This window comes from Arachis hypogaea, chromosome 16 (genome assembly GCF_003086295.3).
Source record: "Arachis hypogaea cultivar Tifrunner chromosome 16, arahy.Tifrunner.gnm2.J5K5, whole genome shotgun sequence".
In the NCBI taxonomy this organism is placed as follows: domain Eukaryota; kingdom Viridiplantae; phylum Streptophyta; class Magnoliopsida; order Fabales; family Fabaceae; genus Arachis; species Arachis hypogaea.
In genome coordinates, this window is record NC_092051.1 from 129,837,501 (window position 1) to 129,909,589 (window position 72,089).

The window sequence follows — 72,089 nt, forward strand, 5'->3', positions numbered from 1 at the left end:
ATATAATTTTTAATGTTTCAAACATTTTTGCATCATAATTAATTTAAATGAATAAAAAATATATATATTTTTGAAATTTAAATATGTTATGTTATTTATCTAAAAATAAAAGATTATGTTATTATTTACAGTATTATATATTAAAAGCAGTTTATTTTAGATAATAGAATATTATATATTTATTAAAATGCCTACAAAATTTTTCTTTTATATTAACGTTTAATTTTTATTCAATAAAAAAATGGTGTATATAAATATAATGAAAGTAATATAAATAAGTACTACATATTTATGCCCCGTAATCGGAATTAAGTTTACAACATAATTATATAAAAATATAGTGATTTTATGTTTATATTTATAATTAAAATTATATATAGAAGCATGTATAATGATTTCACATTTGTAATTAAACATTTAACTTGTTTATTACAAAAGGGGTCGAAAGCTTTCATTTATTAAATATGAAATATCATTTCTAAATTATATTCACATAATCAAACTTTTAAATGTAACCGTGTCCCGTGAGTTCATCTTATTTATTTTTCTGTTGACCCTTTCTTCTCTAAACTATTTATTATTACTTGCACATATACCAACCATTAAATAAAGTTTCAGTTATGATTTCTTGGGATGCTGACGCGTGGATTTTTAATAATGAAATGGACGGTGAGAGTGTAATCAGTGAGTGAGTGAGGCAAGACACTTCATCTACTAAAACTCCAGTCGTCGTCACTTTGATTTGTTTCTTAAATCTGAAAGTATTTCATACACTAAGTGGAGGAGGATTTCAAAAAGCCACATGTCTCTTCGTGTAGAGGGTGAGTGTTACGTTGTATTTAGGGGATGGACACCCAGAATATACAACACCTAGGAGTCGACAGAGCAACAGGTGAGCGGCTATCCGAAGAATCTGCATCGCCGGTATCGGAGCTTTGAAGTGGGCTGGAGAGCATAGGTTGATTACATGCATGGGCAGTGTGTGGGTGTTTCAAACAACAGCCAAGGTCTTCAAGTTTTACCACTAGCGGAGGGGGTTCCTGTTGGTGCTACCTCTGGTTCGGCCAGTGCAAGCGACCTCCATCTTCATCATGCCGTATACTTCACAGCAGACGCGGAGAGTGGTGGACCGCATCTTTATTTTAACTCATCCTCGCGTCAGGTGTCACTAGAGAAACAGCCGACTTCCCCCAATGAAAGTGAATACTAGCCCCCGGGTTCGGACGGTATGTCTTTTTTACGATACGGTTAGAATTTTTCTACTTTAGACTGTGAATAAAGAAATTGGATTTATTTTTGAGTAACCGATCGTTTAATGTGGTGTTGCATTGGCGCAGCAAGTGCCATTGCGTGACTTCAACATGCAGTCACCATGCTAGAGGGGCGTGTGTCTCAGCTAGAGGTAGAAAACAGGGAGCTTTTAATGCAGTTAACAGAGGCAATAGATCAGATGTCAAACTTGTTTAGGACGAAGACTCGCAACAAGTAACAATTTCCCTTGAAAGTCGGTTGATTCTGGTGTATGCTATGTTCGGCGGTTCATAAGTATTTGACTAGTGAAAGCATTGCACATGGCCCCGCTATGTGTGAGTTCTTATTTTGTTGGTCTGTAAAATGTAGCTGTGTCCGATTTTCGGTTATGTGTTTTACATAATGTGGATGCATGTTGTGTGTGTCATTATGTTGTTGTATTGATGGAAATAGGTATTGTTAAGCAGGAATGAATTGGATCTCCTTAACCTTCGTAACTTATTTCCCTCAATGATTCATTCTTGATTATTTTGAATAATACCGATGCAACCAACGAATTGTTGTTTATAAAATATTTGTGTGCCCAAAACAACCGAGCATCCTCCATTGTAATTTTAACCAAATTCGGATAAGAATTCCCGTTTTGAATAAATTAGTTAGATGGAGTAGTCGAAAATTTGAATTCATGATGGTTTTGTTTTTGCCGCCTTAAGCTGTAACTTAAATGTAGTTGATGTTGATGCCATGTTTTTCTTCGAAAAGACAATGCTGGGTTAACTGATATGCGTTGTATAGAAAGTCTTAGACCAAAAAAATCCAATCGAAATTTTCACAAATAATGCGTGTAACTTGAATTTGTAGGTAATTGGCGGTTTAATTTTGGTAGTGCTCCGGAGTATCCACGAAGATAAGGTTCTACAAAGCATCCATAAACATTACGCCGGAAGGAACTCATGAAAGCGTATAAGTTGGACTTGAATGAGTGATGGCTGCATCAGTAATCATTTCACCTGGGAAATAGTGGAAGCAAAGGGTGATGTGACACTGAATAGTGACTTATTCAACTGCTCAAGGATGACACTGGTTCAACTAGGGTAAAAGTCAACTAGGGTAAGAGCAGCTCCATTATTGGTAGTAAATAGATGCAATTCCAATAAAAATAAATGGAGATTTTATTCTGACACATGGATCCAAAAGCCACTTGGGTTAATAGTGGAGAGAATCCCTTTACTAACTAAGGCTGAGGATCCCTGTAAAAGGCATATGAACCAGCAACCAACAATTTTTTGCCATGTTGTAAATTATTAAACAAAATTATTAAATTTCTATATTACATTACATATACGTTTAATATATGTAATTTCACATATGGCAAATGATTAAATAATTAAATTATAAATAATTATGTTAACCACTTATTTAATAAATATTAGATTATTAAAAATTATAATAATTAATTATTATAAGTAATTATAATAATATTTAATTAATGATTTTTATTAATTAAATATATCAATTATTTATATTGATTATTTAAATTATAATTTATACAAAAAAATTATAAAAAATTAATATTAACTAATATTTATATTGTCATACATTCAGGTAACGCAACTGAATAGGCCAAGGGAATATTCTCTCACAAGTTCAAGTAGGTAAAAAAATGCCGTATCGTGTGGAAAATCTTTATTGTGAATTAGCATCTTCTAATTTTGTTAAGACTATGAACTCCGAAATATCCCTTATGAGAAAGGCACCCATGAAGAGGGGAAGCTACTCTCACATGCACCTACTGACAACGAGATTTGATTTTGACAGCTTATGATGAGGTTTGGGTGGAGCTATGAGTGTAGACCACTCCCCTACTGCACTAAGCGATGGGTGGGAGGATCACCTGCCCCAACGTTAAAAGGAAGTAGAGTCAACTCTTGCTATCTCAATAAATTTTTTGCCATATATTGTTTTACAAATTAATCTATGTGGACGAAGGGTTAAAGTTTGTGGTGTCTGCAATTACAGAGATGGAAACAGAGGTCGTGGACGATATGGACCAACAAGGAGGCAACATTGTGGCTCCGGGTGGGGGAAATGACAGTAAGCATGATGGAGGCAAGGTTAACGATGCGGATAAGCCAAAGGGAGCGTCCGAACATGCAACCGAGAATATGGATCATGACTCCAAAGATTCGAAGGGGGGAGAGGTACGAGAATTTGCTTTTCTTTTTTTTTTTTGTGGCTTAAAATGATGTTGGACCTTGATCATAGACTTACAACCAATTTCTTCCGGCGGTCAGGCTGCATGTATCACCGCTGCCCTTCTCCAGGTGAATGGCACAATGAAGGAGCTGAGCTAAAAACTGTTGAAAGTGCTGGATGTAAGTGCAAATTATATTCGCATTGATAAGATTCGTCTTCGGTCTCTATTGGACTAACCATGCAGTGAGGTTTATTTTTTCCAATGCATTAAAATTGTATTTGTCTTCCATGTTTACAGACCCACATGAAGGAAGCCGATCCAGTGGGAAGCCTGGCGGAGGACATGCGGCGGGGGATGGCTTTAGTTGAGGCTTGCATGAAAAGCTTTCTCCGGCCCGGCGACGGTGATGGATCCGCTGGAGTAACTCCGACCCGCAAAAAAAACATTGTTTCGGAGCACACACTGACACCGCCACCACCAAAATCGGGTGTGATGCTTGAAGCGAACTCCACACCTGGCTTTAGTCCCATGGTGCCTGTTACCGTTGAGCAGGATCATCACTGCACATGGTGTGTGGTCAGACGACACTATAATGCTGGGCTCTATGATCCCGTTGGATGCGGCCAAATCAATGCATCCCACCATAACAACCAGGAGCACGTTACGGTTAGGTGGCTCTTGGGTTGACCCACAGGATAATCGTTCAGCCAAAATGAAGGAAACTCAGTTTGCGGTAACGGTCTTCAAGTCAATCATCTTCTACGATGAACATGTATCTAGTTAAGCTTGTTTGCATGGTTATTGGTTAACTAATGACTCTTCGATTTATTTGGTTAGGTGAGATTTAGAGATGGCATTGTGAGTTCCGGAAGTCCAGCTTGAGGCTACCATAGCCCATCCAAGATCCCTAAGTTGACCCTTTTAACTCCGGAAGAGATGAAGAAATCTGGAAAGATGAGAAGGGCACCCCGTGAGAGCGCATCTCCGATGTCATCCACTATGGTCGGTGTGACGTTTCCTTCTGTAAGTTGTTCTTGACTTTGGTTGTCATGTTATCGTTACCGGACGATTTTGATTATACAAACATATGTCGGCTAACCAAGTCTAGTATATAATACAGTTTATGTCGGCTAACTGTATATAATACAGTTTATTCGATGAAGCCCAATCCATTGCCTACATATTTGGGGAATCCATGAACCCTAGCGAAATGTTGTTCAAGAGAGATGACATGAAGCTAGAGAGGGAAGATTTCTACTGCCTGCAGCCGGGACAAGAACCATCTGCGTATGTTATGCAGCTCATGGCATACAAAACATCATGGACCCAGTCCCAGCTTCAGCAGCGAACTGTGCGGTCACTCTCGCTACATTTCTCGGTGAGCATCCCGACTTGGTGGTTGGATATGGTTATCAAGTTACTTATTTGTCCCAGATCTTGTTTCTTTTCAACGTTGTTGTCCATTCGACTCCAGGAATTCGTACTGGATCCAGACATAGATGACTCTCAAGTGGCTGCCTTCTTCTTTCAGGATTGTCTACCAAGACCAACAACACTAAGATATGTTAGCATTTTGCCTTGAAGCTTATATCTGTATGCATTTCGAGTGTCAATTTTCTTAGCTGGAATAGGAATAACTTTCTTTATGTTTCTGGAAGACCTATGTCCAAATGGCTGACAAAGTAGATGTTACTGGAGAGGATCACTTCTACCTGGTTGTTGTGGACATCAACGGTGGGAAGATGTGGCTTATGGATTGCTATCCGACTGATGATTCAATCATAAGACGAAAATACGCTGCGAAATCTGTGGTGAGTTTTCCTAAACTGGGAACTATAGCTGCCTACGTTACTTGCATGTTTAGGGTATCTGCATGTACCAACAATGGAATATGCTTTGGTTGTTTTTCTTTTTTTTTTTTTTGTTCTAGGTCAGACTTTGGTGTTATCATATCTTGGGTGCGATGCGTGTTGGATTTACTGGGTTCAAAAAATCCTTAATTTTTTGTTTGAACAGGTGTGTCCTGATTTGGGCAAAAAAGGAGAGCCCAATTTAGTCTACAAGAAGATAGGGTTACTGTAAAACTTGATTGGGCCCACGGTATGAACTCCATTTAATTATGATGTAGTTGGTGTTACTTCTCAACCAGGTTGAGTCAATGAAATTGGACCAAAAACACGGTGACATACTGTTTCTATAACTTTTGAAGTGGGCTGGGCCAAGTAGAGTGAGTTGGGCTATCTAGAATGAGTACAATCTAGTCAAAATACCGTTAATATTGCTTTGCAAAATACGGTTGGGACAATAAAAAGTAAGCCACCTTAAGTGAAATATAATTTATAAACATGGTTTGGGCCATAAAACATTATACCAGTTTACTAACCATGCATTTAGTGTTAATTTTGAGATATATGGATTTGTTACTCTGCAAGCAAGGACTCTGGATTATATTTTGAAGGAGAAATTTCTGGATCTCAATCTCCTAGGCCATAGGCCTCCACTAGCTGAATGGAACCCTGAGTTTGTACTTGGAATCCCTAACATGGGTAACTGGTAAGGCAGTTCTTCTAGTAAATAATAGACATGTTTTTGTTGGGGTGTATACTGGCTTTAGCATCTGATACTTGTCATTTTGTTCCAGCTACAAGGACAAGCTCTGGGTGCTCCTCTGGCTTCAGATGGAGCAATACTTCACATTAAATCCGATTGGTAAAAAACGATATTCCACAATTACCTATGTACTGAAACTGCTCTTTTTTTTTTTGGGGCAACGGTAACATAACTCTAATCATGTTTGTGACAACGCAGCATAACAATATCGACCTGCTGGCTGACAAAATCCGCATTGACACTGCCCTCGGCTTTGCGGCTAAGCACTTTAACCAAATGCGGGATGAATTTCTCCAGAGAGCTGTCATCGACTGGAATAGCAAGCGCACCATGGCTGACGTGCTACCTTGAAGGAAATTCGATGCTTTGCATAATATTTGTAGTGGCTGATTATGGTTTAATGTATTCAAATTTCTGTCAATTTCTTGCATCTAGTCTGCTAGGGTGACATATGCTCAGACTAAGTAAACTCAGTTCCTACCATTTTGAATCATGTGTTGTAGGCAATCCCATAACGTTGAAGTGTATGCCGTTGGTACTATGGAAGGCAATAGTTCCATGTCATGGGATGCCTCCAGGTACTCTTGGTAATGTCGTGTTGCATCAAACTTTGTATTTTACATGGTTGTATTTTTTGCTCAGTATCCACAAACGGAACTGAATTCGTTGGACACAACCCCTCCCCGAATGGCAAAATTCAAGTACTTGGCTGCACATTTTGCATTTTGATTGACAATAGTGTGGTTGCATCCACTGCACCTAGTTGTAATGTTATTGGATTGTCACCTAATGAAAGTACTTTAGTCTAATGGGCTTCATCCATCTACATATACATGTTTGTGCATTTCATAATCGAGGATGTAAACTGAAGATTACATGGCCTTATAGTTAATGCTTCCTGATTTTAAATGTGTATTTCAAACTTATTAGATATTCAATTCTTTCATTAATAATTACACATAATTTGCCTCCATATTATAAAATTTATTTTCTTAAAGTTGATGTTGCCAAAAACCTCATAAATTATATAACCTCCACACAGATATCTACTATTTTTCCAATGCAAACCCAACCCCACCCAATCGGCACCACTCCATTCTATGTATATAAATCATGATGGATCCTGCTCGCGATAATACACATCAACAACTTATCTGTAATCACTCTTGAAGGTATATTATTTTCCATTCTTCATAAGAACCAGTATTTACAAATTTAATGCTGTGAACTAACACGGGTTGATAAATATTAAAGGAGTTTGATGCATACAAATAATTAATTACTTGTTTATAAAATCGACATGTTGTTATATACTTACATATTACTGTCATGCAATTATTAAAAATATAATTAATTATCACAATGATGATATTCAATTCATATGTAAAATGGAAGTGATGACACAACTCCATATAATACCACCATTTTATATTGACAATCATGTTTGAATATGTTAAACAAATATGATTTATGAAGCTTGATACAAGTCACATTTGTATACCGTTGATTATAATGCAGTCGAAAATATGTATAAAAACTTTTCCCAGCTGCAACATGCAAGCATGTCATTGCAAAGATAGTGGCTGCTAAAATCTTCACACAAAAACCAAACGCCAAACCAAATCATGAATTACATATCAAAAAACTGAACTAAGCATTGAAATTTTCATTACACATCATGCATTTGTAGAAACCAAATCTTCAAATGGAAAACTCATCTTCATCAACCTGAAACGCCAAACGGCACCAGCAAATGGAGGGATTAATACATAATTCAACAAGCTAGTATCCATACAATAACAAAGAAACCCTTGCTGATCAAACTAACATGGTATCATGTCATACCGAAATAAGCAACACACAAATTCAGATAACTTTCTTGTAAAATGTAAATGCCACTCACATTCATTTCATCCGTATAGTTACCCTCCTTTGCCGCCGACGTGTTCTCCCAACCCTCCATCGCTGCGGCCATGCCCCTGCGCCTTTCGCTTCCGAACTCCGCACACTTCCTGGAGTTATGGCCAGCTTTGCCACACTTACTGCAACGTTGCACACACCAAGTTTTTCCCCTAGCAGTTAACCCTCGTTGGCCGCATCCCTTATGTCTCGCCCGCAACGGATCGCGAACGGATATCTTTTCTCTACAATCAGCTATGCCAACCCTTAACCGATGCTTCTCTCTCAATGCATTACTTTGGTTTCGTATCATGGATTTCAGTTCAGAGTAGTCTTCAAAGTACTGGCAGGCGAACTTGATTAACTCTCTACAATCATTTAGCAAAGCTGCGTGCATGCTCATATACGCAGCCTCAGGAATCTCGCCTACCTGTCCAGATGGGTCCACTGCCGCTTGCTTGGCCTTCTTCGTCCATCGTTCGCATATGGTCTTCACCGGAAGCTGAGTGATGTTCAGATAAACAAACACCCCCATCATGTGCACACAAATAATGCCAAATGATTACATACGCAAACATGAGCAAGTAAATTCGTCATCCACCTCATCCCAAGCCACACTCTAGGATCGGTCCCGGCAGTACATGGTAACCTCAAACAGGGAACACGTGCTAGTTTTCTTGTAAGATACAACTCTTACATTGCTGGACAAAAGGAGGACCTCCTAGAATAGTTCAAAAACCTCTTTCGTGTATACTGTTGCTGCGTATCTTTCCAAGGCTTCCAACTTCGACTTAACAATGGGTTGCCCATACACAAATCTATAATTGGCGACTAGCTCTCTTCTTCTTATGAACTCGAGATAGTGCTGAAAATGCTCAATAAATTTACGTAGATTGTATCCGTTCCCAATAAATTTCCCAATCTGCATGTTCAATGCCTTACATCGAGACGTCGTCTTCAGCCCAGCAAAAAAATTGCCTCTAATATATGCATTAGCCCACATATGCTTGCATTCATACATATCTAGTATCCACGGGTTTTGTTGCAACCCAAAATCTTCCACAATATCGCTCCATAGGTTCTCAAACTCATCTACCTCTAAGTCACCCATCAGGCAAACTCGGAACTTGCGAAGAAACATAGGCCGGCCAATGCGGATAGCCGCATTTCGTAGCAGGTGCCAGCTGCACAGCCTGTGATGTGCATTTGGAAAGACAGCATTAATTGCATTCTTCATTGCCAAATCTCCATCGGTCAACACAGATTTTGATTCTTGTCCTTTCATTGCCTCAAGAAATGCTCACAACAACCAGACATAACTTTCCTCTACTTCGTTGCTCAGAATTGCACAACCGAATACCACAGTCCGCATGTGATGATCCAAATCCGAAAATATTACAAGCGGACACTTGTACCTATTCCTCCCATAAGTTGCGTCGAACCCCAGAACATCCCCAAACACACTATAGTCATGTCGGCTAGTACCATCACACCAAAATATATTGTGCAGCCTCCTCTCCTCGTCCAATGAGAATTTCCAAAACATGTTTGCGTCATTCCTCTTTAGGCAACACAAATACTTTAAGGCACACTCCACATCACTCGCCCCCACTCTTCTTTACTTCTCTATTGCATTGTAGATGTCTTTAATTACAAATCCAACTGTCTCAAATCTCCCGCATTGGATGGCAAATGCACGAAATATGGTTGGCACATGCATCCCAGCTTTTCTCATCGAGTTAATTTGATGCATGTCCCCTTCCTTGATTACTCTATGAGAACGCAACAACTCCCGGAACCTTGCATCTAGCATCTCATGGTTGTGTTCATCACAAAACTTATCTACGAACCAACGGCTAGTGCTTTGATCAACGTGAACCTTTATTTGTGCACCACACCCACATCGTGTAATTGGTCGAGGATCCATTTTCCTTTCTACCCGATGAATATGTTTGGCGTCTCTCTCACCTTGTCTCGAGCAAACAAAAATATACCATAAAATTTCTCCCTCCGATCCAATCTTTGTGCTTCTTACAACCTTTGACCTCCGAATAGAAAACCCTTGAATCTGCCCATGCTCATTGTAGAAGTCATAAGCTGTCTGCAAGTCCACAAACTCAAACCTCCGCATCTCCTCATACGTCAAAGAAGAAAAATCTATTCTATTAAATGACCTAATTCCGTCGACAATCATCCCGGGCTTGTGTTGCTGCTCGTAATCCTCCCCATATTCAGCATCTTCTTCATCCACACCAACTGTCTCACCTGTCACAAACTGTCCAGCCAAAACAAGAACATTCATGAGTCCAAATTTTACTAAACATGCACTTCACAGCAACTTATTTATCCACTATAGCAAAAGAAATAAACTGACACACGTTCACCTGTACTTGGGATCGTTGTCGAATGTTCAAAGAGACTGTGTAGCTTCCTTCCATCTCCTTAGCCTGATCCTGTAACAACCACAACATTTCAATGTCCTGTGACACAGGTCACCAGCAACATCTCTAGGAATACCCTAAAAAAATGGGTATCCAAATTGGTCAACAATAGGAACCCTAAACCCCCCCCCCCAAAATCTAGATCATCTACAACAGCGACTTCAACCACAAAAAAAGGTCTTGAACATAAACTGGTGCTAGAAGACCTACCTCATCAACGAGTTCTTCCAAGGAGTAATTGTGGATAACCGAAATGTATTCGAATGGGAAACTTTTCCGTTGCTCCGTCCGCCTTCAAGAAACGTGCTCAGCACCTTTTGTGGCAACTATGTTTCTCTTCAGATACAAACACCTCACCTAACTCAGTTTTTAATTAAATTTGAGTTGCATTTCTTAAATTGCAGTTAACATTATAATCTCTATGCCACATCACCACCAGATAGAACCTAATGCTCAATTGCAAAATTTTCAAATGAGTCCCAAAATTTTTTATAATTCAAATTTTTAACCTGGTCCTTGATGGACCAGAAAATACTTTCCCCACCGTAGAAGCTTCCTTCTTTTATTCCATATCATCATTCTTCATTTCATTCTTATCATCACTACCGAAAGAAAGAAAAGAACAGAGGGAGAGAACGTGAGTTTTCATGGAACCGTGACCCACACCAAAAATTCTACTTTCGATTTCTTATGATCCGTAACTCCAATAAAAAATCTAATCCGGTAAAAATATTTGTATCCTCCTCCTCTACACGTTGGTGTTACTTTTGTTCGGTGGAAGCTAACGGTGACGTAGCTCCCCTATCCTTTGAGTTCGGCCAACTGGAATTCTAGGAGGCACAGACAATTCTGGACGTTTTCTTCTTCGGCAGCTCGGTCAAAAAATTTCTCCAGAGCTTCGAGTATTTTGATTTCGTATGGAGGTAGGATTTCGATAAATTCTCACCGATTAAACTTGTGTTGGATAAGTGAATGGTTATTATAATTGTTGATGTTGTCACCGTTATCCTAACTACTAGAGTTGTGGCATGTCGTGATTAAGAGTTTTGATTGTTGCTGCGGATAGTGGATAAACCTGTGGTTGCGGCTGCCGCTGGGTGCGAGTCGAGAGAAAAGGATTTCTTTGAGGCATTTAGTTTATGGGTTCGACAATCGAGGTAGGAGGTTTTATTTTTTAAAATAATTAATAGTTTTTAAGTTAAGAATGCCAAAAGGTTTATTAAGTAATTGCAAATAAATTGTGTTTGTCTAGACTAATTGAATTTGATGAATAAGTATTGACTGTGAGAATGATTGAGTTTGATGAACATATCTGAATTCTTGATTGTTTGAATTGTGGCTGAAAATACGTTACGTTTATGCTTTGATTAAATGACATATGAATTAAGGAGTTATGAAAGTGAGGAAGGTTATGTCCGGGTTCTTGTAACCATAAATGAAAAGGTGGTTTTGGTTAATGTTAAATGTAAAAAGAATATGATCAGGAGGTTTTGTAAAGTTTGAATGAACGTGCGGCTTGTTCCTTTGGTCTTAATAGCAAAAGGTTTGAAAGAGAGCTGAATTTTATTGAAATAAAAAGAGGCTTAGCTTTAAAGAAAACGATTTGATTATTGAAAATTATTTAATATTTGAAAATGGACTGATTATTGAAAAGGATTTGATATTCAAAATGATTGAGAGATTGTTTGGTTGGGACCCTGGAAGGGTGCATAGTCTGAATTTTAGAGGACATGCTACCGAAATTTTATAAACTTTGAGACTTTGTTTGAAATGCTATTTTAAAAGATTTGGTTTTGAAAAATTAGATTATTTGAGATTTATTTAGTTAAGAAAAGATTTATTCTATTTGAATTCAATTTATCAAGAAAAGAATAATGTTTTAAATCCAATATTTTGAGAAGAGATTTCATTTAAATTATTATATGAGTTTGGCTTGATAAGAAAGAGAAGAAGGAGAATGAAAAGTAAAGGAAAGAGAGATAATTAAAGGAATCTCTGCCACAGGAGAGTAGAGAACAAAGATAAAGAAAAATTTTAAGGGACTGTCTGCCACAGGAGAGCATATGTGACATTGTTTGGGCCTTAGTGTCAAATGTAAAGTGGGGACTCCCACACACTGAGAACTGTTTTCTAGATGTACGCCTATCAATTTGGAAAGTCACACTGTATGCGGCCTAGCCATACGACTTAAAGTCACACTGTATGCGGCCTAGTCGTACGACTTATAAGCACACTATATGCATCTGGAAAGCCATATCTGGGACTTGTGCCAGGGTAATGTCGGGAGCGGGTAGGCAACCGACACATGAGCTCATGACCTGCGTTAGGGATAGACATGCATCATGATGTTTGCACATTTGCATTTGGTTGTGCTTGCTTGTTGTATTTTTCTGTGATTGTGTATGTGTTGTATTTGTTTCTCTTTGTGTGCTATAGTTATTATGTTTGTTGCGGGTTTCGGTTGTTATTGCTGACTAGGATTTTCTTAAATGACTTAACTTACTAAGAACTAACCAAAGTCTTTAAATTGAGTTTTAAAGAGTTCTAAAGGTCATTATTTAAAGTTAAAAAGCGATTATTTGCAACTTATTTCTCTACTCTAACGGCATTCTCTGTCCCTACTGAGAACGTGTGGTTTGTTCTCACCCCAAAATCTTCCACCCTTTCAGTGGCACAGGTTCGAAGACTCAGTATGAAGCTGCGGACGATTAGTAGGTTTACCTATGATGCCTGACGCTTTTATAGAGTTCCCTCGCCCTTGTTGCTTTAGTTTCTAGTTTATCTAGAGGGATAGGTATTGTATTCAAGTTTTATATTGATTTATTTGTATATAACTTATTATTAATAGTATTTATGTGATTATTATTATTTGAAGATCTTTGATATGTGGTTTTAATTAATAGAAACAAAATTTTGTGGAATTTTCTTAAAAACTGAAACGCGATACCGACGTAAATGCTCAATATTAAATAGATAATAAAGGAAAATGGGTTAGTAACGCCTTACTTTTGGTACGATCATAACGTGCTAAAAGTTAGGGTGTTACAATGTCGGGGTTAAGTATCAACTTCAATAAATCTAGCTTGATTCCAATCAACTGTGAGCAGCAGTGGGTTGATAACATGTGTAGCTTTTTGGAATGTAAGGAGGCTAATCTTCCAGTCAGATATTTAGGCATATCATTAGGAGCGAATACTAGGTTGGTCGAGACTTGGAAGCTGATACTTGATAAAGTGGAGAAGAAGCTCAGTTTGTGGAAAGCAAAGGTGCTCAATAAAGCTGGTAAGTTGGTCCTCATTAAATCAGTGTTAAATAGCCTGCCAGTATACTATTTGAGTCTGTATAAGATGTCGAAAGCTATAGCAGAAAAATTGATTTCATTGCAGAGAAGATTCATGTGGAGTAAGGAGGAAGAAAAGAATGATATGACGTTGGTGAAGTGGGATGTGTTTAAATCCCCAAAAAAGTTGGGAGGGTTGGGGTGGGTGATGCCGTGGTTAGAAACACAATGCTTCTTTTTAAGTGGTGGTGGCGTTTTTCAAAAGAGGAGTGTCCTTTATGGAAGAAGATTATTTGCTTTTGTCATAGCTTGGATCCCAATTTGATGTTGTCAAATCAGACATTGTCGACTAAAGGGAGTCCATGAAAGGATATTTGTCAACTACAGTTTAAAAATCAAAATGTGAGATATAAGATGTTTTCTGGATTATCTATGGAGATTGGTGATGGTCGAAAGATTCGATTTTGGGAAGATGTTTGGCTACAAAGTGGATTGTTAAAAGATAGTTTTTCCAAGGCTCTTCTCTGTTTCAAACCAAAGAGGATCTGTAATAGATGATTGTGGGTTCTGTGATGGGTTAGAGTGGATTTGAAACTTTCATGGAGGCAAGAATTATACTAATGGGAGTTGGAATTAGTGGATTAGTTGCATGATACTTTAAAAATTATAAAGCTCGCAAATAATAGAGAGGATAGAGTTGTGTGAAAGTTTAATAGGGAAGGAGTTTTTCTAGTAACTCTTTTGTGCAGGTGTTGCAGTCAGAAACATTTCCCAAAGATGTTACGAGTTATAGTTTCACTAGAACTATATGAAAATACTTGGTTCCACCAAGAATGGAGTTATTCATTAGGGTGACAACATATGTATTTTGTGTAAAAAAAATGTTAAATTTATTCACCACTTATTTTTTGGTTGTGATTTTACTTGGCAGGTGTAGTGTGTTTGGCTTTCTGATTATGAGATGTTGTTTCCGGGATCGATGAAGGAACCTTTTAAGAGTTTAACAGGTGCACCTCATAGGAAGGAGGAGTGTAAAAAGTGGCTCATATGTTTCTTTTCAGTTATGTGGAATATATGGCTAGAAAGGAATGGGCGAATTTTTCATAATAAGGAATCAGGTATAGAAGAAGTTCTTCACAAATCGGTTGCTAGTTACAACGCGTGGAGAAGTGTGAATTCCGTTTGTTGTTGATGACAATGCTAAAGATGACATTGGAAATATTTGTCTTACATTTAATTTATTTTGGTTGATGTTACTTTGTGTTCTAGTTCACTCCACTTATTATGTTGAGCTTGTTTGGTAAAAAAAAAAAAAGAACAAATTGGTCGTCCAAATTGACTGATTTGACCTTCATTCTTAATCCTCAAGAATTACTCTTCCCTATACGTTTTTTTGTTATTCTTTTAACACCAAAATCTAACAAGTGATAACAAAACATGCTTTGAATTCGTATACTGAAAAGAAAGAAAGAAATCAAAACCTGAGGAGGCTGATACACCGGATTGCAATTATTCCAGAGAAGATCCTTTTTACTGCCGCAATCATTTCTCTTCACAATTTTGCCATCAGAAGGCAACATCAACAAAGAAAGAACGAAGTTTGCTCCATCAACAACTGATCATTCATCATCGTTGTTCTTGTTATTGTTGTTGTTAGGATTTGCACTCCTCTTCTTGTTAATAAAACTGTTACAATTATTTAATTCACCTTTCTCCTCAGCACCTTGAATCCACGACGAAAAGTTGCACATAAATTCATGAAGAAAACTAAGTATGCATATAAATTTAGGAAAGTTGCAACAGAATTAACACCAAGACCTTTAAAGAAAAGAAAAATGCAACTTTCTTTTAATTTTCCACAAACACAAAGGATGAAATTATCGTAAAAACTTAATCAACCAAATCATGAAACCCAAAATGCATTTGTAAACAGAAGCCTCCCTATTGTAACCCACCTCCAAGAACCGTTTCTTCTCCTCCAATTTTAGAACTCCATTTAAGCTTCGTGCTGGATTCACCAACGGTCTTGGAAGGAACTTGTTCTGCGTTGAGACTTGAGAGCGACTGAAGTTGATTCTGCTGATTGAAGATGTAGAAGTAAGAGGAGGAAGAGGGGGGGAAGGATTCGCATTTGAAATGATCGAAATTTTCTTGGTGCTCACGTTTATTATATGATGTCTTTTCTTCGTTCTAATCATGTTTAACGTATATATACCAGTAGAAGATCCTATTTCAAGTAATTAAAAAAGTCAAAATTATTTATTTATTTCAAATATTAGAATTTTAACTTTATCTTTATATAAATAAAATATTCTTAGTTATTTTGAAATGTGTAATTTTATAATTTTAAAATGTTATAAAATATTAATTAATTTATAAAAGTATATTTGAACATAAATAAAATCGATATTAAAGTGCTTAATGTAAAAATAAAATATTTACAAACTATATATATTTTCTAAAAGGTTTAATTACTCTATTGGTCCTTATAGTTTCGCAAAATTTTTAATTAGATTCCTATACTTTTTTTCTTTTTAATTGAGTCCTTGCATCAATTTTTTTTTAGTGAGTGCCTACAATTTTTTTTCTTTTATTTGAGTTCCTGCACCAATTTTTTTTTTAGTTTGGTCCCTATACAATTAAACTAATTACTACCAAGAGGGACCTAATTGAAAAAAAATTTGGTACAGAGACTCAACTAAAAAAAAAAAAATATAGAAACCTAATTAAAAATTTCGCAAAACTATAGAGACTAACAGATTAATTAAACCTTTCTAAAACTCAAATCTTTAACCATATCTTTAAATTACACATCTTAATTTTTTACTAAAATAGCCGTAATAGTATAAATATGTATATATAGATAAATGTATATCCTAATAATTCATGTGTTTAAACTACTTTTTAATTTTTATGCATTGTTAATATAAAAAATTTTACACGATCATCCAAACATATAAATCTAATTAGATGATTATATAAAACTTCTTATATTGTTAATGTACTAAAATGATTAATTTTTAAGATAATACTAATTTATTCAAATAAAAATGTAAGACACAAACTAAATTTATATCCTAAAAATTTAAAATTAAAAGAAATATCAATTTGTTTGTAAAAAAAAAAGTTTGCAAACTAAATTTAAATATTATATATAATCCAAAGCTTTAATAACTCTAATTGTAGTAAATTATACGCTCCAAATTATTGACCAAAGATAAATGAATAACTCTAAAATAGTATAAATAATAATATCGACTTTAGCTTTCTAAATAAAAAAATAAAACTTTATAAATCATGTCTATATCCTAAAGCCTAAATTTTAACCTTATCCCTAAATTATATATCTTTTTTCATTTGATAAATGAATGGATTGATTATATATAAATAAAAATTATAGGAACATTAAATTAATATGAATGTGTTTAATGTAAAATAAGTGTTTTCAAACTAAATATAAATTCTAAAAAACTTAAAACTTTAACACTTTTCACACTCTTGTAAAACCATGCACCCTAGATTTATAAATATAATTTAAAAAATATAAGCAATATCAATTTATTTGATATAACAAAAGCGTTTATAAAGAAAATCTATGCAATAAAAATTAAAATTTTAATTGTTATACTAAATTATGCACTTTCTGTAAATTAAAAAAGAAATAGTTCAAAATTAACTAAAATCATGATGAATTTGTTAAATATTAAAAAAACCCCTTAAATCTGCATTCCAAACACTAAAGTTTTAATTTTACCACAAATATGATACTATAGTTATTTAAAAATTAATAATTATATGGTGTTTTAACATGATACATTATAAATAATAAATATTGATATTACTTTAAACTTTATAAATTAAATTTTATAAAACAAAATATATACCCTAAACACTTAATAGTAAATCTTTAATTTTAAATTCCAAATCTTAAATTTGTACGTGTGAATTAATTGATAATATTATAAATATGATATATACTAATATTACTTTAAACTTAGAAAATAAACTTTGATAACACAAATCTATATCCTAAATACTAAACACTACTAGAAAATTAGTTATTACAGACGGATATTTCCGACGGATTTTATCCCACTGAAATACAGACGAAATTTCAGAAGGATTTTTTTGTCAGAAAACAAAAAAAATAGATTAGCATAAATTACAGACGGAAAAGAGAATCCGTCTATAATTCCGTCGGAAAAATTAATTTTTTTTCTGTGAAATGGTTACAGACGGATTTTCCGTCTGTAATTAAATAGACAAAACGTGCATTTTATTAAATTATTACAGACGAAAAATCCGTCTGTAATTTAAATGAAATCCGTCGGAAATATTGAAAACCCTAGTTGAAGATTAACTCCATTCACTCGCCATTCATGCCTAGTTTTTGAACGCTGTAGTCCTCCAACTCCCAGGTTCCCGAAACTCCCAGGTTCATTTCAATTTTTCACGTTTTCCTTGCTCCCTGCCTTCTCTCTCCGTTGAAGATGTGACGTCCTCCGCTGTCACCGCCGCCGCGGCTCGCATCGCATGAGCTCCCTCCGTCGCCCTCATCGTGTTTGCTCCCTTCGTTGCCATCGTCGTACGACCTCTCTCCGTCGTGCTCTTGTCTTACGAGCTCCTTCTGCGCTGCTCTCGTCGCTGCTTCTTCTCTCCTCGCCGGAGGTTTGTCATCATCTCTTCTCGTCGCCGTTAGTTCAGGTAGGCCTCCGCCTCCTTCTCGTTCATATCCCTAACCCCTTCCATTGTGATTCTATTCTGATTTCATTATCCCTAGCCCTAGCCCTATCCCTTCCCTGTTGCTGCTGCTAATTTCACAGAAAAATAAAAATAATACTAATTAACTTCATTCATTTTTTAATTTGTTGAGATATCGAGATCTGTTCTTAATTAACTTAAAATTACTGATAAGTTTCTACAAATTTGTTGAGATATTGAGATATTGAGATCTGCAATAGTTGGTGCTGTCCGCTCTGGCTACTTACATGCGCTGTTTGATGTCTTTGCAGAAGTAAACCTTCTGCAGAAAGTTCCGGCTATTGTTCATGGAAACTTGAAGCTCTCCGAGAGGTAATTCTTGATAAGGAACCATGCTTTTTAACCCTCCTTTCTTATTTGATTCTACACTTAAATGTCAAAGGAACAGAAATTGAACAAGTCCTTTCAGGAGGAGCTTAAAATATTAAAGCTGGATAGAGACAAAGTGAATTTATATTATATATATTTCATCATTGTAACTGAAGCATTCTTTTGCTCACCGTGAGATAAAAAGAATCATTCTGTTTGTAGTTATACTATGGGGAGGTCATAATTTAAAAGACTTATATTTTTTAGTTGTGAATTTGTGATATTTACCTCTAAAATGTACTCTACTATAACCCATTGTTCTCATTATTGTTAGATGGAAAAGAATGAAATTGAGGCTGCTCTTGAAACAAGCAGGAAGTCTTTAGCGGCTAATGTCCTTTCCAGTGCTTCTCAGGTACAGGTCAAGCATTCAAGGGATATCAGTTATGTTAACAATATAATGGCTTTTTGATAATGTAAATAATTACTTTTTGGAATGCCGGCATTGGCTTTTTATAACAGATGTCAGATCCTTCCAAAAGTTTTCCAGAAAAGGAAGAAGTCGTAAGTTCCATACAAAGGCTAAATAAAGATTTGATGGATACACAGCCGAAAAATCAGAAAAAATGGACGAAGACATCAAAATTATTGAAGATCTAAGGCAAAGCAATGATTATTTAAGGGCTCAAGTATCTTTGGTTGCTGAGAAATCATAGAAATTGAATTCTCGCTTTTCACTACTTGCTTTCGAATTTCTTGTATCTTCTGCATAAAATGGTTAAGTAGTTTCCACTTTCATAACATCGTTCTTAATAATGTTTTTCTCTTCCAGATGGAGCTAGCGAGAAAAGTTTTTAAGGACGGAAGGGATGTTGATTTAGAAGGTTGGTCTAACATTTTGTTGCTAGAGCTGATATCTTAGTATTAGTCATTACATGATACTATTTTAGTTTAATATAATACATTGAAAATCTGACTTTTAAGAACCGCAAAATGCTGATGTTGATATTTTTGTTCATAGATCAAGTCATTTCAGATCAATTCCAGATTGGCTACAGTTCTTCCAGATCAAGTCATTTCAGATCAATTCCAGATTGTCGATATTTTAGTTTCATGTGTGTTTCCATCACAGGCCTTAAAACTTGCATGACAAGTGGATATTCATACATTGAAGGAATTGAACATTTGCTTCTTTCCTTAAAGCAAAACAACTATGAGATGCATGCTTTTACAAACTACCCCATATGGTAAGACAGTTGTTCTTATTATGATTTTGGTTTTTTGGCTCCCCACAGTCTTCTTCAGAATGTTTATACTCTATACAAGGTTTCTGTGCTAGTGTTAAAGGTCACACTTTTCAAGAACCCAGTTGCAGATTTGTCTTTGTTTCAGTTGAAGATGGGTATTTGCAATCAGGATGCAATCAAGCAGTTGCAATCCATGATGGAAAATGGTGTGTTCTTCACAACCTTCAAAATAAATAAATAAATCAGTCTCATCTCGCATTCTTGTTTTACTTCCATGATCTCTAATTGATAAAGATTCCTTCTTTTTTTTTTTGTCTCGTTCCAGTGAATTTGTGGCCTATTGGAGAAAATTTGTGGCCGAGTATTACTCTCTTCGAGCAAAGGAACGGTGGTGCTTGTCTTTGTATAACAATGTTGGGCATCATGCACTTGGTGTTTTCCCTTAGGCATCTATGGCAAGTCACTTCGCTTGTTATTTAAATTTTCTATTAATTATTTCAATGTCTGAAAATTGAATTTACTTGGATTACTATTTTTTGTCTGCACCATGCTCTGCCCTTTTAATTTATTTTTACTTTTGACATATACATAATCTGACATGGGTTTTTTAATTTCCCCCAAAAGGATGCATGGCAGTGCGACATATGTGGTTCTAAATCTGGAAGGGGATTTGGTAAGGAACCGAGAACGTTATTTTGTTATTTTGCAATACTGCAAGTGAGAACATACGTGATATTGTGATTGTAGAAATTTATCTGATAATTCTGTTTATTGTCTAGTCTGTAAGTTTGACTTTCTGGCTGAAAAGTATTACTCCAGTGCAATCACTACTAACCAGTAATTGGATTATGAATTGTAGTAAATAATAATCTTCAGTCTAAACTTGAAAAATTAAAGAACTAGAACCTAGTCATCTGTTGCTACTTGTATGATTGCTTGCTTATATTCTCTGTTGGATGTTAAGAAAACAATTCAAATATGTTAGAAAATACTTGTAAGATCCTTTAGTTGTACTGTTATAAATGACTAGGTGGACTGAAGCTGACATCTAGCTTGTGGAGGAAAGGTTGTAAAATGAAAGACGAAAATGTAGATAGATGGCTATATGCATTTTGGCATTTTCCTTATTACTTGCTTTTACATAGGTGTAATGCAGTCTAGTTTTGGACCTGATTCAATAGACTTAGTGTCATCTCTATGTGATACCTGGCCTTCGTAAAGTACTTGATTAAGCGACTGAAAACTTTGAATTCAATTAGGTTTATCAATCGAGATGGAATTGACTTTTCAGATGCACAAAGCATGCAAGCCATTCAGGTAATAGGTTCTTTAAAAGGATTTCAAGGAATTCATTGATTGACACATAAGGAAATGCCCTATTCACTTTGAGCAAGTAAAAAAAACATAAAAAAAAGAATTTCACAATCATTAATCAATGTCAGTTATTGAAAATTACAGTAACATGCTTACAGTTAGGAGTGCTGAAAAAAGCCGGGAGTCCAATTTAGCATGTGATTCAGGTGTACTTTTTTATTTTTGCTCTTTTAGATTTGCCTTGCTGCTTTATTGAGCTTTTGATTGCTCTTTTGGACTTGTCTTGCCTTACTTGACAGATGCACCAAAATGATTCAATATATACTAGCTAAATTGTGTATCCCAAAACGCTTTCAGGTAGTCCGCAAAAACGATCATTTAGGAAGAGATGTTGAACTCTTTCGTTGGCATTATTACGCTCCAGGTCAAGTTGGTCCAGCCTCTAAGGGTATACTCCTGCTGACTGATCGAAAGGAGCGTTTTTGTCTAATGGTTTATTTGTCGAGGAGGTGTATTTGTCAATGGCTCTGAGCAAGTCACCATCATGCAATTTAAAAGGAATAGGATCAATATAAAATCTTGTTTGTTTAAATTGTTGAAAATGAAGGAACTAGTAGTGTCAATGAGTAATGTAAATAGTTATAGTTCTGTCAATAGTTTATTTTTTTGGGTACCTTTTTATGATAGTCATATATTGGGCAATGATGTTGAAAAATAACATCCAATTTTATAGGTATTATGTAATGAACATTATGTTTATCTATATAATTTTTGGTCTTTTTTTTTTCAATTTACAGTGTGTTTGATGGAGGAAATTTAAAAAATAAACCTAAAGTATTCATTTTGCAATGGAAAAATTTAAAAAAAATTTCTATTTTACTTTACCGACGGATTTTCTGTCTGTAATCTTAGTGTGAGGTGATTTTTCAAGGTTCAAATTATAGACGAAAAATCTGTCGGAAAATCCGTCTGTAATTACAGTCGGAAAATCCGTCGGAAAATCCGTCTGTAATTACAGACAGAAAATCTGTCTGAAAATTCGTCTGTAATTACAGACGGAAAATCCGTCGAAAAATCCGTCTGTAATTACAGACGAAAAATCCGTCGAAAAGTCCGTCGCCTTTGGGAAATGGATAGAAAATTTACAGAGGGAAAATCCGTTGGTAACTGTTAAAAATCCGTCTGTAATTTTTCGACGGAAAAAAAATCCGTCGGTAAATAATTTCCGACGGGGCTTTTACAGAGGGACAAAATCCGTCGGTAATTTCGTCGGTAACCAAAAATCGTATGTAATAAAGACTAAATCCGTCTGTAAATCTGTCTGTATTAATCCATTTTCTAGTTGTGAAATGACAAATCCTCAAGGCTAGCTCTCTCACCAATCTAAAATAGTTTCGACCCATTAGTTTATATAATGTGGTATACAAAGTGATCACTAATGTATTGGTTAACCACCTTCATCCTTTTTTTACTAATAATTCATGTGTTTAAACTACTTTTTAATTTTTATGCATTGTTATGAAAGACGAGTTCATTTCAGAAAGAGGTACTATTGACAAAATTATTGTAACTCAAGAGGTTTTGCATTTTATGAAGTGGATAAAGTTAAAAAAAAAGAATCCTTACTTTCAAGATTGATATGAAGAAAACCTATGATAGAGTGGATTGGAGGTTCTTGGAGCATTCTCTGTATGGATTTGATTTTTTTCATTCCTCAGTTTGTCTTATTATATTATGTGTGAGATCGTCGTCCCTTTCTATTCTTTGGAATGGATCAAAATTAGAGAACTTCACCCCTAGGAGAGGTCTGAGGCAAGGTGATCCAATATCTTCGTATCTCTTTGTTGCCTGCATTGAGCGACTAGCTTGCTTTATTAATAAACATGTCTTGAATGGGATTTAGGATCGTGTTGTTGTTTCTAGAGGTGGGCCTCACATATCTCATTTAATGTTCATTGATGATCTTCTTCTTTTCTTCAAGGTGTCTAAGACTTAAGTCTATAGATGTGTTTAATATGTTCAGTAAGATGTCTGATTTAAAGGTGAATGCTAAAAAGTTGAAGGCCCTTTGCTCTAAGAGTCAATAAGCGTCGGGAGATGTTCACCAGTATCTGCTCTATTAGATTCACTCAAGATTTAGAAAAATATTTAGGCATTAATCTAAATCACAAGAGGGCCAATAGAGCTGATTTCATAATGTTTTGGACAAGATTCAATCTTGGTTGGCAGAATAGAAAGGAAAGCTTCTCAACAAGGCTGGAAGACTTTGTCTTATAAAATCAGCAGTGACCTCTATTCCTGTTTATCATATGCAGGTGATGTATTTTCCCGATTATGTTTGTAGTAAAATCAACTTTATGATGGGATAATTTTTATAAAAAGGTAATACTAATGGGAATGTTCTTAGTCTCGTCAATTGGAAAACCATTGTGATGCCTAAGAAGTTTAGTGTGTAAGGGGTTAGAGGTTCCTGATGTGTGAATGTTGCTCTCCTTGAAAAGTTGATCTGGCATCTTTCGAATTGTCCTGATTAGATATGGGTTCAAATTATGATGTCTAAATATCAGTCTACCAACTCACTTTGAAATACTTTCTATGACACAAACTCCTATGTTGTTTGGCGCAGTATTCAGAGAGATGGAAGGTGAATTCGGAATGGCTATAATTGCTGTAGTGGTCAGATGGATCAATTTTTCTGGTTTGACAATTGGAGGCCGCAAAGACCTTTAGCAGTGGAGCTCCCTTTTGTCCATATTGCAGATACAGATTTTAGGATAAAGGATGTTTGAAAAGATGAACATTGAAATTTTGATGTTTGCTATTTGCTATACCATAATTCCTGAGACTATTAAAGTGGAATTGAATATATTTAATCCTGATATCCAGAAAGGACTTGAACCTCAATGGATTTGGGACAATTCAAAGTTCTATACCTCTATGAGCAGTTATAATTGGGTTGCTGGGAAAAAATTTGACTGGCAGAAGAATGAGAATTGGTTATGGGTCTAGTAACTCAGAATTCCTGAAAAAAATCAAATTTATGGTTTGGTTAAACCTCTATGACGCGTTGCCTATTGTCTCCTTTATCGTAGATCCCTTACTGTTTCTGATACTTGCTTTCGTTGTAATGATGAGGTTGAAACTATCCTTCATTGCTTAAGAGATTGTCCGAAATCAAAAGAGGTTTGGAGAAGACTAGGCTATACCTTTGCATAATTTTTTGGGATGATGCACCTTCAGACTTCGTTAAAGATAAATCTTAAGAAATATGAGATTTTATTTTCTTCTACCCTTTGATAGATATGGAGGAGTAGAAATAATGACTTGTTTAATCTAGAGCATCCTTGGCTTGAGAGTAAACTCCAACTTTTCATTGTGAGCTCGTGTGAGGATTTTATTAAATCTATTCAAATTCAAGTGGTAGTAGGGACGTTCTCACTTCCTCAAGATTGGAAGACACCTCCTCGTAATACTTATAAACTTAATTGTGATGCGAGTTTCTTTGAAGATAGCTGGTTTAGTAGGTTTGGTTGTATTATTCGAAACTTTGAAGGCATTTGCTTAAAGGAATGCTCTGGGACATCGCCGATGGATTCTGCTCTCAGTGGCAAGTTTTTTTGCTATTTTTAGAGGTTTGATCTTGGCCTGTAATGCAAGATTTTGAGACATTATTTGCGAGACAGACTATCTGAAAACTGTGCTTATCTTTCGTGATGTGAATGCTATGAACCATGCCAAAGATAAGGATCTTATTTGCAAGATTATTGAATTATTTGTGAGAAAATAGAAGGTCAGGGTTGTTCCTGTGCTGTGAACAGCAAATTTAGTTGCTGACTATCTTGCTAGAACTGTTGTAAGAAGAGAAAATGTCCATTTAGAGTGGTTTGATCTAGAGGTGTGCATGGCCCGACCCGAAGATCTGGCCCAATCCCGAATATTTTAGGGGCTAATTTGGTGTAATGTCACCGAGTCTATGACCGGGTAAGGGTCTCAAAAATAGGCCTAGTCATTATTTCGGGTCGGGTTCGGGCCATAACTCGGGTCACTCGAATCTGGGCCCGGTCATCATACACAATTAATATTTTTTGTTATTAGTGATAGATGATGGCTATTCTTATGTGGAATTTAAGTATTGTAAACCTTAGTATTTTGTGTTATTAGTCATTATAAGCTATAAGTTAATGTTTTATATTTTAAAATGCATAAGACTTTAGACTAATGCATAATATTGTGTTATTTGTATTGATTTAAATATTTGGTGTTATTAGACAATATTAGTATTGAATGTGGTTATGCTTTAATTTTAGAGAAAGGTTAGTTCTTGTTATATTTTTCTAAGTGAGTTTTATCATGTCAAATAATGGTTAGAGTCTTGGAAATTTGGATATTTTCACATGCTAGCTTACAAGAAGATATCAAGGTAATGTAATGTTAACGGCCCAATTTTCACCCGATTTTTACCCGGTATAATCGTGACTCGAAAGTTTTTAGGTTTCATCTGGTCTAGAGCCGGGTTCGGGTCTAACAAATAGGCCCGGTATATTTCGGGTTGAGTCTGGGTCACATCAAACTCAGTTTCATCCGACCTATAAACACCCCTAGTTTAATCCACCTGAAGAGACCTTGCACTAGGGGTGCACATGGGCCGGGTGAAGCCGGGTTTGATGTGACCCAGACCCGGCCCGAAATATACACCGGGTCTATTTATTAGACCCGAACCCGGCCCTAGACCCGATGAAACTAATACACTTTCGGGCCACAATTATACCGGGTGAAAATCGGGTGAAAACCGGGCCGTTAACATTACATTACGTTGATACCTTCTTGTAAGCTAGCATGTAAAAATATCCAAATTTCCAAGACTCCAACCATTAGTTAACATGGTAAAATTCACTTAGAAAAGTATAACAAGAACCAACCCTTCTTCAAAATTAAAGTATAACCACAATCAATATTAAAGCATAACCACAATCAATACTGATATTGTCTAATAATACCAAATATTTAAATCAATACAAATAACACAATCTTATGTATTAGTCTAAAGTCTTATGCATTATAAACATAAAACATTAACTTATGGTCTTATAATGACTAATAACACAAAATATTAAGGTTTACAATACTTAAATTTCACATAAGAATAGTCATGATCCATCACTAATAACACAAAATATTAATTGTGTATGATGATCGGGCCACCGGGCCGACTTCGGGTGACCCGAGCTATGGCCCGGACCCGACCCGAAATAATGACCGAGTCTATTTTTGAGACCCGTACCCGACCCTAAACCCAATGAAATCACACCAAATTAATTCCTAAAGTGTTCGGGACTGAGCCAGACCTTCGAACCGGACCGGGTCTGTGCACCCCTACCTTGCACCTAATCCAGAAAGATTCAACTATTGCCTTGGCTTCTTAGTTTTGTTGCTGTCTTTTTTTTTTGTTGCTTTATTTCTTTTTTTGTTCTCTTTAGACAAAAAAAAAAATTCTTGTCGTTAAACCCTAAACCATAATATTTTGATAAATGAATTAATCCATAATATTATAAATATAATATGTACTAATATTACTTTAAACTTATGAAATTAATTTCTCTCTTTTAAAAAAACTTATACCGTGAATTCTAAACGATATACTCTCACTTTAAATTCTAAATCCTTAAATTTCGATGAGGAAATTAATTGATGATATAAAAAATATATATACTAATATTATTTTAAATTTTATATATAAAAAATTATAAAAAAAATAAATCTATATCCTAAATACTAAATCATAAATAATAAATTCTAAATCTTAAAGCTTTTATTGGTGAATTAATCGATAATATTATAAATATAATATATAGTGGTATTACTTTGAAATTTACATAAATAAATTTTTTTAGAAAGAAAAATTTATATCTCAAATACTAAATTATAAACCCTTAATTCTAAATCTAAAATTTTGATAGTGGGATTAACTCAAACTATTATAGATATAATAAATACTAATATTAATTTAAACTTTACAACAAAATTATAAAAAACAAATTTATACCATAGATAATTATAAACCCTAAAATTTGAAAATGAAATTAGTCGAAAATACTATGATTATAATACGCACTAATAATATTACTTTGAAATCTATCAACAAAAGTTTTTTTTTAAACCTACATCTTCCACATTAAATTATAAACTCCTCACTAATGAATCCTAAATCCATAGCCAAATTAATCAAAACTATTATAAATATAATCTGTTATAATATTGTATTACTTTAAGCTTTAAAAGTATTTTTTTTTCTCAAAAACAAGATTTTACTTTAAATTTTAAATTATAGACTCATTCGCGAATCTTAAACTCTAACTTGATAAATTATTTTATAAGAATATTAGAAATATAACTTGCATTATTACTACACTAAAATATTCAGAATACCATTTCTAAATTATAAATACTTAATGTACATTCAAGAATATTTATAAAGTAATAATTATATAAAATAAACCACAATAATTAAGTGATAGTGCATTATATATAAACTTATATTTATATGGGTAAAGTATTAAATTAGTCCCCTATATTTGGGCATAATTATATTTTGATCCTTAAAGTTTAAAGTGTCCTATTTGAATAAAAAAAGTTTCATTTAACATCAATTTAGTCCCACAGTGAGGTCAAAGTTAAATAATTAACGGAATGTCCTACATAACAACAGTATAAGAACAAAATCGATAATTTGGAGAACAAGTACAAGCTCCAGAAGTACAAAATCAACCGTGGATGCATCAATACATTTATTTATTATTTTCTTTAGTTATATAGAAAATATTTTATTTATATTATAAGAAAAATAATAAATAAATGTATTGATGCATCAACGACTGATTTTGTGCTTCTGGAGCTTGTACTTGTTCTCCAGATTATCGATTTTGTTTTTATACTGTTGTTATGTAGGACATTCCGTTAATTATTTAACTTTGATCTCACTGTGGGACTAAATTGATGTTAAATGAAAATTTTTTAGATTTAAATAGGACACTTTAAACCTTAAGAACTAAAACAGAATTATGCCCAAATATAGGGGATTAATTTAATACTTTACCCTATTTATATTAATAAAAGGAGTGATCTAACAACAAATCAATTCATGACAATAATCATATCTTTAATAGCTATACAAGTATGTAAAAATTACACTTTATTCGATAAAACATAAATTATTTTTGAAATATTTTTAGTATATTATATTAGGATTAATTGTTTTTTTCGTCCCTAAAGTCTTGTGTTAAAATTAAAATTGTCTCCAACATTTTTTTTATTAATATCACTCTCAACATTTATAAAACATTATAAAATCATCTTTTTTATCTTAAAGAGGCAAATTTATCCTTACAAAAAATAAATTATAAAATTTAAAATTATAAAATAAAAAATTAAACCCCATCCTACCATCATCATCAATTTTTCTAACCTTTTTCCATCAACATCCTCTCATCTATCATCATTCTATCAAGTGCCGCCGACACCCAGACGTTGTCGCCGACACCAATACTACTGGCGACAACGACCACAGCCACTACAAAGGGATCCCCGAACGCCGTCAACCAAGTGCCACACGTTCTCAGGACTTTTTTGCCAACGACGACGACCCCGATCCCTTGCCTCCGTTCCCTCCCCCTGATTCTATTTGTGTTTTGTTAGTTGTTTTCTTTTTTTTTTTTTTACCTTTAATTGGAGGAATAAATCAATTATTTGTAAGGGTAAATTTGTCTTTTTAGAGTAAAAAAGATGATTTTATAACTTCTTATAACGTTGAAGATGATATTATAAAAAAAAGATTAGAGATAATTTTAATTTTGACCCAAGATTTTAAGGACGAAAAAGTACTTAACCCTTAATATATTAATATTAATAATTACACCTTAATTTGTTTGATAAAATAAATAAATTTATAATAATATGATATAAATATTAATACAACAAATTTTAAAATTAATATTAATTTATATATATTTTAATTATTAAATTTAGTAACTAATCTATACCTAAATTAAACCCTCAAATTTTATATACACTATAAATCCTTAATAAATAAGTGATTTTATAATATTATAAATTTAATTTCAAAGAATTGTTTAAGGTAAATCCAAGGAATATTTTTTAAATGAAAAAATTATGTGATATATATATACCCCATCCTTTTTGGTGTTTTTGGTCAGAACCAAGGCCTCCGAGACCCAGAAACAAAAACTCCATCCTTACCCCTATACAGTTTCCATTTAGCAACTAGCAAGTCTATTTAGCAGGGTCAAAAGTCAAAACTATTGCGTGTCCATGGCCCAGGATAGAAAAATAGTTCCCTCATTAATCAATCTTTCATTACCGTGCCCAAAAAAACCCCTTTCATTAAAATTACCAGGCCTAATTTCAAAGGACATAAGTCACAAAACCCAAATTTTATGCATTTTGTCATACAGATTTGAACACAAGAAGAGTGGCAGGAGACAAGTCACTCTTAAACCCGAGCCACTTGCCTGGACCCAGTCCAAAAAAAAAAAAAAAAAAAAACCCGAGCCACTTCAGTTCCTCACGTGTTTATAAATTTGATTATTTCAACATCTACAATTCCACACCAAGACTCTACCGTTAAGTTACCCTGGCCCCCTTATCCAGTTTTGAGTTTTTCACAAAGGCAATCTAATAATTTTTTCCAATAAAAAATAATAATATTGGAAAAGGACAGAAACCACAAACCCCACTTAAATGAAGTCAAATGAACTCTTTCTTCAACTGATTAAACCCTTCTTCGAGAATACACAGAAGAAGAAGTGAGTGAGTTTGATGAGCAGTGTGCACGATCTCCAATGGCGAACGAACTGCTGATTTTGTTTCTAGGAACAATACTGTTCCTGTGTGTGGAATCAAAGTACATAGCGTATAACACCTCGCAGGGCGTGGTGCCTGGGAAGCTCAACGTTCATCTCGTTGCTCATACACACGACGATGTTGGTTGGTTGAAGACCGTTGATCAGTACTATGTTGGTTCTAACAATTCAATTCAGGTACTTCTATTTATTTTATTTTATTTTATTTTTTCCAGTGAACTTTTGAAGAATGTGTTTGTTGATTGAAACTGATTTCGCAACAAAAGGAAAGGGAAAAAGAGATCGAATGATTGATTCACCATTGCGAGCATTAAGGAAAAAAAGAAGTTTATTTCAATTCCCAAGCGAAACCTAGCGTCTCCTGATAACACTCTATCCCTTTAATCCATTCTTTTGAACTGGTAACTTAGCTAGTTGAGCGATTTCTACAAGCTGAACAAATTGAGAAAGTGAAGTATCTGATCCAACATGTGTAGCTTTAATCAGTAAGCAGCCATTCTCATTGATTGTTCCATTGATAATCTGTTCAGCACATTTCAAGAAATTAAAAATGTTTCCCTAATTTATAGTACTGGAAGTCTGATTAAAATAATCAAAGGTGCTAGCCTATTCCTCTACAGAATATCAACCTCAGAATCCAGTGAATATTAAATAAACCTATCGCTAAACTCATCACAGAATGCATTTTATGAATTATCCAATTATCTAATATCTGGTTTTGTTGTTTAGCCTTTTTATGTTTGTTGAAATGAATGCATATGTGTATGTTAGATTCTTTGCATTAGAGTGGCAGTAACTACTATAGTCTAAAACCAAATGCTTGTATTAGAGGATGGTTATTTTGTTTGAATTTAATCTCCTTGATCATTCTGTTGTTCTGAGTAATTTTTTAAACAAATTTTGTGTAGGGGGCTTGTGTGCAAAATGTGTTGGATTCTGTTGTTCAAGCTCTTTTGGCTGATAAGAATCGAAAGTTTATCTACGTTGAGCAAGTAAGTTAATATATATTTTTTTAATTTGTATGTGTGTGTGACTTCATTTCTTCCTCGTGTGACCATGACTTTTTGGATTATATTGCTGCATCTACTTCCTCCTAGAGGAAAATATATAACTGAAAAAAGTTGGGTTTTTAGGTCCAATTTAATGCTGTTACAAGTTTAAATTTTCTATTCATTCCTTTTTCTGCACTGGTTATATATAAAATTTTTATTTATTTATTTTTTATTTTGTCTGTAGTCTATTCATGCAGGATTATTCAAATTTTTAGAGTCAAGGTTGCTTATCAGTTATCACCTAAATTAAGCCACTGTTTTATACCTGAGCATGCCATGTGACTGTATGTTCATGTTCATTTGATGAAATAGACCCTTTTCAAACTTTTTCCTGAAATATTTCTTTCCTCAATGCAGGCCTTTTTCCAGAGATGGTGGAGAGATCAGAGTGAGGCTGCTCAGGATAGTGTAAAGAAACTCGTTAGTTCGGGTCAACTAGAGTTCATGTAAATTCCATTTCTGATGCAAAATTTCATTGTGATTAAGGACAAAGTCATCTTTCATGTTTGTCAGGGTTCCCTTTCTTTAATCCTCTCTTACATTGACTTGTTTCTGCTATTGAATTTATTATTCCTTTCTTTCATTTGTCCTTGTCACAGAAATGGAGGCATGTGTATGCATGATGAAGCATCAACTCATTACATAGACATGATTGATCAGACTACACTTGGACATCGGTTTATTAAAGAGGAGTTTGGTGTGACTCCTAGAGTTGGTTGGCAAATCGATCCCTTTGGACATTCTGCTGTGCAGGCTTACTTATTGGGAGCTGAAGTATGGCACATTTGGAAGAAAAATAAATGTCACAAGTACTATTTTCTTAGTTGGCTATCAACTGGTTGTTCTACTGTGGATGCAGGTTGGCTTTGACTCACTTTTCTTTGGTCGGATAGATTACCAAGATAGGGCTAAGCGCAAAAGGGAGAAGAGTCTTGAGGTCATATGGCAGGGTAGTAAGAGCTTTGGCTCATCATCCCAGGTAACTCTCAAGAATTGTTTTTCTTTCTGTTCCTTGATATTTGTATGGTTGTATGTTATTTCATGATTGGTGACTCTTAAATTATATATTTCTTGTCATCATCTCATGGATATCCTTGATGCTTGGTATTCCTCCAGATCTTCGCAGGTGCTTTCCCTGAGAATTATGAGCCACCACCTGGTGGATTTTACTTTGAAGTTAATGATGTTTCACCAGTAATTCAAGTAATATTATAAGAACTTGTTAATTTTGTCACTACTACATTTTTTATTTGCCTATTGTGCTAAATATATATCTGTTACTTTTTGCTTAAGGATAATCTGGATTTGTTTGACTACAATGTTGAAGATCGAGTGAATGACTTTGTTACTGCTGCATTGTCACAGGTAAATTGAGCAAGCTTTCCTTCCCACTGCTGAATAAGTTATATGATTTCTGTGCGAACAAGAAGCATATATTTTTTTAGGGCAAAATAATATGTGAAAGTTAAACAGCCAAAATGTCGTGATCACACTTATCCTGTCCTTTTCTATGGATTGTTCTAAGGGCTGCAAGTGAGTCAAACCGACTCGCGAGCTGACTCGAGCTCAGCTCATTAGCAGCTCAATAAGTTGAGCTTATGAGCCGAGCTTGAGTTTAGATTTGAAGTCATATATTAAATTAGTCGAACTTGAGTTTCGGTAAGTACAGCTCATTGGCTCATGCTTGATTATGTATATTATATACTTTCATTAATACATATATTACTTTATACTTTTAATTTATATGACATAAATTTGTTGAACATATGATGGTAAATTGCTTTTACTTCTACCATATTTAAATCATAATATTTTTGTCTATTTTAGTGTAGGTTAAAATGGTTGATGAATGAGATTTAGTGAGTTTAACTAGATTGTTTATAATAGAAGAGTGAAAGATCTTTATATTAATCATTTGATATAAAAGTTACAGTTATCCTTTATATATAATGATGAGAGGGCATGAACTAAATGTAAGAATATAAGATATACAATTGTTAGTTTTTCATTATATATATATCCTTTGGTGAGTCATGCTTGAGCATTATAATTCGGCTCTATTTTTATTGAGGCAAGCCATGAGCTGATCTCAATTTTCCGGAGCTTGGCCTAGCTCAACTTAGTTTGGCTCACTTCCAATTTGTTTTGTCATCTTTTACTCTGCTTTAAAATGTTATCTACATTATTGATATATGTACTTTCCTGAATTAATTTTCATCCGAGTTCATTTTGAAGTAACATTTAATATTTTTTATAACTGGTATTGAGATTCCTATGTACATGAATTTTCTCCTCCAATACAATTGAAGTAATTGATCATTATCTATTGTTCTCCTTATCTTTGATATTAATATTTCAGTTTCCTTGAACTAATTGTCATAAGTAACACTTGATCTTTGTTGTTGTTAACCTTTTATCTATTATGTTGAGTTCCTAAGAATCCTTACCCAAAATCTAACATCAATAGCCAATAGGGCAAAGACTCTTCATTTTTACATCAGCTCCTGTCAGATTTGAAAAATGATTTTCCCCAACAGAGATGGGTATTTCATTTTCCCTTCATGATATGGTTCCCTTAACTTTCTGTGGTGTCTTTAGCACCCAAAATGAATCATTTCACTTTCTAACAGAATAAAGTTTTTCTGCTAGTATAGCTCATCTGGAGATTTTTTCATGTCACATTCTTTGCTTGTTATTTATCCCTTCCTTGCTCCTTATTTATATATCTCTGGGAACTCAATAATTAGTGTCTTGTCTCATTTCTAGTTAATTTGAAATGAGAGGTACTATTTATCAGTCTGGACTTAGACTCAAATCTATGGCAAAGAAATAAAAAAAGATGCACACTACAGAGAGCATATATTACACACTACAGAGTACTATTTGCACCAGAAAGACTAGTGATGTATATATTACACACTACAGAGAGCATACTGATTACCTATTGTATTCTAGTTATTTGTGTAGTTCAATGTTGGGTAATAATATTATTATGTTATCACCCTTTAGTTTTATTAAAATCGGGATTTGGGAAGTCTTTTTCTTACCTCACAGAATGGCAATCCATTTGAATGACATATGTTTTTAACTTGAAACTTGAGCAAGAAGTGTAATTATACTATTGTTGTACTAAGTGGAACTTTAACAACTCTATGCAGGATCTCATTTAAATTATTGCGCCATATTGTTTCATTTTCAGGCAAACATAACTCGAACAAATCATATAATGTGGACGATGGGAACTGATTTTAAGTATCAATATGCACATACATGGTTCCGACAGCTTGACAAGTTTATTCATTATGTCAACAAGGTAACTTTCTAACAACTCAGGAGAATGAGATACCTCCTTCTTTAACTACTTAGAATTCATTTTTCATGAATTTCTTTTTGTCCTATATGATTTTATATTAGTAAATTGGTATTGGTCATTGAGTTAAGGATGTATCAAAAATTCGTATAATAACTAGTAACAAGCTAGCCCTACAATTTTTAAGATGATGAAGAATGTGTAAACTTTTTTCAGAACTCTTATTCTGTAAAATCAATTTTCTTGGTTAAAACTTGTATCTAAAGACAATACAAACAGTAATCCATAGATTAAAAAGGAATATATTTTATTGTGGTTTAACTCACAATTTGACTTGCTGTCATTACTCATAGTGTTAATTTTAACTTTAGGATGGACGTGTCAATGCTTTGTACTCTACACCATCCATATATACGGATGCAAAATATGCTACAAATGAGACGTGGCCAATCAAGACTGATGATTACTTCCCGTGAGTTTAAGACTTAGTTTGCATAATCTCTTTTCTTAATTCCTGAGTTTTCTTTTCTCATTGGATGATGTTTTACCTGTATTTGTGCATTTTTTTTCAAAAAAAAAAAAGTTATGCAGATAATGCAAATGCTTACTGGACTGGATACTTTACCAGTAGGCCAGCTATCAAGCGCTATGTCAGATTAATGAGTGGCTATTATTTGGTATGATGTCTATGTTTATAGGTAATATAAATAAGGTAACTGAAACTTCTGGTCCACTGATGTTAAGAAATTTATCTTCTACCAATAAATTATTAGGCTGCAAGACAACTAGAATTTTTTAGTGGGAGAATGAATTCAGGGCCAAATACAGACTCATTAGCTGATGCTTTGGCAATTGCTCAACATCATGATGCTGTCACTGGCACAGAACAGCAGCATGTGGCAAATGATTATTCGAAACGATTGGCAATAGGCTACAAGGAGGTGCAGTTTCAGTTTATCTATCTTGTAATTGTCTATATCCATTTGTTAGCACGTCACCTAGTAGCATTTTTTCATTTTGCAGGCAGAGCAATTGGTTTCATCAACACTGGCATGCTTGGTTGAGTCAACATTGCCCGCTGGATGTCAGAACCCAGTTACAATGTTTCAACAAGTAAAAGATCTTTGTTGTTGAATTTGAAGTTTGTGGATCATTTTTCTTACTTGCTATAATGCCTGAATCTACATTGACTTGAAACTATTTCTCATCACTTACTGTTCCTAGAAAACTATTTCTTGTCACTTAGGCTGCGTTTGGTTATAAGGATAAGACAAGACAGGATATCGAGAACAAGACACAAAAGACAGACACAAAAATTAATGTTCTTGTATTTTGTTTGGTAATAAACTAAATATAAAAAATAACATTTTATGAAAGTCCACTTTACTATTTTTTTTCCATATAAAAACTTTAGGAAGAAAAATATAATAATAAAAAATATAATTATGAAAAATTAATAGGAATAATGAAAAAATAAGTTGTGTCTTTGTTAGTGTCTTTGACTCTTTATGTCCTTCCTGTCAGAAAGGACAAAAAATAAACTAATTCAGTATCTCTGGATACAATGCCTATATCTATGTCTCATCTGCCAAATATAATTCTCTCTATATCACTATTTCAGTGTCCTATACTTGTAAACAAACGCAGCCTTATAGGTCCTTAGCTTTGTTAGCGATTAGCTTTAACATGTGTTGGGATAACTGAAAGATTAAAATATTTCAATAGTTACTTATTCATGTGAAATCAATTTATGTTTTGATACTTTAGCTAGAAAATGGTTTTAAAATAATCTATTTTGTTTGGATTATATAAAATTGTTGTTTTGCAGGATAAATTTACTAAATAAAGCATCTAAATGACTGTTTATATTTTAATAATATATTTTGTTGAACTCAGCTTATACTTATATTCATAAGTTCCAAATAGTGGCTTATACTGAGAAGCTTTTTTTCAGCTTAAACTTATCATCTTTTGATATACGATATAGTTTATAGTTTTACCAACCTTTGCATGTGTTCACAAATATATGGTTCTTTTCTTTCTCTGTTCACTTGAAAGAAATATCCTTAATCTCAATTATTCATCATGCTGTGACATTTGCATATCTTGTTGATGCTTAGAAATTTGTCACCTTATTTAATGCATAAACACGTTGAGCTACAAGGGAGTTTTCCGAAACAATAATAATCTCTTATTCTTGCAATGTCCATATCTATGTTACTATATACCTGATTTGTTCATCCAATCTCAAGTTTTGTGTATTAGCCATATTATGTAACGACTGATGCTCAGAGCTTTGGATATTAATTTTTTCTCTCTATATGAGATTATAGTGATTACAACTGAGATTGAATAGAATTAAATTTGTGTATTGATTGTTTCTGATTATCATATCCAATTCCAAGCTGTAAGGTTTCTGATGATTGCAATCTGCTTTCTTTTCCTCTTTTTTTCCGTTTATTTTCCAGTGTCCACTTTTGAATATAAGTTATTGTCCTGCATCAGAAGTTGATCTCAGTCATGGAAAGAATTTGGTAAACCATTATTTCTTCAAATTTGTTTATCTTTGCTGCTAAGCATTCCATAAAGTGTTTTATTTTAGAATTTTTAATCCTCTTTTTTCATCATCCTTGATCCTTCTTATATTTAGGTTATTATTGTTTACAACTCTCTTGCTTGGAGGAGGAACGAAGTGATTCGAATTCCTGTGAGTCATGCCATCTTTTTATTTCTTGTTGTCTTCAATCTGATATCTTGCACCACTTACATCATTTAAAAGTTGAAACTAATATAACAAAAGTTGTTACAATCTACATTCATTTGATTCTTTCGATGGTCAGCATGCTGTTAAAGGTTATTGGCATCAGTTTACTGAAATAAGCTGCTTTTAAAATTTCATAGACTGTAAATGGTCTTTGGCTACCATTAATCAGAGGTGTCTTTTAGAAACGAGTGCTTGGTGAACCAAAATGTTAAAACCGCTTTTTTTTTCCACCCGAATAGAGGAATAAATACTCTTGGTGATCAACTTCTAATATAAATAACTGGTGCTGAGTTCGTGGTCGTCTGTTCAATGGTTTTTTTTCTATAACTGACATTCAAATGGGTTGTGTATGCTTGCGTCAGGTTAAACTGTCTACATTATACCCTTTGGGAGTAGTCCTAATCCAAACCCTACATAATAAGAGATGCTTTGCATTGAACTTCCCTTTTTGTGGTTTTAGGCTATAGCCTTAGAGGATTCTAAAAGAAATATTCCAGGTCCTGTCTTGTCATGCTTACAACATTTGATAATATAAATAACATATAGTGCTTGCACAGATAAGTTTCAGTTATGATCTATTAAACTATGATAATGTTTACTATTGGTAACATGCCTTCCATTGCGACAAATTTCTTTAGGTTATTGATGACAATGTTGCGGTTCATGACTCTAATGGCACAGAAATAGAATCTCAACTTCTTCCTCAAGCTGAGGTCTTTGAAGGCTTAAGAAACTTTTATGTCAAGGCATATTTGGGACACACTCCACCCAACACACCCAAATATTGGCTTGCGTTCACAGTTTCAGTACCTCCACTTGGTTTTAGCACATACACTGTCTCAACTGCCAAAAGAACAGGTTCTATAATAAATTGTTTTATTATTAACTAACTAATATTTATTTGCTTTCCATTTGCTTGCAGCATTGGTTTTTTTTATATTTGATTTCTTCTTGTTTTCAGGTTCAACCAAATCATCAGTAAATACATATCAAAGTAATGAAAAGGCGAGGTTTGAAGTTGGTCAAGGGAACTTGAAACTTACATTCTCTACAGATGAAGAAACACACAGCAATTATGTTAATATAAGAAGCATGGTGCGTGATACATCACTTTGCGTGAAAAGATTCCCCCTTAATTAGGAACATTTCATGTTGTAGTCTTGCCTATATCTTTGTGATATTCTCCCTTCTCATCATCTTTTAGTATATTCTGTTAGTTGAGTCCTTCCACTGTTGTATACAAAATTGAAAATCATGAAGTAAAAACCTGATTGGCACTCTTAATTTTGAAATGGAAGATGGACAAACAAGTTGAACAGAAGTACCTTTACTACTCAGGATATAATGGAAGTCATCAAAAGGATCCACAGGTAGACATTTTCACTTTAAAATCCTGATATTATTAACTTTTCACTTCTCCTGCCATTGTTCTTCTAATATAACTTTGTTATTTCATTTCCGTTACAGAATTCTGGGGCATATATTTTTCGTCCAAATGGCACATATTTCATCAACCATGAAAGACAGGTTTTAAATGCAATCTGAAGTATAATATCTCTATGAACAAATGCCACAACTACTTTAAGTTAAAGTATTGAATTCTCAGGTTCCTTTTACTGTTTTGCATGGACCATTGCTTGATGAAGTGCATCAACAAATCAACCCATGGATATATCAGGTGTTCTGCTTGGTCTTTCATCTTTTACATCATTGGAATATTACTCTCTTACTAATAAACTCCTTTTATGAAACTGTCAATGTTTTGAGAAATTAAATAACACAGGCCATTTGAATATTTGACTCAGATTGGTAAACTGAAATAATGTGATGTAGGTGAATTTGGAATTTAGGAAAATGGTAAATCTGATTCTAGTAATATGTTGCTTTAAATATATTATTTTCTAATTGCTTTGAAAAGGTCAAGAAATGCTACTGGATTATAGAATGAGCATCTAGAACAATAGGACTAATACCTAAGTCAGGAATGCATTTGCAATAGTTATATAAGGTGGTCTTGTGGCTAACAGACTAGCACCTTGATAAATAAATCACCATCACTAACCTTTGCTCATTATTTTCCAGTCGCCTGAGTTCGTTTTTTTTTTTAGATTTCTTTTTCTTTCATGATCCAGTTTATGTAGTTTAGTATCTATAAAGGGGATAGAAGAGAGTTGGTGTCCAATTTTTTCCCTAAACTAGCCTTCTTCATATATTAAAATATCATAAAATAGTTTTTGTGTTACTAAGATTTCATCCAAAAACCAATGGCTAAGAGAGCAAAATACTTACCAACTTGACCAATGCACATTTGTTACTATTATACATATTGAATAAAAAACGGTGGATTAATAGACGTCAAGGCCTACCAATAACATGTCTATTAGTCCACTAGTAATAGTAATTATAGTAACAATTAATGAGAAATAAGACTTCTTTTATCTATTTCTAACATAATATTGGAGAGTAATGTGCATCAAATATGTCGGCAGATTACCAGGCTACACAAAGAAAAGGAGCATGTTGAAGTAGAGTTTATTGTAAGTTTTAAAATAGTTGCTTTTATTATTTTATATTTACGTTCGTGTCATTAATATTCATTGTGAAAACGGATACCAATTTACATTTATAACATGGTTTATATATGTGGGATATTGGATCATTTGAGCTGGTTATTTTTCGAATTTCAGGTTGGCCCTATACCTATTGAAGATGGAACTGGTAAAGAAGTTGCCACTAAGATTTCAACTGCTTTAAGCAGCAAGAAAACATTTTACACAGATTCTAATGGTCGCGATTTTATCAAAAGGGTATGCAATTCAGATTCTGTTCAATATAATATGCCTCGAGGAATTTTTGGACCATCTTAACTTTCCTCTTTTCCTTATTCCACAGCTATGCCTCTCAAATATTTTACTACCTGCTTGTTATTTAACATATGTGTAATAATATTTTAAGCACTTCTTATTGGGTCAACTTTCAGTATATTCTTGACTACCATATCCATTAGGATATGACAACAACAATAACAACAAAGCCTTATTCCACTAGGTGGGATCGGCTACAAGAATCAAACGACGACATTGTTAATATTCATATATCTAGGTGCTTGATGTTGATTGTGACAAAGCAGCTCCTTCTCTGAGATTGATGGAAGCAACTTTGTATATTTGATAAAAAAACAGTTGCAATGGCTCATAAAACTTTTCCTTGAATTTCAAGTTTAGCCTTTTTCCTTTTCTTTGGGCATAACTTAATTTTATGGAACTTATCTCCCTGCAGATACGTGACTTCAGAACAGACTGGGATCTGGAAGTGAACCAGCCCATTGCAGGAAATTATTACCCTGTATGTGAACTCATGTACATTAGTTCTTTCAAAATAATTGGTAGCTTTTAAAGGCCTATTTTCCTCCTCTTACTTGCTTGAAGGATTGTTAGTTATTGTTGAAACTGTTACTTATGCCTGCTGTGCAAACTGCTGGTAGTTGTTGTATGATAAATTATACAGCTACTATAATAAGAAACTTAAAATAGAAATATGTGTTTTCTCAATTATTTGGTTTAGTGATATTGTCATTCTCATTGATCGTCACTAGACTTAATTTCAACATTTATGGAAGTATCCACAATGGTAACTACTGGCTTTATGGCACTTTGTTAGAAGTTCAAGCAGCAGTTATTATCATCCTTTTGGTTCACAAATTATTTCTTTCTTTTTTTTTCTTTTTTTCATTTTGTCTTCAGATTAATCTAGGGATATATATAAAAGATAATAAGACAGAATTCTCAGTTTTGGTGGATAGATCTGTTGGAGGATCTAGCCTAGAAGATGGACAAATAGAACTGATGGTCCACAGGTATGTGGTATTATTTAGATAATGCGTTGTAGAGACTCCTGTTATACCAAAATTGAAAATATATTACCACTCCTATCTGGCACTGTCTTATTCTTGGAAATGTAGTACTTTTGGCATCTGTCTAAACAGTGTGTATGAATATAATATAGGACAATCCCCTTCAATGCCAAAAATATTTTGGAAGAAAGCATTGGAAGATATTGTTAGTGTACAAGTAGGCAGTGATTACGTGTTCTAGTTCATGGAATAATGCAGTTTTTTTCAGGGAATATATCCACTGAAACATTTGTTGTGGAGATGTTGGTTGAATCTCTTCCTTTTAGATAGGATATGCTCAATCTGCATATTGAAGTTTGCAGCTTGTAGTTTAAGTGTTTGAACTTTGAAATACACAGTATGCTTAGTTCAAGGCTCACAAGTTAATGTTCATTTTTTGGAAGTTGGTTTTGAGGATATCCTTCTCCCTAAACTTTTCTAAACATGTTAAAACAACTTTTCTCTTTCCTGACACCAATAGGCGATTGCTACTTGATGATTCAAAAGGCGTTGCAGAGGCTCTAAATGAAACAGACTGCGTCGCTGATGATTGCAGGGGCCTAACTGTAAGAATTTCTTGCGTAGATTTTAAATTCATGTAGCTATCAGCATTTCTCCTGATTAAATCAACTTTTTACTTCAGATATGCATTGTCTGTTGATAAATCAAACTACTTTCAAATGGGTCTTAATGCTGGTAGCAGAAAAATCAGTGTCAATCCATTTTAGCAGAAGTTGACTAAAGCCTTGTGATCATGTTTTGGCATGTGCAAATATGTTTTGTTATATATATATACATAACCGTTTTTTATTACAATGTTCTATTAGAAGAAGGCTTTGATCTCAATTATATTGTTGACGATCCCTTTGACAGAGTGCATATATTTTTTTTCAGCTAGCAAATTTAGAATGCCCATTTTCCAGTATTTATGCACAAATGTCTCTTCATGTGACTTAGGTTTTGCCATTCTGAAATCCATAACTAACTAATTTTTTGTCAGGTCCAAGGTAAATTTTACTACAGGATAGATCCCTTGGGTGAGGGTGCAAAGTGGCGCCGAACTTTTGGTCAGGAGATATATTCTCCTCTTCTATTAGCTTTCTCTGAAAAGGTGAATTTAGTAGTGTGAAAAGAAAGACTAATTGTATAATATTAATATACATGTACTTTCTATTGATCAACTCAGAGTTTTTTTTTGTTTTTCTTTCTTTTTTTTTTTAATTTAATTATATCAAGTATCGGTCAGTAAAAGGTTGATTTTATTCGGCAGGATGATAAAGATGATTGGATGAATTCCCATGTGCCAACATTTTCAGGAATGGATTCTTCATATACATTGCCTGATAACATTGCAATGATAACATTACAGGTCTTTGTGGCTTTATCCTTGTTTAAAGGGATTACCATATCTCATGCCTTACAAGCTCAGGATAAATAATAGATGTTGTTCTTGGCCAACAGTGACAACATACTAAATGCCAACACAATGATAGCGTATTTATTTCTGCAGCATGCATTCGAAATTTGTTATGAACATAATTCTTTAGCTTGTACTTTATTGTTTTGGACATTTCAGGAACTTGATGATGGGGCAGTTTTGCTTCGGTTAGCACATCTATATGAGGTCTCCATTTCTTTTTAATTAATATTTTTATTGTTTTGCTTTGACAAGATTGCAATGAGCCATTTATATGTGATCTTGCCTTTTCAGTTCTTGCTCACTATTCTTGGTCACATTTTAGGCCCGTTTTATTTTGGTGGGGCAGGGTGGGGCCGGGCAGGGTGGGGCGGGGCCGGCAGCCTGTTTTGACACCCCATAGGAACTGTTTTCTTAAGAATGAAAATAAAATAAAATAAAGTTATTGGCTTCCTTGTTTAATTAATCAGCATCTCTTGTATTGTTTCTAGTGGTACCATTTGTCTCTCGTTCTGTGATGACTATTGCTAAAACGAAGAATAAGCTTTCAGCATGATAATAAAACGTTTCATGTAATATATTGATGACAGATAACTTTTGTATGCTGAAAAAGAAAATTGCAATTTGTTAAGAGAAATTTGTGAATCCTCGTACCAAACCAAAAGTATGTGAATCTATTAGGTTAAGGAAAAAAAGAAACATTCCCTTGCACAAGCTTCATCCTGAGACTGATTCTTGCCCTCATGATTGCTTGACAAATAAATAAATATATCATGATTGTTCTTTTTTTTCTTTTTGGATATAAGTCATGATTGTTCTAAATTTTGAATTGCGCCCATGCTATTAAGTAGGTACTTGTTGACCAAGTATTATTATAAGTAGGTGCTATCTAAATACAGCTAATCCTTATCACAAATCAAATTTTGCAATGCATGCATATTATTTACTTTCAAAATAAAACAAACTACCATTTCATCCCTTTGTATTTTTGTTGCTATTACTTGTCCTTTTCCTTCTTAGTGATTTTTGCATCATGTTTACTATCCCACACTCTAATCCCCATCAAATTTATGCACAGATTGGAGAAGATAAGGATCTCTCTGTAAAGACAAGTGTAGAGCTGAAAAAACTCTTCCCTGAAAAGAAGGTAAAATCTAAAATTGCGATAAGATTTCACTAGTTTGGTTTGGGGGTAAAAATAAGATGGAAATTTTCATCGATGAGTCTCATGAGTAAAAAGCTCCATGAAAATTTCCAACCAATATTTGTCCCTCAACCAAACACACTCTTAACACTCCGTTAGATAGTTTGGACAAGATATAAATACAAAGATAGTGACATGGAAAATTTGTGTTGGCTCTGTCCCTCTCCCTACTTAGAAAGGTAGGAAAATACAAGAACTGTGTACTAGGAAATATTGTCTTGTATATCTACCTTTACCTCCAGATATATATAATGTGGAGTCTATGGTGCTTATGGCTACGGTGACTGGCGATTAGATAATTTTAGTAAAAATTAAAATCACATTTTTTTTTACATTTTAGTAATAGTTTTTACTTTTATTTTTTAAATTAAAAAGCATTGTTAAATAATAAAAGTGTTCTTTTAATTTTAATAACACTTTTTAAGTATTGTTAAAATTATATAGGTACTGTAGCCACCGTAACTACAGGTACCATATCATGAACTATGTTAGTTTTATGAAATAGTTTGAAGTTAGTTTAGTATATGATGGACTTGAATTATGTAGTAAGAATACTAATGATAGTTTGATGAAGGAGTGATTTGGATGAATAGTTTTAGGAATTTGATCGTTATATTATTTATGGATTAAGGAGAATACAAAGACTAGTAGAATTTGATGTTTGTTAGTTGGTTACAATGAATTCCATGATAGCTTATTTATAGGCTTCATTGATTCTAGATAATTCTAAGTCTTAGATATTTCTAGATATAAACCTATATATTTTTAGATACTAATGTTAGATATTTCTAGTACTTGATTTATTTACTTAACTTCTAGACTTCTCCATCATAATATCTGAATATTTTTATGAAACAAGATCATGAGAATTCTACAGAATTCCACAAATGTGTAGCATAATCAATACTCCTTCTTGATGCATATTTGTGTAATTCCAAGCATCTCTCGAAATAGTTTGAACTTTGATCTTAGTAGTGCCTTAGTGAATATGTCTGCCAGGTGCTCATTTGTGTTGTAATACTCGATCTTTATCTTTTTTTCCACTTGAAATATACGAATGGAGTGAGACAAGGATTGTGTTTTGGATGAATTCCTTGAGAGAATCATCTCTCAGCGTCAATATATATATATATATATATACATACATAGGTACAGAAATAGAATTCCTTAATACTAGGAGATATGATAGAATCAGATCCCTTAATACTAGGAGATCCAACAGAATCAGATATCTAAAGACGGAAACTATATCAAAACAGATCTAATATGATATTCAACACTCCCCTTCAAGAGGGAGCATATAAATCATATGCACCAAGCTTGTTACATATGTATTGTATCCGAGGACCCCGGAGAGCTTTGGTGAAAATATCTGCAAGTTGATCGTTGGAGTTGACAAAGGCTGTTACTATTTCCCCACTTTGCAACTTCTCCCTTATGAAATGGCAATCAATCTCTATGTGCTTGGTCTGTTCATGAAACACAGGGTTGGAAGCAATATGTAAGGCAGCTTGATTATTGCACACCAGTTCCATCTTACTCGGCTCACAAAACTTAAGTTCCTTAACTAATTGCTTCAACCATATAAGTTCACATGTGGCAAGTACCATAGCTCTATATTCAGCTTCCGCACTAGATCTTGCTACAACATTTTGCTTCTTACTCTTCCAAGATATCAAGTTTCCACCAATAAAAACACAATAACCAGATGTAGAACGTCTATCAGATGGAGATCCTGCCCAATTTGCATCAGTATACCCAACAATCTGGCTATGTCCTTTATCTTCATACAACAAACCTTTTCCTGGAGCACCTTTGATATATCTAAGGACTCTAACAGCTGCGTCCCAATGACTATCGCATGGGGAGTCAAGAAACTGATTTAGGATACTTGTGGCAAATGAAATATCTGGCCGAGTGACTGTCAAATAATTCAATCGGCCAATTAATCTGCGATATCTACCAGGATCTGCAAGAGGTTCTCCTTGATCTGGACTAAGTTTTGTGTTGGGATCCATTGGTGTATCTACAGGTCTAGAATCCAACATTCTAGTTTCTTCAAGAATATCCAAAGCATATTTTCTCTGTGAGATACAGATCCCAGCATTAGATTGTGCCACTTCAATTCCTAGGAAATATTTTAACTTCCCCATATCCTTAGTCTGAAAGTGATCAAACAAGTGCTGTTTTAACTAAGTGATTCCCTCATGATCATCTCCAGTAATGACAATATCATCCACATAAACAACCAGATATATGGAGGTCATGGAGGAAGAATGACGGAAGAAAACTGAATGATCTGCTTCACTCTGAATCATGCCAAATTTAGAAATAACAGCACTAAAGTGACCAAACCAAGCTTGAGGGGATTGTTTCAAGCCATATAAAGATCGGCGTAAATGACATACTAAGCCGGAAGACTCCCCTGAGCAACAAACCCGGGAGGTTGCTCCATGTATACTTCCTCCTCGAAATCACCATGTAAGAAAGCATTTTTAATATCAAGTTGATGAAGAGGCCAATGGCGAATGGCAGCCATAGAAAGAAAAAGACGAACAGAGGCCATCTTCGCAACAGGAGAGAAGGTATCACCATAGTCCAAACCAAAGATTTGAGTGTAGCCCTTAGCCATAAGGCGGGCTTTTAATCGATCAATGGTTCCGTCTGAGCCGACCTTAATAGTATAGATCCAACGACAACCCACAGTAGATTTGCCCGGTGGCAATGGAACAAGATCCCAAGTACCAGTAGAATGTAAGGCAGACATCTCAATCATAGCCTGGCGCCACCCTGGATGTGAAAGAGCTTCTGCGGTATTTTTGGGTATAGAAACAGAAGACAAAGAGGAGGTAAAAGCATAGTGCGAAGATGATAAACGATGGTAACTAAGAAAATTATAAATAGGATTAGGATTACGGGTGGAACGAGTACCTTGTCCGAGAGCAATAGGAGGACTACTGCTAACTCCCGAAGAAGGATCCAAGGACGGTTCAACCATGGGTTCAGGAGATGAGTTATCTTGGACTGCAAGCCGTGGGCGGCGATGATAAACCTGGAGAGGCTTTGTGGGAATAGGAGGCCCATCTAAGTAAGGAACAGGAAGCACCTCCGTAATGGAAGGTGAAGTGATGTCGGGTGCAGAGAAAAAAGGGGTATTCTCAAGAAAAGTGACATCGGCAGACACGAAGAAACGATTAAGAGCTGGAGAATAACAACGATAACCCTTTTGAAATCGAGTGTACCCTAAGAAAACACATTTGATAGAGCGAGCAATTAACTTGTCTTTGCCTGGGGTAAGATCATGGATGAAACAAGTACAACCAAAGACTCGTAGTGAAAGAGAAAAAATGTGCTCATGAGGAAATAAAATGGAATGAGGAACTTGATTTTGCAAAACAGAAGAAGGCATACGATTAATTAAATAACATGCAGTCAGAACAGCCTCACCCCAAAACTTAAGGGGAACATGAGTATGGAGAAGAAGAGTGCGAGCAGTTTCAATCAAGTGACGATGTTTACGCTCAGCCACACCATTCTGTTGAGGGGTATGGGGACAAGATGACTGATGTAGAATGCCTTGGGAGGACAAGTAAGACGAAAAGGGTGCTGAAAAATACTCACGAGCATTATCACTTCGTAAAATTTTAATTGAAGTTTTGAATTGGTTTTGAATTTCAGAACAGAAAGATTTGAAATGTACAAATAATTCAGATTTGTCCTTCATTAAATATAACCAGGTGCAACGAGAAAAGTCATCAATAAAGGTGACAAAATAACGAAAACCAGAATGAGAAGTAACCCGACTAGGTCCCCATACATCAGAATGAATAACAGAAAAGGGAGACGCAGCCCGTGTATTGACACGACTTGAAAAAGAACTACAAACATATTTACCTAAATGACAAGTTTGACACTCTAAGGTAGTAAGACGAGATAAACTCGGGACCATAGCTTGTAACTTTGAGAGGCTGGGATGCCCCAGGCGACAATGGACCACGTCCGGAGACTCAACAACAGCAACAGAAGACACAGTAGTAGTGGGTAAGGCAAGCCGATACAGTCCTTGAGACTCATATCCTGTACCAATCGTCTGTCCCGTCCCTCGATCTTGCACAATGACGGAGTCAGCAAAAAAGGTAACAGAACAATTGAGAGAACGAGTAAGTTGGCTAATAGAAATCAAATTGAAAGGACATTTGGGCATGTAAAGAACAGATTTCAAAGGTAATGTACGAAGAGGAGTAGCTTGACCTATTCCCTTAGCACCAATTTTAGAACCATCAGCCAAAGTGATAGAAGGAAGAAATGCAGGGTGTTCAAGTTTAGAGAGGACAGAAGAAGTACCAGAAATGTGATCAGAAGCACTTGAGTCAAGGACCCATGGTCCAAGAGAAGAGGAATGAAAGATACAAGCAACAGAATTACCAGAGTGGGCTACCGAAGCAACGGGAGTAGATGCCTGCTTTGAAGCTTGGTACTTGAGAAACTCATCATAATCATTGCCAGAGACAAATATCCCTGGTGGTTGTGCGGCGGAGTGAACGTCAGATGGCTCATTAGTTTGGACAACATTAGCTACCTTGGTAGGACGACCATGGAGAGCATAACATTTTATACTGAGTATGACCAATCCTAGGGCAATGGGTACAACTAAGGCGAGTACGATTACCACGACCATTACCACGACCCCCACGGCCGCCGCGAGTGGGCACTTGAAAGGACACTTGAGAAGAAGATTGGGATGCCAATGCAGTTTGGTCGAAAGTATGGGTCTCAAGAGAGGGGCCGAATTGCAAGAGTCGTGCAAATACGTCTTGAAGGGAAGGAACGGGTGAGGTGCCCAATATTTGTTGCCGAAGAGATTCAAGTTCAGCTGGCAACCCAAGTAACGTAAGTACCAAAAACAGCTTTCTCTGTTGAGCATGATGGTCATCAGCATTAGACACATAGGAAAGGAGAGTCGAAAACTCTTCCTTGACGGCTTCCACAGCCCCAACATAAGATTCCATATCAGTTCCTTGAAGCTGTAAACTACACAGCTTCTTAGCAACATGGTAAAGTCTTGCAATGTCATTAGTGTATAAAGCTTTAGCACGATCCCACACCTTTTTACAAGTTTTGTAAGCCCGAAACAGTCAGCTTTGGTGGATCAATGGTCTGCCACATAAGGTTACATAGTTGGGCATCAATCTTCTTCCAAGTGGTTTTGTCAGCGGCGCGAACATCATCAACAGATTTAGTAAGGTGGTCTTCATAGCCTTGGCTCATGAACCAAAGTTCCACAAAATCAGCCCAAGAAAGGTAATTTTTGGCACCCATCAATTTTTCAGAGGTCATTGTAGCGGTTCCAGAAACGACAGATGTTAGAACAGCCGGTTTACCACCATTGGAGTTGGTGTCGGGGGTTACCTCAGAAGACATGATGGCAGACACTCAGAAACGGCCGGAAAACACCTGCAGAAGGGAAACGAGGGCCGGAAAAAGCCTGGGCAGCGGAGAAATTTCGGGGACAGGCCGAACTTGGCTTTCCGTTTCTGATTCTGGGGTTGCTTCGGAGTGGGTCTGATGTTTGACAAGGTTGTGGCCGGAAAAAGAGTTTCTGACGAAGAGACACAGCTGATAGTGTCAGCTGGTGGGAAAAAGGAACACGGCTGAGAGATTGCAGCCGGAAAAGATGAAAAAAAAAACAAATAGAAACCAGAGCTGGGTCGGAACCCGCTCTGATACCAACTTGAAATATACGAATGGAGCGAGACAAGGATTGTGTTTTGGATGAATTTCTTGAGAGAATCATCTCTCAGCATCAATATATATATATACATAGGTACAGAAATAAAATCCCTTAATACTAGGAGATATGATAGAATAAGATCCCTTAATACTAGGAGATCCAACAGAATCAGATATCTAAAGACGGAAACTATATCAAAACAGATCTAATCTGTATTCAACATTTCTAATATAGCTTCTCGTATAAAATGATACTTGATAGCTATATGCTTGGTCCTACTATGATGGACTCGATTGTTTGCCATTGCTATTGCTGATTTGCTATCGCACAATATAGTTGTTGGTTCTTGTTGCTTTCCTATGTCTTGGAATATTTTCCTTAGCCATATTGCTTGACTAGTAGCATTTGCAACTGCAACATACTCAACTTCAGCAGATGATTGAGCCATAGTTTCTTGTTTCTTTGATGCCCAAGAGAATACTCCAGATCCTAGTGTAAATGCATATTCAGAAGTGTTTTTCATGTAGTCAATTGATCCTGCCCAATCACTATCGGTATATCCAAATAGTTTTGGATCTTCAGTAGATTTATAGTGAATGCCATAATCCTTTGTACTGTGTAGATATCTTAAGATCCTTCTTGCAGCTCCATAGTGCTTCTAACTTTGCTTTTGCATGAATTTTGACAATAAACTTGTTGCATACATGATGTTGGGTCTTGTGATAGTTAGATAAAGAGACTTCCAATGAGACTTCTGTATTGTGAAGCATTTGTCTCTTCAGATCCATCTTTTTGTAATTTCTCATTATGGACTAGAGGAGTAGATATTGCTTTGGAATTATTCATGTTGAACTTTTGTAGCAAATTTTGAGTGTATTTCTTTTGTGAAATGAAAATTCCGTTTTCATTTTGGTTTACCTCAATGCCAATAAAATAGTGCATCAATCCTAAGTCAGTCATCTCAAATGTTGTCTTCATTTTTTCTTTGAATTCTTTGATCATGGTCTCGTTGTTTCCTGTGTAGATAAGATCGTCCACATACAAGGAAACTATGAGAGTGTTTAAATTACCTTGTGTTTTGATGTAAAGTGTAGGCTCACTTTTACTCCTCTTGAATTCATGATCAGTGAAATATTTATCAATTCAACTATACCATGCTCGCAGAGCTTGCTTGAGTCCATGGAGTGCTTTTTTGAGTTTTAGCACCTTGTTTTCATGTCCGTCTACAATGAACCCTTGTGGCTGATCGACGTATACTTCTTCCACTAGTTCTTCATTTAGAAATGTGGATTTTACGTCCAATTGATAGATCTTCCATTGCTTTTGTGCAGCTAGTGCAATGAGCGCCTTTATTGTATCTAGGCGAGCTAGAAGTGCAAATGTCTCTGTGTAATTTATCCCATAAATTTGCGCATATCTTTTAGCTACGAGCCTTGCCTTATGCTTCTACATGGATCCATCAGAATTGAGTTTAGTCTTGTATACCCATTTGACTCCTATGACATCTTTATTTGAAGGGTGATCTACCAGCTCCCATGTGGTGTTGTTCTTCTCAATCATCTTGATTTCTTCTTCCATGGCATTTCTTCATTCTTGCTTTTCTGCTTCTTCAAATCTTGTAGGCTCAATCTTGGCAAAATTACATGTTTCATATACATCTTGTAGAGGCTTAGTTTTTCTTGGAGGAGAATCATTGGTTGCTTCTACTATTGGAGTAGTTGGCTTGCTTCTTCACGTTCTTGTTCTTCTAGTCTTATAGGTGATTGTTGTAATACTTCCTTTTTTGACTTTTTCATCTTTCCAGTTCCATTAAGCATTTTCTCAAACTCCACGTCTCTGTTGATGATGAGTTTCTTTGTTTGCAAGTTATACACACGGTATCTTTTTGCTTGTGTACTATACTCAAGGAAGATTCCTTTCTCTGTTTTTTCATGGAGCTTGGTTCTTTTAATGTAGGGATGTAGACATAGCATATGCATCCAAAGACTCTTAGATTCTTTACAGAAGATTTTCGTCCACTCCATGCTTCGATCGGAGTTTAATTTTCTACTGTCTTAGTGGGACAGTGATTTAGTAGGCATACTGCTGTGTATATAGCTTCTTCCCAGAAGATATTTGGCAAGTTTTTTTCCTTGAGGATCGAGCGTGCTATCTTTATCACAGTTCTATTTTTCTCTCAGATACTCCATTTTGCTCAAGAGCATATCCAACTGTGAGTTAACGCTCGACACCCTCTTCTTTGCAGAATTTATTAAACTCTTTGGAAGTGTATTTAGTTTCTCTGTCGCTACGAAATACCTTGATGCTACGACCACTTTGCTTCTCCACATGTTGCTTGAACTTCTTGAAGATGCCAAAAATCTCTGATCTTTCACGTAGGAAATATGTCCACGTCATTCTAGTATAATCATCGATGAAAAGAATGAAATACTTGTTATTGAGTGATGGGGTCTTCATCGGACCACAAACGTCAGTGTGAACTAATTTAAGCATCTTCTTGGCTCGCCAAGCTCTTCCAGAAGGAAATGGTTGACAATGTTGCTTGCTAAGTAAGCATCATTCACAAGGTTGATTAATCTCTGTGATGCTTGGTAGATCTCTTATTAGTTGCTTTTGATGTAGTAGCTTTAATCCATGAAAGTGAAAATGGTCAAATCTTCGATGTCACAGCCATGAATTATCTTGTGCATTTAATGCTGTTTCTATAATATAACTCCATATGAGTGGAAAGCTTCTGTTTTCCATCTTTACTATTACTAGAAGTCTTTTAGTTTTTCTTTTCACTTATGGTGTATGAGTCTTCTTCAAAGTGTAATACGTAGCCTTTCTCCATTATTTCGCCAATACTAAGTAGATTTTGAGCCAGTTTAGAAACTAACTCCTATCTTGGTGTGGACGGTGATTGTATCTTTGCCATTTGCCTGCACAATCATTCCGTCTCCAAGTCTGATGCAGATTGAACAGATTTATTGATTTCACTAAATAGATTTTGATCACTTGTCATGTGATTACTACAACCACTGTTGAGATACCATATATTATCTTTCTTCTTGCACTCTTCTTGTGATGATGCATAGAAGAGGCACTCTTCTCCCTCCTTTTCTTCAGAGAAGTTTGCATGATTGATCTTTATCCTACAGTCTTTCTCCATATGCCCAAACTTTTTACAATTGGGACATTATGGTTTTTCATGATGCCAACAATTGTTCTCTAGGTTGGTTTTCTTGCATATGCCACATGAAGAATATTGTTTCCTATCTTTAGTTTTATTTTCTATTTTTTTAGAAGTGTCTGAAATTCTAAAATTTTCTTGTCTTTTTCCTCCTATTTTATTTAGATTCTGAGATTTTATATTGAGCTTAGACTGAATTGCATTTTCTATTGAATCTTCATCATTTCGACTTGCTAGTCTTTATTCAAAAGCGTGTAATGAGCTTATTAACTCTGTTAGTGTTAGTGTTGATAAATCCTTAGTTTTCTCAATTGTAGACACTTTAGGATCGAATTTGGAAGGCAAACTAATGAGTATTTTTTTCACTATCTTTTTATCGGGCAAATCCTCTCCATAAACCTTCATTTTAGTTACTAAGCTTATTAATCTTGTATAGTAACTTTTTATTCTCAGAATCTTTTATTTTCATACTTGCATATTGCTTCCTTAGAGATTGGAGGAGGATTGTGCGTACCTTTGTGTCGTCTTTAGACTCTTGCTCCAAGTTTTTCCATACTTTATTAGCTGACGATATTCCTCTTATCGGTGAGAAGATTGTCTTTGTTACAACTTGTTGGAAGAAGCATAGAGCAATATAATTTCTTTGTTGCTGTTCCTTTAATTTTTTCTTTTCTGCAACGGAAAGTGTTGATTGATTCTTTGGCATAGTGAACCCTTCGTGGACAACATCCTACAAGTCTTGTGCTTGTAGAAAGTTTTCATTTGAGAATGTCAGTCCTCATAATTGTTTTCTGACAATATGGGCACAGGAAGATTTATGGTTGAGATAGTCATGGTTATAAAAAAAATTTGTTTGAGTAGGTTATAATATGGTGGATATGTATAGTGATAGGTTAGGAAGAAAGATTCTACACCCAATAGATAATCGAACATAACTCTGATGCCACCGTTAGTTTTATGAAATAGTTTGAAGTTGGTTTAGTATATGATGGACTTGAATTGTGTAGTAAGAATACTAATGATAATTTTGATGAAGGAGTGATTTGGATGAATAGTTTGAGGAATTTGATAATTATATTATTGATAGATTAAGGAGAAAGTACAAAGGCTAGTAGAATTTGATGTTTGTTAGTTGGTTACAATGAACTCCATGATGGCCTATTTATAGGTTTTATAAATTATCCTAGATAATTCTAAATTTTAGATATTTCTATATATTAACCTAGATATTTGTAGGTACTAATCGTAGATATTTCTGGTACTTGATTTATTTACTTAATTTTTAGACTTCTCTATTATAATTTTTAGATATTTATTTTTATGAAATAAGATTATGAGAATTCTAGATAATTTCACAAATGTGTAGCGTAATCAATAAACCATATATAAAATTTCATTTGCACATGTCTTAGCTACCAAACGCAGATTAAAAGGATAGGAAATTCTTTTCCACTTCTGTTTAGATTGTTTTGTTACTTAAAACTGCTTTCGAACTGCCTTGGTATAGATCAAAGAGGTGAAAGAGATGAGCTTGTCAGCCAATCAAGAAAGGACAGAAATGGAGAAGAAAAGATTTGCATGGAAAGTAAAAGGGTCTTTTGGAGATGAACATGTTTTATCAAGGGGAGGGCCAGTTGATCAAAAAGAGCTAGCTGTGGAGCTTGCTCCCATGGAGATCCGCACTTTTATCATTTACTTTGATGACAATGACATGCCTAACCTTCTCTCAGATGCATAGTAGTAGATTTTGGCATTGAAAGAAACAAGCATGTTTGAATTATATTTATGTTATATGGCTTGTCAAATGAATTGAACCGTCTCTAATTTAGTCTCTAATTTTAGGCATTACAAATTCACTCATACATATAATACATGAGTTTTATCCACTACTTAGCTTAGTCAAATCTTGAATCTAGGTGCACTTATTGCAACGTATATATGACGATCACTGGGCTCAGGGCTTGCGTGCATGTTTGGCAAGTCTTTTTTTTTTTTTTTTGGGTTTAGGTTTGGCAAGTCTATTTAATCTAACACTGATAACTTGGGCAGTTGGGCCTTGAAAGAGTGAAGGCTCAAATTGTTTTTATGCTTTCTCTTATGGTCGCACTATGATAAAGGTAAAGATGCAAAGTGTATTAATCAAGGTTGCGAGAACCGGACCGGTCAATGAACCGGTGAGGTAATTGGTTCACTGGTTCAGTAGTTCGATCGGGGTTCAACCAGAGTTTAACCGGTTTAATTAAATATAAATAAAATCATTAAAAATAATATATAATTTTCAATATTTAAATTTAATAATTTCTAAATCTAAAAATTTTAATATGGAAATAATTTTGAAGTTATACCTCAACATGAGACTAAAAGTATTATACCTCAAAATTAGATATTAACAGGTTTCTTAAAAATACCAACCTTGAATACATTAAGATGCTCAGTAAAAACACTAATAGAGATAATACATTCATAATAATTAAGACAGGATCTCCATTATTTAGAAACAAATGGTACCAATAAAAATAAAAAACTTTCTAAACTATATTCTCAACAATTACCTAATTCTAGAAATTTCTACCATACCAAGAATGATTTTATGTAGCCAAGGAGAACACAACATATAAAGAGATTAACAAAAAAAATACTTCAATGCATACCAAGAACACATAGCAACAATATATTAAACAAAATTAAGAAGCAATATATTAGAGATGGAAGAACTAGGAATCCCAAATGGGACCAAAGGCTGCAATTCCATTAGCTTTGCATGCATTGACAACATCTCTGCTTCCTTGAGGATTGCTTGTGACAATGACGACTTGAGCACCAAAGTTGTTGGCAGCATTGACACTCATCTCAGACACGTTTGGCCTGCCAAGCACAGCAGTGTCATGAACTATAACCTTCTCTTTCGAGTGCCCACTCATCATTTCCTTAATCTCCTTTCCAAAGTTCTGTTCAACACCCTTTGTGACTCAGAGCACGCACACCTCTGCCTTACATAGATTAACAAAAAAAAATACTTCAATGCAGGAACATGTCCGTGAATGCCATGATTGATTGAATTGGGCGAGGGATTTGTGAATGACATGATTGATTGAATTAGGCGAGGAATTTGTCATGACTTCAGAAGCGAATCCAAATCCAAAATCTAGAAATCCAAATTACAAATTACATCCAACAATTATAGCAAAATTCAAAATGATAACAATTCAGAACCCAGAAGATTATATCAATTCATACAGCATTCAAAATAAAAAATTATATTCAGCAAACATATTCATCATGAAGCAGCAAAACATATTCAAGCACAGAACTCATAATCAGAAGGCAGCAAGTTCAGAGGGAGGCGAGATCAGAAAATCAAAATCAAGAAGCATAGAACTCATAAATCATCATCAGAATTCATAAGGAAGCAAGTTCAACCATAGAGCAGGCGAGCTCATAAATCATAATCAGAACCCAGAAGCCCAGAAGGCAGCAAATAAATCAAGAAGACAAGAAGTCAAGAACAGAGTCTTACCGGCGGCGAGTGAAGACGCGGTGTCGGCGACTTTTGGCGACGAGGAGGCGGGCTCCGCGAGCTCGGCGACGACGAGGCGGGCTCAGGTAGAAGCAGAACGCGGTGGTGGTCGCGGCTGCTGTGGATGGCTGTGGGTGGCTCGGTGGTTTCTCAAATCTGGAGCTTGGTGGCAATGGTGGGTGAATGGCTGCTGAATGCACTTGGAAAGGGGAAAGGGGAAACTGATTAGGGTTAGTGGGTGCACTGGGTGTTACGCCTTTCTCTTTTTTTTTTTTTTAAAAAAAAAATTTCAAAACGACGTCGTTTGGCCTTTCAGGGTGCAAATCATAAAATCGCTAAAAAATCGGACGGTTCTCCCGGTTCACCGGTTAACCGCCGGTTTGACCGGTTTTTTCACCGGTTCTCTGTCAATCGGTTTTCGACGTTACCCGGACCGGCTAGGTGACCGGTTCCCGGTTATTCCGGTTGAACCGGCCGGTCCGATTCGGTTTTCAGAATATTCCAAAATATTATTACACATGTTAACAATAACATGAATTTAATTATATATACTAGAATCACAATTTAAAAATATGCAGATTATACATTGAAATATTACTATCATATAATTTAATTATATATTTATATGCAATTTACACCCGGCTACAAACTATTAAATCAATATTATTGTTAACGGTGTAGAAATTCTATAAGGTAAAAATCAATAAGGTTATGATTATAGATTTAACAAAAGGATAAACACAACAATTTTAGACACACGTAAAAATATGGCTTTGCAATTAACTTTAAAAAAGCCGCGTGATGCGCGAGTTGCAATTTTGTTTAAATATTATTATGACTTTTTAAAAATTATGTTAAAAATTAATCAATAAAAAATTTTAATCGTATTTTTTTTATTAATATGTAGTATAAAGCTATAATAAAAAATTATTTTACTTAAAACAGTTTTTAAACAATCATATAGAATGAACAATTAGGAATAATTTTTTTTAATTAGCACAATTGTCAACAAGTATTTGTTTTGGTTTTTGTTGATATTCATAACATAAGAAGTTATAAGGAAAAGTATTTAAATTTTTGTTAACAAATTTTTATTATAATAAGATTATCACTAATATTATTAAGGTTTAATTATTCTGTTAGTCTAAAATTATAATAAGATTATCAATAACAAAAGTGATGGTTAAGTCATTATTTCCACTACATAAATACTTCCTCAGAACTTAGGTATCTCTCAACCCATAACTCATAAACCTGCATTAAATCTTTGCTAACTTAAGTATCGGAGTCCCTTACAAATACTACTCCTAGGAGTGGCAGGAGTATCCGAACTCGCGGGTACCCGGCCCACCCCTACCCAGTCGGAGCGGGTTATTACCCGCCCCGGATGCGGGACAGGTTTTTGCTGAGGCGAGTACACTAGCAGGCGGTGCGAGGTCGGGCTTAGGGTGAACCCGCCCCTACCGGCCGCGGAGTATATATTATATATTATAATATAAATATAAATATATAAAATTATTAAATATAAAAAATATATAAACGACTTTTGTGGTTGTGCCTAGGTTTCACTTTCACTCTTCAGATTCAAAATTGAACCCTAATCTTCTCTTCTCCAGGGACCAGTGAGTGAGAGTAGTGTGATAAGTGAGAGGCTGAGAGCATCGAGCTTTTTCTTCTCCAACACCTACCCGACGGCTGCCATCGTTCTCCGTCTGAGAGAAGGGCTTTGCCTCCGTACTCTGTCCGAGAGCAGAGCTTCGCCGCCGTCCTCCATCCGAGCACAGAACTTAGCCTTCGTCCTCCGTCCGAGAGCAGAACTTCGCTGCCGTCCGCTGTTTGAGAGAAGAGCTTCGCAACCGTCCTCCATCTGAGATCATAGCTTCACCGCCGTCCTCCGTCCTTCGCTGTGAGACCGTTGCCATCGTCGTGAGTCTATCGCCATCGCTGTGAGTTTGTCGCCATCCTTGCGTCCTGCGAATCACTAGATTTGTAAGTTTCTCTTTCTCTTTATCTCCCATTCTGAATCTGCAGCTATAACTCTTGAACTGAAACTCTATGACTGTTACTGCAACCTAGGAAGATCCATAATATAATTTTCCACTATTTGATATTGATGAGTCAGGTTGTTCAGTTTATTTGGGTCATCTTAGGACTTAGGAGGAGTTTGCAACATTCAGTCATATATGAAAGTTAGAATGATATGCATCACAAGAAGAAAAAGTCCGAATGAAAATGAATGTTTGACCTCAAAAAAAGAAGGAAAAAATTTGAGAAATAGTGAAAATGTTATAATCCGAAAATCAATGGATGTGAAGTTTAATATAGAAAATTTTCATCAATTCAGATTTTAATTTATAATTTTTGTCCAACTGGAGAAATAATTTCCATTTCATGATATCTACATAATTGAGCAGCTTTTAATTGGATTGCCCCTTGTGCTATTGGTTCTTCAAATCCATCAATTCTGAACCCTTCCATTTTCAGTATGGCAAATCAGGATAGGGTAGCCTTCATAGGGCTCTACATTTTGGTCATCTTTGTAATATCCTACCACACAGAACTTTATGCTTAAGCCGTAGAACAGAGATGGTGTGGTATTACGACCTCTAAAATAAAATATACATACATAATATACTTGGAAGAATATAATATTCGAGGAGTCTTGAAGGTTGGTTAAAGCAAAATCGTAAAAAATAAAAGCGCAACACTCAGGATGACAGTTACCTGCATACGAAGAAAGCACACACACACACACACATAAAATAAGAGTGGAGAGCCAAGGATACAAAATATTCAAGCTCCGAGTTCAACCTGCAAAGATAAGGCTGGCCGAAGAATACCCCATACATATATATACATAAACCTCCCAAAAGTACTGCAAACACATGACATAAACTCCTACATCTCCATGAAAATATCTAAGAGAAACAAAAGTAAAGTATACACAGTGGAGAAGTCTATACACATAAATATATATATATATATATATATATATATATATATATATATATATATATATATATATCAAAAGTATGACAGACAACGCCCCGTCTTCGCTTGCCAAGAAAACTCCAGACGCCTAGCGAGGTGCCTTTCGACCTGTATCTGAAAATCATAAATATTTATATGGAATGAGAACCAAGGGTTCTCAGCATGGTAATAGTACCGGCATACATAATATATAAGGTCCCAGAAAAGCCAGAGGCGATCCTAGAACTCTGACACTAAGACTATAAAACTTAAAACTATAATTTTAAACCATAAGTAAGGTAGGTTATCTAAGGGTCTTAAAGTTCTACCTCAATCCTAACTTGATCCCTCATTTCCTTGCCTTCCTCCAATCCTCCAAAACTCCGGTGTACAGACAAGCAATACAGACAAATCAAGTACAAGTAGGATACAGATACAACAGGTAAAAAATATAGCAGGTAGGCATAATAATCACGTAGGCAAACCCAATTAATGCACAATCAAACAAAACAAACATATGCATATGATGTATGCCAGCCTTATGGCTGATGAATCTCATCTGTCAGTTATAAAGCCAACCCAACATGTCTGGTAGCTAACCCTGGACAGTCTCCCGTGTGCGCATCCCCAAGAGTCTATGCATAGCTTTTACTCAATCATAATCAAATTCAGCTCGTTGGGGGAATTTTCGGGGCGTTAAAGTGCCTGGCCACATCTCTATTTTCTACCCAAGGAAATTCGTATCTTAGATATAAAGAAGTGCATAAGCCAAATCTTCATTAATATTCATTCATTCAATCTCATTATGGCCATTATTCATCATATATATCTCATTTCAGCACTTCTCAGTCATCATTCATCACATCTCAAGCTTTCTTCACTTCTAAGTTACCACCCTTTCATAGCTTAACCTCTTCACTATATTTACAACAAGGGTTTAGGGTCTTAGAGAGTAAAAATAGAGGTTTAGAAGTTTGAAATCTTGTTTAAAACACAAAAATACAATATTCCTGAAAAACAAAGTCCCGCATACGCAGCCATATTTCCGCATACGCGAGTGCCTCATTTTTCCCATGCTGCATATGCAACCCTTGCCAGCGTATGTGAGTACACTGGACAGAAGCGAATGGCCGCATACGCGCCCCCTTCATTTTCCTTAAAAAGCTGCTGATAATGCAGAATTCACATTTTACACATCCAACTTCTGACGCGCATAAATTTTTCGTTAAAAATCATTTTTCATCCATTCTTCAAATGGCGTAAACTTCACATACAGATCCAATTTTTATATAAAATAAGTTTGGAAAAGTTTAGGGATTCGGAAGTCGAGTTATGGCTCGCCGAAGTTCGGTCAAAAACTAAGTTTTTACCAAAGATTTCCAAACCTCTATTTACCAACTTCCTTTACACAAATCAAAATTCCACATATCAAAATGACTCCAAATACATCCAACATAGTCCTACCTTCCATCGCAACCTACCATACCTCAATTTGAACAACTTCATTCCAACAATTTTCAATTATACAAACACATTTATCAATTTCTCAATATTCACATGTCCACATTCATTATTCTCATCCATCACCATCAAAATCATCATTCATCAATCTTTTTCACCAAACCAACCACATTCATATCATGAATCATTTAATCTAATCATACCTCATCAATTCAACATACATAGTCAACTAAAACTACTAATCATGCTCCAAACTCATAATTCAACTTATCCTAGGTGATCTAGCCTAAGTTTTCACAAGACATTATATATTACATACGAGAAAGCAAAACCATACCTTGGCCGATTTCTCCCTATGCTAAAGACACCTCAAATTAGCAAATCACAAGCCTCCACCACCAAAATTCAGCACCTAAAGCTCAACCAAGCTTCCAATCTCCTCAATTGTGTTCCAAAATCACATATTCACTACCTAATACATATTACCACATTCATATACAAAATTTCAATACTCAACCACCATTAACCAAGAAATTCACTAGAGTTTGAGAATTCTTACCTTATACGTGCCTTAATTGAACAAAAGCCCACTAATTCCTCAAGCTAATTTGACCTTAAAACATCAAAATAACTAAAACACCCAACACATAGAAGTCCTTTGCAGGTACCATTCCCATCCTCACTCAAAGACATTGGACGGCCTTGTCACACTAGAGGAGACATCGGACCCAACACCTTAAGGAGTCTGTACCTCACATTCAGACCCAAATTAGCAGTTTCAGGTTACCCCTGAAACAATAATTTATACAAATTCTCTTCTTTTTTAACTGTGTGACACTCAACTTTTTTCAAATAGCTCTTACAGTTGGTTTAATTAGTATATTTTAAATAGTAATTCTTTGAAAAGATACCACAACCCGCTCATAGCCCCATCGGCATAGCCATCAAGACTATAAATTGGGCCTAGTCTATCGTCCCCTTCGATATTGCCATCACAGTCGAAAAGCTAGAAAGTAAAATATTATTAATAAACAAATTATTAATTACAATCAAATCTACAATTTTCTGTTGTCGCATATTTCTACATTATTTTTTATAAACCTAGCTAAGTCATCTATTAAGCTATTATAATGCCATGAAATCAAAGAAAACTAGCTAATAATTAATTCAAACTAAATATATTATCCTACTATATATTCAACCTAAAAAAAATCTTCAATCCATTTAAGTGTTCGTCTTGCTCGATAGTCTCGTTTAAGCAAATCTTCCGTCTATTAAAAAACTCAAATGACGGCACAATTCTTACATAAAAAAATAATTATAATAGTGTAATTACCGTGCATAAATAATTTAAAGAGTTTAAAATAATCAATTATATATTTTCTAATTTGCTGGAGATTGAATTATACTAACTAATTAAGAGTGATAAGATGACTTACTATGATCTATCATAAATATTTTTTTTCTGTTTCCTTCGGCTAATTTCTTTAGATATTTTTGTGCATGGCTAGCAACTTGTCTAGTCATTCTTGTTTTGACATAATCTTTCGAAATTCTTTACTACTTGGGTTTATAACCTAATTCTTTATGCCCTTTAAGAAATAACCCGTCAAGACACATTTTTTAAAATAATTATTAACAAAATTTATTAAAAAAAATTACAATTGTATATAATATTTTTAGATATCAAATAACTTTTTTTTATTTATGTTTTTTAGTTTTTCAATCCAACAAGAAACATTACGTCAACCCTTGTTAAAATAAAATATAAATTTAGTAATCAACAAAATTACTCCCCATTCACAATTACTCTAAAGCTCTCTCAAATGTGTTGTGGAGTTATTAATCCATTTTTTACTGTATTAAGCAACTGAAAAGGTAATTAATTTTAGAATGATGTTACATGTACAAGTCTTTTTGGCAACCAAGTCCAATAAAATTGGCCCAATTACAATAAAAACCACTCTCAAAATAAAACGCGTGACACGCGCTCCAGTGCTCCACTAGCGCACAAATCAAAGAGCTTGCACTACATGTATAAACCTTTCTACACTTTCTGCAGCACATAAATTTCGAAGCATAACACACAAATTTTTGAAGTATAGCACATAAAAATTGGAACGTAACACAAATTTATCGATATAGCACATAATTTTTTGCACATAATACACAAATTTTTGAAGCACATTATACAAATTTTGCTACACCAAAATTTATGTGTATATTCTTTTATTGAGTTCATTACATCATACCACATCACATGTGTAAATCAAACAAAGAGAAACAACACACACCTCTCATTTTCATAGCACACAAGTAATCAAAGCTAATAACTTTGGTAGCTCACACTAATTTGACAGATAGTATTAAATAAATTCTGATTTATCATAGCACACAAATATTTAAGCATAGCACACATTTTTATTTAACATAACACACAAATTCACACATATAGCACACAAATATTGAGCATAGAAAAACAATATAAAAGGCATTCATGCCTTTTCAATTTCACTCAATAAAAGGTATTCCGCTTTTTCTCTCTCACGGACCTGGTATCCTCTATCAATTTACCTTATTTGCTTGTTAATTTTGTGAAGTTCAAAGTTGATTATTCGGTATAGCATTTGTGAATCCCTTATTTTCTGATTTGTGAATCCCTCATTTTCTAATTTGGCCTCATATGGATGAAAATATGTAAATCCCTCATTTTCTGATTTGTAATTTGCCCTGATTTGCTTAAAATTGCTGATTTGTGATTCATCAATTGTTGAAAATTTCTGAAGTTGTGATTGCTGATTTCTAATTTGCCCTCATTTGCTTTATATTTCTTATTTTTGTTTCATCTTTCTTTTTAAGATTTGTGAATTTGTGATTGCTGATTTCATCATTCGTTAGCTTTGTGATTGTTAATTTTATAAATTTATTTTTTATCATTACTATATAGAAAAACAAAGAAGAAGACTTGAGAACTATTTATCATAATTATGTTCTTATTATCACTCTTTTTCCTTATCACCACATATTCTTTTGAACAAAAAACAGTATAAGTTATAAATAGAAATAGGATATAGACCTAATTAGTGCACACTTATTATGGTATGTTATCTTGAATTATTGGGGTTGTATACTTTTCTCATACACCTATGAATTATGGGGTTGTATACTTTTCTCATACACTTATCTTGATCGCTGTTTTGATTTTTGCTTACTCTTAATTATATAGCAACCTAGTTAACAATGGCTTCTACAAATAGAAGATATACAAGTGGTTCATACGGCAACGGTAGTTCTAACGTAATGGGCGAACGATTTTGCGTGTCCTATAAGACGGTGTATTGCCAACCCGGGTAGAAAGTATATGCGTGTCCTGGAACGTGTCCTAGAAGACGATGCTGATGGTTTAGATGGGCAGGTCCGTCTAATCAATGTCCAACTATCCGACATTCTGAAAAAGTTTTTGATGATTGCTCTCGCGATTTTAGTTCTAATTTGAAGTTGATCGAACGAGTTGAAAAAAAACTACAGAATGAAATTTTATTTCTGAAATTGTTAGCGTTCTTTCAAATTTTGTTTTGTAGTTTGTATTGTTCTGATCATAGTATTATTTTTTTAAGTTCTAGTATATAATTTGGATTGAAACATGCATATGGACAAATTGTATAAATTAGTTTTGCTTCAATGAAATGCTCTTTCCTTCTTACTATTGCAAATTTCATCATCCTATTTAGCATAGAAGTAGGATAGCAATTCATGAAATAGCCACAAGAATTAGGAAACTGTCACAGAGTTATAAAAAATATAACCCAAATCATGAAACAGCCAGACTAATTCTCACCCCTTTTCCAATACACAAGCAACTGAATTAATGTAATAATTTTCATGCACATATAATACAAACTAAAACAGTTTTGACACCATAGAAGGAAAGAAAGATCATTAACAAAGCCCCCTTAAATTGAAATATTTTTTGCTAAATAACACGAATAGTACCATACATATTGTATTAAGCATTACATCACCTACTCAATACATGCCAAAAGACAAGCAACGATAGCATCAGCAAGTAGTTTGGCATTCTTCCTTTGCTCAGATGAGGATTGCTGGATATGGTCAGTCATCCTCTCTAAAACATCAAATTGCTACCTCTTCTTCCCATAACGCCTTGTGCTTCCTCCACTTGCACCGGCTTCAGAGTGCGAGGCATGTCCTTTCGCTGTTTGACCTCCACTTGCATTATGGAGCAAAAGTGAAGAACTGAAGCTTAATTTTGATGAATCCAAATCAAAGACTAAAACGAGTACAACACGTTAATAATTTAATATATACACAACTTCCAAAGTCATTGAAAATGTGATGACAACAAAAATATAATTTTTATTATGTTAGCAACAAAGGAGTACAGGTTAGTTATGATCTCAAAATAGGGGAGTACTTGGCAATAAAAAAGAAGTACCAAAAAGAAGAATAAACTGAAAAAAAAACATGTCACTTTATTCACTTCTTAAGTCAATTTTAGTTTCAATTGGTTTGACAAAATCAATAAACAAACCGAAATTCAAAACAAATAAATAGCAAAATTGCATAGCAACACAACAAAACCAGAATCATCCCAAACCAAAACAGAAAACGAAAGAGAAAACAACAAAATTTTATGTGTGTATATGTTCTAGAGCATTAGGATTTTAACATTTAACAATTAGTCATAGAAACAAAACGGAATAACAAATTTCTAACTTTTTGTAATTCCTACTTTTTGTAATCTATTTAGAAAAAGATTTTCACAAAATCAATTCTCCAGGGCCTTGGATAATTAAAGTTTATACTAACCACCCTTTCTCCTAATGTCAATGGAAGCACCTAATTAATTGGTTATGATTAGTTCAATTTTTGGGATTAAACCCTGCAAGTGGTATTCTCAGACTTACCTTCCAACAAATAACATAAAAAAAATTGATTTACATCACATTCTTATATTGTTTCTAGTCATTATAGAGGATTTGTAGAAAAAATTGCAGCACTCATCAAATTATTATTAAAAAACGTATGAAACTCACAATCAATCCATAGTTGCAATTGAATTACAAACTAATCTATATATTAGAACAAACAATGAAATCCACAAAAGCTGGGTCACGACTAAAATAAACGAATAAAATCAGTAACAAAATTTGGGTACAACTAACCTACGGCACAGAAGCTATGATGACAACAAGTTGGTGGTTGACTTCGACAGCAACATGGCAGAGGCTGCAGCTGGGTTTCTCGAACATTGCCCTATGTAGGAGAAAATGAGGAGATGAGAACACATGGACTAGGAAGATGAACTTTGACGGCGACTCATCTACCTAGAGGTGGCTACGACAGAGGCGACGAGGTGGTTGTTCGGCACTGGTGATGTAGAGCCTGCAATGAAGTCTTCCATGCTACCTTGAGAAGATGAATAAGTGAGGGCTGCTAACTGAAGCCCTAATTTGATTGATTTGAAGAAAGGGTAAAGTTGAAATTTTATAATTAGAATGGAGGTATTTTAGGTATAAAATGTTAATAAAGTTTCTGTCTCCATCCCCAAAAATTTCTATCTCCAGTGTCCCCACTATTTAGAGGTACTGAAATACTGAAATTTTGGGGACGGAAACGAAAATTTTAGTACTAGTCTCTAGGCCAATGATGCACCACTATTTTATGGTACATCTTGTACTTAATTGAGTAGATTTTATCCACTATTTTCACACTTATTCATAGAAATCGCATGTTATACATTTTTCTTCCTGATTTTGTGCTATGATTGAAAACATGTTTCTTTGGCCTTAAATTTGCTATGTTTAAATCCTCTCTTATTACCATTCGATGTCGTGATATGTGTGTTAAGTGATTTCAAGGATTACAGGATAGGAATGGCTTGGAGAATGGAAAGGAAGCATGCAAAAGTGGAAGGAATACAAGAAGTTGAAGAAATTGCTAAGATGTCCAACCTGACCTACTGGTACTAAATTGACCATAACTTGAGCTACAAAGATTCAAATGAGGCAGTTCCAGTTGCGTTGGAAAGCTAACATTCGGGGCTTCGCAACGATATATAATTTGCCATATCTGCCACGCTGTTAGGCAACGCGCACGCGTGGATGACGCACACGCGTGACCTGGCAAAAATTCAATCCACGCGTACGCGTGGACGACGCGTACGCGTGAGTTTGCCGCATGCTGGACGTATCAGAAATCGCTGGGGGCGATTTCTAGGCTGTTTTTGACCCAGTTTTCGGCCCAGAAAACACATATTAGAGGCTATAAAGTGGGGGAATCGATTCATTCATAGATACAACATTCAAATTCACAATTTTAAGTTTTAGATGTAGTTTCTAGAGAGGGAGGCTCTCTCCTCTCTCTAGGTTTTAGGATTTATGATTTCTCTTAAGGTTAGGATTTCTTCTTCTTCCCAATTCCAGGCTCAATGTTCCTTTAATTTTAAGTTTTCTCTTCTACTTTTATCTATTCTAGTACTTTGGTTTATCTATTTCACTTGTTAATTACTTATTTTTCCAATTTGGTTTATGAACCTTCCAATGTTAGATTTGATTTTATATTTAATACAATTTGAGGTTTTTCAGATTTATATTTTTAATTTAGCTTTTTACATTCTTAGCTTTAATTGATGAATTGAGTAATTGGTGACACTTGAGTTATCAAACGTTGTTGATTGAAAATTGGAATTTACTGATTGATTTTGATCCCTCTAAAGCTAGTCTTTCCATAGGAGTTGACTAGGACTTGAGGAATCCCATTGATTGGTCCACTTGACTTTCCTTTATTTAGTAAGGGTTAACTAAGTGGGAGCAATAAACAATTCTCATCACAATTGATAAGGATAACTAGGATGGAATTTCTTCCAGTTCTCATACCTTGCAATGGTTTTTATGATAATTAATTTACTTTCCTGCCAATTTATTTTCTTGTTTCCTATTTCAAAAACTCAAAAAGATACTTTTCCATAACCAATAATAAATCATACTTCCCTGCAATTCCTTGAGAGACGACCCGAGGTTTAAATACTTCGGTTATAAATTTTATTGGGTTTGCTTTAGTGACAAACAAGTTTTTGTACGAAAGGATTCTTTGTTAGTTTAGAAACTATATTTACAACGAGAATTTATTTGCAAAATTCTTTACTAGCAGAAAAACTGATCGTCAGCCAACAAACATGATACTGCGTTTCAGTCCTCCAGTCTCTGTCCCAGTACAAGAAAACAAACGCTACCTAATATTCAACTAGATAATAAATAAATAAATAAATAAAATGGAAAAAAAGAAGCAATATAATAATAAATACTCATGCTCATGTTTAGTCCAATGAACTGTTTTCCTTTTAGTAATCATAGGTAAATGGTTGTGGTTGATTATGTTGTTGTTGGCAAGTTGGTTTTGTTCTCTTATTTTGTTGTTGGCAAGTTGGTTTTGTTCTCTTATTACTGTTGCCATGGCTGATGATGATAACATAATCTCCATTGGCACTGCCTTGTTCGCTATGGCCGCCACTACTTCCGTCCTACCATAATAAAAAGTAAAATGTATAGTTTCTTATTGTCATTTCAAAATATTTTATTTATTCAGAAATAAATCAAAGGTTCATTATTGTTTATACGTTTGTTCATAAAACTTATGAAAGAAAATTTTTAAAAAAAAATTATGAGAAGATGAAGAGTCATTTTTGTATAAGTTGTATATATCCATAACAGAAAATCATACAAAACATGTAATCAATGTGCTGAAAACTGAACTGATCATTGAACCGCTCTAATTACTGGTTTATTGATCTAACCGGTTCAAACGTGATTGAATTGAAAAAATCATTTTATAATAGAATAATAAATAAATTATAAATAAACACTAAATTATAATTATAATGTAATATAAAATTTAAAATGTCATTCAAAGTAAAAGTACTGCATCAATCAAAATGTTATAACCTCATCTAAGTATAATTTTAAAACTTAAAAGTCAAATAACAAAAAAAAATCAAAATAATATTTGTCATTGAAATATCAAAATATTAAATTTTAATATAATATTTATTAATTTAACGATATTTTTAGTTTTAATTTTTTCTTAACATAAATATTTTTTTAGTATATAAATGCCTTTTTTAGAAGTAAATAAATATTAAAAAAATTTGATGAAGGTTGAAAAAAAAATGCAGCCCAAACACTAGGCCCAATATTAAGTGTGAAGCAAATGTATCTAACCTAATGCACTCATCATGACCAAAAATAAAAAAACCTAATGTACTCATATATAATAATTGGGAAGACACTACATGTGTATTGTATGTGCAGCACATTATCAAATGTGACACAGTGACGGCAGTAAAGAGAAAACAACAACAATCCAAAGACCGTGGGTGACGTAACGGTGAGAAGAATGGCGACTCAACAGACGGACAACAATCTAGACCAGGCAAAGAAGTTTGTGGTGCGATGCGAAGAAGCCGACGAAGAACAACGACACGACGGCGGTGAGAAGAACGGAGGCGGTAATGGAGGCTAAGGTTACCGTTTTCACCTTTTCTCTTTCTTTGAGAGAGGGAGCTTGACACTAAACTTTGAAGGTCAGAGAAGGAGAAAGCAGGTCTCGAGGAGCTTCTTTCTTGTTTTCAGTTTCTGTTTTTTTTTTTTTTTTTAATTCAAGCGACACCGTTTCTAGAGAACTAGTCAGGTTCTAGTTCGCTCTAAATGACCGATTCCAGGCCGGTTTAACGGTTTTTCTCCACTTTTTGATCGCCAGTTATTTCTCATTTCTCACAGACCGAACCGTTAATGTCGTCGGTTCCCGATCAGACCGATCGGATCGGTCGGTCCAGTCTAATTTTCAGAACCTTGCATGTAACCCATATATATATATACCGACAAAAAATTAAAAAAAAAAAAAGAGAATAAAAATATTTAGAGTATCGACCTGTGATGTTGATGATCAATCCAATAAAGTGGTGGTGGTGGTGTTGGATAGAGAGTGGATTGTGTTCCAATGTGGTGGCAGGTGCAACCATCATCATGGTCATGTTCTCAGGTGCAGCAAATGCAATGGAGGTGTCATGCACATTCCAAGGAGGATATATGTAATATAAGAGTTATGGATGAGATTGATGTCGTTCATCAGCTTCTGAAAGCGCTCTTGTATCTGCGTGGGGGTCTTCCTGGGGAGACAAGCAGCCACAACTTCCCACCAGTTCTGCAAAGCTTTCGGAAGACATTCAGTAATAACCATCTCAAACTATTTGTTCTCATCCCCAATCTAGACTGGCTGACGCTGAGAGTCATTGATTACCACCCACATTAGCAACAAAAATGTTGTTTTCTCGTCCCTTGTCCAGACCGACTGATGCAAAAGCAGAGAGTGAAACTGAGGTGGTTGATTACTACCTGCGTCGGCGGTAAATAGCTCTGCCTTTGTCAATGGAGGTAGAGATTGAAACTAAAGTGGTTGATTACCACACATGATGTCAGCATACAGCTCTGCCTCTATCAATAGAGGTAGAGACTAAAACTGAGGCGGTTGATTACCACCCACATCGTTGGCAAATAGCTTTGCCTCTGTCAATAAGGCATAGATTAAAATTGAGGTAGTTGATTACCACCCACGTGGTTAAACAGCTCTCTGTCTTAGTCAACTTATATAGAGACTGAGATTGAGGTGGTTGATTAACACACACATTGTTGACAGACAGGTCTATCATCTCTCACGGATTCAAAATTGGGAAAGTATCTGATTCCTCCACACTCATTCTTGAATTATTTACATTGTCTTCTTCACTCATTCTTCTTCTTCTTCTTAGATTCTTGCTTAGTTTCCTATTCTTAAGTGCAGAATTTATATAAGCTTTACTTTCTAGGATAGATTTTTAAGTATAGTTTACATTATGGGTTAATCAAGAAAGATTTCATTTTCAATATTTCATTCTAAGATCTTTGATTTTTCGTAGTATATAAATTTATAAAATATTAAGTAAAACAAAATATTCTCATAACACATAAAAAATTATTTAATTTTGTTGTTTTAAAAACATGTTTTGAATGTACAAACAAAATTTAAAATCCTGAGACATTATTGTGGATGCATGAGGTTGGTATGAATACACTAAAACATAATCTTGAACTCCTAAAACCAAAGCGTGAACATAGACGTAGAAAATCTTGTGTGGTACAAAATCTCAAGAGAAATGAACAACCGTAATAGAAATAGAAACAGTTCCTCAACACAGAAATCCACAACCGTAACAAACTACAAAAACCTGCATTATTGCAATGCAAACAAATAAGATAATATCTTTACAGAATTACAGCCTTACTAGTTCTCATTCTTTTATAAGTACTATTCCTCACATACATTGCACAAATACATATACAAGTAATCAATACAATTTAATAAAATACATAAATACGAGAATTTTATGAAAAAATCAATCACGAATTTAAGAAATTTTCAACATCAAGACAGAAGTAAAAAATAAATTATGTGAGCTTATTTGTCATCACATTCTTGCATATTGTGCGTCCCTGAGCCTTTGTACATGTTCCTTTCAGCTCTGATGAATGTTTTGGTGCCGCATAATTTTTCAGCAAAGAGTTCACCTTCGTAGGTAACTTTGACAGCCACAAAAACCCTCCCCACTCCCTGCTGCACATGCAACCATCTGACCAGAGGTATTTTCTGGCACCATCAACTACGCTTCCGGTTAGCATTCTGGCGTAAAGGTCGCTATTGGGAGCGATTTGACTACACAACTCTAACTGGAGTGTGTGAAGGTGACGTCCAGTGTCACGCGTCATGACTATGACAATGCTTGCGGTGGCCGGTACAGCGGCAGAACTACCACGAGCTCGATAAAGTCATTTCCTTCTTCATTATCTTTTTCATCTAATTTATTCAAAAAACAAATCAAAGGGAAAAAAGGTTCAATATTATTTATATGTTTGTTCATAAAACTTATGAGAAAAAAGAAAAATGGATATTAAAAAAAGAAAAAAGATAGAAAGAAATATTACAAGAAGACAAAAGAGTCATTTTTGTACAAGTTGTAGATATCCATAATAGAAATCATGCAAAACACAAAACCCATATATATGTACCGCCAATAAATCAATAAAGAAATAAAAAGAGAATGAAAATATTTAGGGTAGCGTCCTGTGATGTTGATGATTAGTCCAATAAGGTGGTGGTGGCGGTGTTGTTGTTCCATTGATGATGGGACGGAGAGTGGATTGCATTCCAATGTGGTGGCAAGCGCAGCCATCATCACGGTCATGTTCTTAGGTGCAGCTTCTGGAATATAAGAGTTATCGATGAGATTCATGTCATTCAATTCATTAACTTTTGGATGCATTCCTGTATCTGCGTAGGGGTCTTCCCAGGGAGACAAGCAA

General features: G+C 34.8%; 3 protein-coding genes and 2 long non-coding RNA genes across 7 annotated transcripts; 2 read left to right on the forward strand and 3 right to left on the reverse strand.

Moving 5' to 3' along the window:
- Nucleotides 1-8,678: 8,678 nt before the first annotated feature.
- Nucleotides 8,679-9,242, reverse strand: LOC140180231 (protein FAR1-RELATED SEQUENCE 5-like). Its single transcript, XM_072220682.1, has one exon. The coding sequence runs from the start codon at nt 9,240-9,242 to the stop codon at nt 8,679-8,681; it is 564 nt and encodes a 187-aa protein (XP_072076783.1).
- A 9,469-nt stretch (nt 9,243-18,711) lies between these two features.
- LOC112759088 (uncharacterized) lies at nt 18,712-20,270 on the forward strand. Its single transcript, XM_072221211.1, has 7 exons — nt 18,712-18,751; nt 18,849-18,884; nt 19,083-19,163; nt 19,271-19,312; nt 19,581-19,632; nt 19,770-19,995; nt 20,088-20,270. The coding sequence occupies exons 3-7, from the start codon at nt 19,083-19,085 to the stop codon at nt 20,230-20,232; spliced, it is 546 nt and encodes a 181-aa protein (XP_072077312.1). The 5' UTR covers nt 18,712-18,751; nt 18,849-18,884; the 3' UTR covers nt 20,233-20,270.
- A 9,654-nt stretch (nt 20,271-29,924) lies between these two features.
- Nucleotides 29,925-54,616, forward strand: LOC112754998 (probable alpha-mannosidase At5g13980). 2 transcript variants are annotated; one of them, XM_025802849.3, is made up of 29 exons: nt 29,925-30,362; nt 31,094-31,177; nt 31,595-31,683; nt 31,837-32,011; nt 32,097-32,216; nt 32,354-32,440; nt 32,531-32,602; nt 34,437-34,550; nt 34,919-35,019; nt 35,131-35,224; nt 35,321-35,488; nt 35,571-35,660; nt 37,016-37,081; nt 37,198-37,254; nt 37,950-38,169; nt 38,273-38,406; nt 38,610-38,681; nt 38,779-38,838; nt 38,918-38,989; nt 39,801-39,848; nt 39,999-40,118; nt 40,591-40,656; nt 41,055-41,167; nt 41,685-41,769; nt 42,204-42,314; nt 42,474-42,572; nt 42,780-42,827; nt 43,699-43,767; nt 54,235-54,616. In XM_025802849.3, the coding sequence occupies exons 1-29, from the start codon at nt 30,165-30,167 to the stop codon at nt 54,463-54,465; spliced, it is 3,063 nt and encodes a 1,020-aa protein (XP_025658634.1). In that variant the 5' UTR covers nt 29,925-30,164; the 3' UTR covers nt 54,466-54,616. The 2 variants fall into 2 exon arrangements, with proteins under 2 accessions (XP_025658634.1, XP_025658635.1); XM_025802850.3 differs by having other exon boundaries at nt 30,089-30,670.
- A 539-nt stretch (nt 54,617-55,155) lies between these two features.
- Nucleotides 55,156-56,507, reverse strand: LOC112759090 (uncharacterized). The gene is made up of 2 exons (XR_003179934.3): nt 56,245-56,507; nt 55,156-55,872 (listed from the first exon to the last, which is right to left on the reverse strand). It is a non-coding gene; the product is annotated as an uncharacterized lncRNA (long non-coding RNA).
- Nucleotides 56,508-64,516: 8,009 nt separating this feature from the next.
- LOC112754999 (uncharacterized) lies at nt 64,517-66,188 on the reverse strand. Of its 2 annotated transcripts, XR_011874549.1 has the most exons (3): nt 66,024-66,188; nt 65,862-65,952; nt 64,517-64,966 (listed from the first exon to the last, which is right to left on the reverse strand). It is a non-coding gene; the product is annotated as an uncharacterized lncRNA (long non-coding RNA). The 2 variants fall into 2 exon arrangements; XR_003178866.2 differs by lacking the exon at nt 66,024-66,188 and having other exon boundaries at nt 64,602-64,966; nt 65,862-66,008.
- Nucleotides 66,189-72,089: the final 5,901 nt, after the last annotated feature.

Coding starts and splice junctions, on each gene's coding strand:
- LOC112759088 (XM_072221211.1), top strand. CDS start 19,083: ATGGAAAAGAATGAAATTGAGGCTGCTCTTGAAACAAGCAGGAAGTCT. Junction 19,313..19,580: donor TTCCAGAAAAGGAAGAAGTC/GTAAGTTCCATA, acceptor TTTCTCTTCCAG/ATGGAGCTAGCGAGAAAAGT. Junction 19,633..19,769: donor AAGGGATGTTGATTTAGAAG/GTTGGTCTAACA, acceptor TTTTGTTCATAG/ATCAAGTCATTTCAGATCAA.
- LOC112754998 (XM_025802849.3), top strand. CDS start 30,165: ATGGCGAACGAACTGCTGATTTTGTTTCTAGGAACAATACTGTTCCTG. Junction 35,020..35,130: donor AAGACTGATGATTACTTCCC/GTGAGTTTAAGA, acceptor AAAAAAAAAAAG/TTATGCAGATAATGCAAATG. Junction 43,768..54,234: donor AACTCTTCCCTGAAAAGAAG/GTAAAATCTAAA, acceptor GCCTTGGTATAG/ATCAAAGAGGTGAAAGAGAT.
- LOC140180231 (XM_072220682.1), bottom strand. CDS start 9,242: ATGAAAGGACAAGAATCAAAATCTGTGTTGACCGATGGAGATTTGGCA.